The sequence below is a fragment of the Pseudochaenichthys georgianus genome, chromosome 11, assembly GCF_902827115.2.
Source record: "Pseudochaenichthys georgianus chromosome 11, fPseGeo1.2, whole genome shotgun sequence".
In the NCBI taxonomy this organism is placed as follows: domain Eukaryota; kingdom Metazoa; phylum Chordata; class Actinopteri; order Perciformes; family Channichthyidae; genus Pseudochaenichthys; species Pseudochaenichthys georgianus.
Window position 1 is genome coordinate 11333407 of NC_047513.1, and position 72089 is coordinate 11405495.

Below are 72089 nucleotides of genomic sequence, written 5' to 3' on the forward strand. Positions count from 1 at the left end.
TAACATCTGCCAGTTCATCACTGTCTTATTCCTGCTCAGTACAAATGTGGTAATCAGTATTCACCTACCAAACCAAAAGTGGAGAGGTCAGCGTAACGGCCAGTTTCACTGAGAGAAAATACATGAATCAAAGTGTTCCTATCCCTTCACTGGGTGCAAGTCACAGGATGGCATACAAAGTTAAAATCAGCAGCAACATCTCAGCATTGGCATGTGACCACCACAGACTGTGTGCTCAGTCATAATGTCAGGACCGTGCCTGGCAGGAAGCCTGGGGTCGGGCGGGCTGGTCTGGAGGGGGGCTGATAGGTTTCACCATTGTCCCCTCCATCCTAAGGAATACCATTCTCCCAGTTGGCGTTCTAATTGTCAGCTGTCTGCTAAACAGAGGCGGTGCCAAAGAAAGGAGTGGCAAGGGGTGGGATGGGCCCCCTAGAATCTGATGGTGCCCCCCCCCCCCCTTACTGGAGTGAAACAGTAGTAGGGAGTTGGCTTATATCAGGGATGGAATACTGATCTGGCCAGTGTTCAGGCTGAGGGACACCAAAGATTTGGAAACACATCATAAAGAACTTTGAAGCAACCACAAAGACACATAAAACCACCACAAAGAGGGAAAAAATGACCAGAAAGAGAGAAAAATAATTCCAAAAGAGATGTATCATTTTCAAAAACGGCCGAAAACAGATGCTTAAAAACTAGAAAGTGATGCATAATTACCACAGAGAAGCAAAGGAACTACAGAGAGACGGGCAATGGTAGCACAAATGATAAAAAAAAAAAAGCTTCAAAGAAACAAAAGACAAAATGACCATTAAAACTAAAACAACAACTACATAGAAACACAAGGAACCACATGTATTTATCCTATGTATACTGTTTGTAATGGCAGCTATTTATTTATATGTTTTGCTCAATTAATAATGTAACATCTTCACATTTTGTACTCATTTCACTTCTATACATCTGTGCCCAAGTCTTGTTTGCCGCCCCCTGATTCACAAGTTCCTGAACCCGCCCCTATTCTTACATAAGTGTTCTGTTCGGATGTGGAGTTAGGCGAGGCGGTCCTGAAGAGCAGGAGCGACAAAGGTTTTTACAGTGGCAATCCATTATTGATGAGGATGGAGCTTGTTTATAGCACGACTCATTTGGATCAAGAAACCACCAGACACTTTGCAGATATAGCCCAACACATTACATAACAGAGCGGTGGAAGGGATGAGAGGAAATCCTTTCGTCTTGTGTCTGAAAAGCATCCGACATGCTCGCTGTGCAGCCTGATGCTATCTGAGCTGTGAGACATGAGACATTTTATGAGACATGAGAAATGTTATCATCGCGCTGTGTAGAAACGTGTCACCCTCAAACAGACACATCACATCTGATAAGAGGCTCTTATCACAACGACAAATTGCTTATGTCCATCTGAAAGGAAAGTGAAACTAAAATACCATCAGATGGAAAATAAAACATCAACAATGCACAATGCAGGTAACACCTCAACATGTCAGGTGTGATCTTGGCGCTGTATGCAAATGAACCAACATCAGAAGAGAAAGGACCTGTCAAACATGTTATAATAAACACAATAATAAAGATTGTATATGGTGAATGGCCCACTCTGGTACAAATGTATTTAACATTTTTGAAAGTGTGTTGTGGTTCTTTGTTAAAGTGAACAGGTTTACATCAACCTGTCTCATAATAATACTGAAATGCACACTACTGTACGCCCTGCTACAGTCAATAGACGTGCTCCTCCTAAAACTACAACAGGTGCCGGTTACTAGGGGAAAAACACAAAACTGTATTGTATCAAAAGTTTGGACAAAGACGCAATATTTGCTAATATCACAACACTTGCCACAAAACCAATAGGAAGTAAAGATCCTTAAATGTTTTCTTTAAAGGTGGGGTAGGTAAGTTTCAGAAACCGGCTCGAGTGCACTAAAATGTGAAAGTACACAGCCGAAAAGAATCCGCCCCTTCCTTCAGACGTCCTTACAGAGCACCTCCTCCAACACACATGAACGCACACATGACGTCAGCAGACTGGTGAAAGTGGCCGCCTGTTGCTGGCGAGTCATTGAAGTGCTGCTGCAATGCACGCCCAATGAGGGCACGCCCAATGAGGGCACGAGATACATTTGTGCGTGCACGAGATGGAAGGCTGACAGACAGGGCGGCAATCCAATCCATTTAGCCGGGCCGGCTAAACGGATATGGATTTTTTGTCAAAGCACTTAAGATATTCATTGCTATCGGGATGTTAAGAGCATTCCATGGAATATAACAAAAAGTGTATCTCGAGCCGGTTTCTGAAACTTACCTACCCCACCTTTAAGTGAATCTATGATATCCTTACGTGTTATTAAAGAATGCATTTTTAACTTATCTCTTGTTTTTTACTGTACTTTGTTTTCTTCAGTTGATTTTGCAACTTATTTTTATTGAAGAATATCTTTAAATTACAAAGTCGGCCACGAACAAAATTCAATTCCATTCAATTCAGCAGCCTGCAATCAAACGCCCATTTTCCACAATCAGTTCCATTTATATTAAATCACAAACAGCAGCTTAAATGGCATTGAATTTAAAAAAAAAAGCCATATGTTCATTATGATGATATGTATTCATGTTATCACTATGCATGGATGCCATTGACCATTGAACTGATACATCAATCCAGATAGAAAGTGGCATAAAATGGAAATGCTCAAGTAGTACATTAACCTCAAAACTGTACTGAAGTAGTACTTGACCACATTCCATCACTGTAAATGATGGGCATGTGTGAAACATTCAAGCCTATTATTTACAATGAGTGGCAATTCATTTACACCATTAAGTGGCTATCATTTCCCTGTGAGTTTCCTTTACGTCCTCCTACAATGTATGGACTTGCCACCTCCATGATTTGGAGGCTCTAAATTGCCCATAGGTGTGAATGCAAGTTTCTGTGTGCCTCAGCCCTGTGATTGACAGGTAAGCTGTCCAGGAAGACCCTGCCTCTCACCCAACATGAACATTGATGGACTCCAGCCCCTTTACCTGGATGTCACTTTTTATACTTTTTACTACTTTCCTCAGCTGCAGTAGAAAGGTGTAAACTATGTTAATAGTATATGGTACCTCACTTACTTGGATACATTATTGAATAACAGTAAACAGTAAACCAGAACAGTACATTCTCCCTGTTTTGTTCCCATCATTCCTCCAGTTGGTGCAGCAGCTCTGCGAGAGGATTCAGAGCAGGCCATCAGTCCCGCTGTGCCACAGGTGAATATAAAGCTAATGCCTCGATTTACGGGGGATCATCACTGCATGGATCGGATATTGAGCGGCTAAATGAGCGATGGGCTGTGTGACTCAGTCGTCAGTCCCAGCGGCTCGGAGGATGAATCACTGTGGGGATCCCAGTGGGTGATGATATCTGGACAGCCGGCAGCCACAGAGTGAGGGATGTGATGCTGCTCTCTTGTGGCTTTCAGGGAGAATAACAATTAGTATGCAGCTTTGAAATACTGCAGCTGTCCGACACCATTTGTTATTCAAATTTGCTTTACAGTACTGTGACATTTCACAGCTGGTTGTAACTGATCTTTAATGATCTCTAGAGTTTTTTTATTCTGAAGTCATGGTCTCGTTTGAAAAACTGGTGTTAAAATCCTAAAGCTGACTTGAGCATGGCTCGAGGAAAACACTGAAAACGAACAAACAGTTTAACATAGATAACAGTTGCCTTCCAAAATACTGTATGTTTTGATCTTGTAAAAATTGGCTTCACACACAAATTATAAGTAATACAAAAAAAATACCTGCTACATACAGTCCTGATTTAATAGTGAATCCTTATTTTCTAACGTTAGTACCTGAAAATTATAAACATTTCTAATGCTTGTGTTTTTGTTAATTTGTTTATCGGTTCAGCAAGTTTAATATTTGCAAAAAAAATTATTAATTAGAGATTCAAAAAAGCCCAAAGATCAGATGTGTACTAAATAATTTCGGAATGTTAAAGTGCTGCCCTCATTTTTAAAGAGTTGATCATGGCCTATATTTGGGATTCTGAAGGTTTCATGGATTCTCAAATCCTTCCTGACTGGTACCACAGACTCTGGGGTGTTTGCTTACACTGTCGCTAGCTTACAGTCATTGTTGATTGAGTAAATAGTTCCTCACCAGGAAGGCAACCCGACAAACTTTATCGCCCTTTTATTCTTCCACCAGTTGTTATTCCTGTGTTTCCTTCTGAACAATCCATTAAAAGACTCTAAGACATGTGAGTGGTCTCTGACATCACATCAACAAACCTACATTTGGAGTGACTGGAAAATGATTAGAGAATAAAACACATTGTTGGCATCCTTTGAACCGTAAGCTCACTCAATCCTTACTCGATAGATTTCATTGTGTACACAATGTAGAATATGTTCCATGTTTAGTATATTACAGGAAACAAAGAAAACCCAGACATAGTGCAGCTTTATCCAGACAGCAGGCACCATTTGTTGTCTGTGCTTTCTGTACTGCACATTATTAAATCTGGAATGAGCAGAACCGAAGGCAAGGCAATAATGTGAAGCGATCTACCGGGTCAAAAGCTTTGGCCAAGTTCCAGCCATTGTTGAGAGGGTTGTTTCAGGGTGTTATGTTCAAAGCAAGCATGCAATCCCCTCGTCTGCACTCACGCGGAACATAATAAAACAAGAGCAGCAAGTGGCTCAGCGTTCAACATTAAGGGGGCAACTATGAGAATAGTGGGGCTCTTTGCAGCAGGAATCAATGTCTGGATATGTAAAGTGACAGTATCAAAATGACTGTAAACCATTGCTGGAAACAATATAATGTCCTGACCAGGGAAACCTTCAGGTCTTTTTTTCCATGCCTGTCCTGCAGTTGGAAAGACAATGTCATAATCGATGTTGCCACCTGTATCCTTAACCCTTTATAGGGCACTCATTGAAATACTTTGAAATTCTAAATTTCAACCCTAGAGTGTTATTGGAGGACATAACAATACTGTTTTACTTTTGTGAAATTTTCCAAAATATTTAATTTTCATATAAAAAATCAAGGTCAATGAAGTGATCATATATGGTTCCTTGCCCGTTTCTGGTAAACAAAAAAAAGTATGACAAAAATACATATAGGGTGAAAGGAATATTTATTTTAGAACATTAGAACATAACTATGCACTTAAATACAATATAAAAAGAGTGTAGAGTCGTATGAAATATAATATATTATGTAAACGTTTTAGTGCAAGGGTATGAAATAAATATTTGTAATGTAAACGTTGTAGTGCAAGGGTATGAAATAAATATTGTAATGTAAACGTTGTAGTGCAAGGGTATGAAATAAATATTTGTAATGTAAACGTTTTAGTGCAGGGGTATGAAATATGTTTGTATATAATGTATTTAATATGTAGTATACATGTTGACCTGCCCAGGGACTGCAGATGGGAAATTAGCAAACTGCTATATTCTGTTCCTTTTTAACATGGTCCCTGAAAACTAAGCTAACTAACAAAACATACATAACATGAGAAATTAGTCAAATTCCTCATGGTAACTGACAAAACAGTTACGCTCCGCATTCATGCAGAGGTGGACCTTGCAGACCCTGCAGACCACATTTGACCTTACAATGTTGCCTTTCCTGCTGCAGTACTTGCAGGTCAGGCGATTGGCATGTACAGGGGCATGGAAGAGGGAGGGATCAAACCGCACAGCCACATTTGGGGTGTGGCTGCGGTGTCCACGGACAGGCTGGGGGTCAGCAACGGTCATGCTCTCAACCAATGAAGATGAGCTTCTTCGGGAGCTAGACTTGACTGGGCACTGGTTGCTGGCAGCCCTGAACACCTGAATTCTGAAGCTTTTCAGAGGCACGCCATTCACACCAAGGGCCTTGCAGTCCCGCCTGTACATGATCCAGGCATTTGTGAGGCTGACATCAATGGCGTATGCAAACATACGCATGTACCATGTATGTGCAACTTCGTGAGCGGTGGCAAAATCTTTGGCATGCCAACAAATTGCCGAAGGTTAATTTTCGTGTTGAATTCGTGTGTCAATTTTGCCCTTCGTAAGGCCATCGTGAGGGCATCTTGTTATCCTCGGTGCCATCGGGCATTCGCCCCGATCAGAGTGAGGGTGAATGCACCGATGATAACACGAAGATGACACGATTTGACAAGATGCCCTCACGAGTGCTTTACGAAGTTGCCGCTCACGAAGTTGCTGCCGGAGCCTGAGAAACTCCACCGGCGGTCATACGATGGCTTAGATGCCCTCACGAATGGCCCGATGTTGCTACGATCACAGCCGAATTTGAAAATTTCCTTTATCGCGTGTCCATCGGGTGTCAATTTTGGGAACGTGTGACAGGGGCTTAAAGGAGGTTATAAAGGAAGTTTGAAACCTCCTTTCCTATCATGTAGAGAATTCGAACGGCACTTATCATGGCTGCCACTGAGGGACTTCCGGGTCATTTCACTCGGTTAGGAAGGTTCCTAAGCTAAATGGACTATTCGACTGCAGCCTTGGTGTGAAAGTGGCTATTATCTCACAGGTTGGCAGGCTCTGGGCTTCAGATGGCCTGAAAGTGAGGCATGAAGTAACATTAAGAATTGGAATGAGTAGAAAATGGCCGGTTATATAGTGCAGGGCTAATTAGGGAAGTGGAAACGGGTGAGCAGGGGAATGAGAGAGTCAGGTGACTGAGACAGGCTGGAGACTCTGAGGGCATCTAGTGGAAGGATGGAAAATTGCAGTGCAATGCATAGACATACTGTATATTTGTTTTGGTTTTTATGGTGCAGAGGGGTTGAGTAAGTGAAAATGAGGGGGTAGGGACACAGATTTCGACACAACGTTTATATTGGTTTATATAAATATGCAAGGCAGGCACATATTTTCCAGAATAACAAAGTATATTTATGAACGAAAAACTATTTGATTACTTTGCTGATGGATTATATAAAATGTAAGTTTTCCTGAAATAATCAGGCTTATTCATTTGTTCCCAGAGACCACATTGTAAGTCAATGCTAAGGGCTTGGCAGATGAAATTGCAAAAACACAAACAGAGATAGATGTTTCAAATGCAGTTTGAATGGTAGAAATATGTTCAGTTTCTGACGTATCAATGTCTTCAGTCAAGCCAGCACATTTGTGGGTGTGTTTGAAGGAGTATGACATCAGTAGGCTTTCAGATGTAGGCGATTTCTGCGTATTAACTGATATAAAACATACATTTAACAACAGTGCATGAACAGAGCTGCAGAATGAGGCCTTTACATTTGCCTTTTCCAACATTCTGGAAGGTTTAGTATGACATATCTTCCCCAATGACATTTAAAATAAACTGCCAACCCTCTTTAAGGTTGGATAAGAGCATAAACAATATTGTCTCCTCTAAAATACGAATGCAAATGTTCCCAAGTTTCCCAAACACTCATCAAACAGCCATACATACCAAAGCCACTATCCCTGGCCGATTATGAATCAGCTCTGCTCTTCCTTTTCTGTCTCATATTATAATAACCCTACCGTTCCATAGATGCTGCTGAGTGGAAACAAGGAACACAATCCCCTGCTCTTCCTTATTAAAGAATAAAAATAACAAAAAACAACGTGATAAATAGTCAATACATTTATCCTTTTAAATCCACAAGCATGGTAATTAAATTCCATCATCGTTGTGAACACATTGTGAACACATCAGATTAGACAATTGGTTCTATTGAGATTTGTTATAGAGTGTAGGTTTTGAAAGGCCAGGGAGGAAAACACATCATTAGGGTGGAATAGCAGCGAAATGTCAAATCAGATAGGAGAATAATATCTGAAAAATGTTTTGTGTGGTCTCACAATAAAACGGTGAAAGGAAGTCCTGGCCCTGTCATTACAAACATGAAACAAATAACGTACTGGAGGCGTTTCTGGGAATGATACCACCAAATAAAAGTCAGCCAACTTCCTCACAACAAAGAACAATGTTTGCTTCTCTCTGATGTGGCTGATGATGATCCCCGTGCCACCAGGAGACGAGCCACGAATGGAGACGACGCCGCTTCTGACCCCGAGGACAATAGAAACAGAGCGGCAGTGAATAATAATGCATTCACCAACTGGGCTCTGTGTGCCAGCTTGATGCTGCTTTTGATTGCTTTCACAAAGGGGGCAAACATGAAAGGGAGAAACACTAATGAGGGTGATTGTTTCAATTCACAGACAAGCAGCCAATTCTGAAGCGTTTACAATTAAATCATTTGGATGAGTAATGCCACATGGATATGTTCTGATGTGGAAAGGAATTCAGTTTGAAAAGTAAAGAAGGTTCTGATAAGTTGTTTCCTTTTTTAATCCCTTAAGCATCCGTTTTAAAATAGATCATCTGATATCCTTAGCCATAAAATATCCATGTCTTAAAATGCCACAGATACATACTTGATTTAGTTTGGCTTTTAAATAGCATTAACATGGCCCATATGCAGGCATGAGAAAATGGCTCTATCTGGTAGAAAATAATAATATCTTAGATATAAGGCCATGGCTCTAGAAGTCAAGCCTGGTATAATAGTATGATTACATGCTGTAATGGATGTGGGATCAAAAAGTGTTTTTAATGGGTTTCAAGGGGCATATTTTTGTCCTTGAGGATGCGACTGTATTTTGGCTTAACACTTTATGACTTATTATACAAGTTGAGGTTAAACTTCTAAAACAAGGGGAAAAAAACTCCCAGTCTTAATTTTCACGATTACACAGCCAAAGTGATGGATAACATTCAAAAGCCAAAAATATCTATTGTGGTTGATAATGGGTACTAATTTAGTAGAATTGTCAGCAGCAGCTGCAGCATATTCATTGTGACTTTGAGAATGTAATAATAAACACAATGTTAAATTATGCTAATCACCGTTATCAGCTCCAAGGACAGACAAATAACCCCCAATTCAACACCTGTCATCTTTTAAGAAATCACTTCTAACAAACAACAGAAAATATGCCGAATACTCATTTTAAGGCTGATTGCGGTCGCCATCATGGCTGATTGAAGTCACACCACACAGCAGATTTGCTATTCTTTATACACAAAGCTGCTGAAAGAACTCCAATTACTCTGCTGAGTGTGGAACTTAATTTTAAAAGTTTGACATTACATACAAAAGAAACCGTCAACTTTTGCTGAGTTTAACTAAATTAAAAGAACATTTTCAGTGCTTAGCTAATTAAGTATTTCCATGTTCTCTCACATGAGTAATGATTGGAAAAAAGGGAGGAAGGGGAAAACCTGTACGGAGAAAGTGAATCAGCAGACAGAAACTGGAGGGGGAGGAATGATAAAGGACACAGCATGATGATAAAGAATTCAAAACTCCCAAGTGAATATACTGCAAAAAGATTTTTTACTCCAACCGACTGTTGAGTATTTACAGGAGAAACACTTTGTACATAAATAGGCAATAGTTATAAATATCAGCGGTTTGGCTGGTACAAAATTAAAAAAGGAACATATTGTACATATCTACAAGTGCCCACGTTGGGTTTTGTACAACATTGTCTCTTGTTGGATTGTCCGTATAGTCCCATTCACACGTTATCTGAGCACATGCATCACAGCGGGTCCACAGTAAGCGTCCGGGGGGGGGGGGGGGGATATGTGGCATTTGGACGACAGTAGACCAAAGGGGCAGCTTTAGTTATAAGCCTATGAAAGAGACAGAATTATTGAGCTGGGCGTCTCGCTGCAGTGCGATGGCATTTTTAAAAGTCTAGAGGGGTTTTTTAGTTGCTGGGTACCTCCTTGGATATTGCAGTACAGTCAGTTACACAGCCACTTTAATGGTGGCTGAATCACATAACCTGGAGCGGAGAAACACAGCACTCATCATCAGCGTTCACTGCGCTGGGTGTGAACCTAAATAATATCCAGTGGTTATTTTGTTCAAATCAGAGGACTTTGTACACTATGGCTATACACAGCTCAGGATGTACAGCAAGTGCACTCATTTAACAACCTTAGTCCATCATTTCTTGCAGTTTCATTGTCAGAAAAAAACAATGTTTTCCAACACATTTTGTAAGATGAGCTGATCTTCACAGCGTCACTCACAATAGGATCCTTGCCTTTTCGGACACTTTTGGGGTGCTTAAAACAATGTGAACACCTATGGAGGCCCTGAGAAGCCAACACAATACAAACATGTATGGTGATTCATTTTCTAGTCTGATCTAAACTGTCTTCTCTCCTGATGACGGGATGACTTAAGCAAAGATTAAATCATCTGTGAAACAGGTGGGTTTAAAACAAGTGTTGCCAGGATCAAGTGTTTGTTGTTGTCATACTGCACCATTACCTCATTTAAAAAAAGGACTCAAAGTGGCAGATTAGCATCAGAACTTTACTTCTAACACACGATATATTAAATACATCATGAATGCTTTTAGTTCTTATTCAGAAGAGGACTATGGTGGCTAAAAGCCCTAATAAATAAATAATAATTTACCTGCAAAATGTTTTTTTCATCCACATTTACACAAATGAAAAAAAGTGTCTTTGTAAATGTAGCTTTATGTCTCCGAAAAACACTATTTACAAAAATACCTGTGTACATATAAACCTTTTTTTCACCTGTTCCTAAGTAACAAACACTGAATAGTTTAGATCAGATTTAGAAAATGGATCACCAGAAATGTTGGCCTCTCAGGGCTTCCGTACAAACCCCTCTAATGAAAAGAAAGAACATTTTATTACACTACTCACATGCACAACCACATGGTCCGACACCAATTACAACACTCACATTTCTCCTCTGAACCACACATACACGCAAACATGCAGAAACCGCCCCACAAACAGCTTCACAGAGATGTCATTGATGTGGCAGCAGGTGATTCACCAGCAGCGACTCACACTTGGTCCCTGAAATTGAGCTAAAAACATTCAAGCAGGTAGCATGGGTAATGTGCAGAGCGTTCAGTGGACACAAAGGGGAGGGGCTCACATGAATTCTCTTTAAGATTACATTTTAATTTCTTGGGGGGATATTAGGACTTTTTGTCAAATGTTTGTATCAAAACACTCGGTAGAACTTTCATCATCTTTTTAAATCTACAATCATCTTTCAGGCATTTCGGTTGCCACTTCCTTTCTGTGCAATAGCGCCCTTGTGTGGGCTAAGCTGGTGCTGAAGGTGAGCTGTGTCAATTATATAACTCATAAACACACATCATTTACCTTTAGAGCTACGGCACACACAGATAACACATTTTTGTCAAATTCATTTAAATTGTGGTTTGTCTGGGGGACGAGCCAATGTGCAAATGTTTCTAAAAACTGAAAAAAATTAATCAATTTTTTGAATAAAATCAATTAAATGACACAAAGATAACAAATTAAGCGACAATAATGCTCCCGTACTAGATACACTGTTTTACTTTGGAAGTGCTTATGGGCCAAGTTATGAGCTTTAAACTTAAATAAATCAGTGTATCTATTTTCAGTGAGAAAACTCTTGAGTAAATACAGCAGGCTTCAAGCACATTCTTCTTTGCTTTCCCCAAAACAAGATTATCAGTGTCTATCATCACTGATACATTTATGTGTATAATTACTGTGATTACCGAATGAGGTCACACCAGAGTCGCATCATCGCACACTGTGCTAAAACAAGGCAGTTATTTTCAGTACAATATACAAAGTTAACATGGGTTGATAGAGAAAACAAAGAAAAGAGGAAGCCATAGAAGAATGGCCGTCTGAGCAGCAGAATCCGTCTGACCTTCTCCAGACAGGGGAGGGTCTCCATGGGGGAATTTATGCTGGAGCACTGCAGACAATGTTAGTAATACTACGGCTCCATTCCAACGTTATTACAGGAAATCTGGACTCACAGACATGGAATTTTGTATGAAGATGTGACTCTCGAGCAGCAAAACGACCCTTCTTAAAACCGATACATCTTAAAACCTGAATAAGATCAACCTGATCTTACACTAATGAGACCTGTATCAAACCTGCAAACACTTCTGAGGGCTTGTCCAGACCTTTCTGTTTGCTTTAAAGGAACATTTCAACAACTATTTAATTTCTTACTGAAAGTTACATTAGAGGTTTGACACTACTTTTATGTCCATATAGAAATAAATAGATATAAATATGAGCTGGAAGTAGTAGAACGTTAGCTTAGCTTAGCACTAATACTGGAAACTGGAGGGAAACAGCTAGCCTTACTATATTAAAAGAAACATATGCCAACAATCTCTTGTGAGTGCATATTTAACGTTCTATATCTCGTTTTGTGTAAGTGTAAAAAACAATACTTTGTATTTTTAAAAAGGGGTTGTGGCAGACTATTTCTTAGCTAGCTTTTCACTCCTTTAAGTAATTGTGTTTAGCCAAAATATATTCAGTCACATAACCCCTTTTAAATCTGCAAATTGTTGTTTTTAGACTAAACAACCAAGAGATAGAAGTTATATAGAAGTTACAATTCAAGCTTTTATGTGCTGCTTCCCAATATTACAGTCTTTATGCTATGCTAAGCTAACAACCTGCTCTCTATAGCTTCATGCTAACCGTACAGACGTGAGAGCATTATCTCTTCATCTAACTCTCAGGAAGGAAGTCAATAACTGTGTTTCCCAATGTGTCGCAATGTTCCTCTAACTCTTATCAGAGTTCTCGTTGGCACAAAATGAATCAAAACTTCAAACCATATCTAGTGCCTATGCTGGTTTTCTTATCCACGTCTTCTGATTTCACACGTTCTTACGCAAAGAGTGCAAAATGAAAAGCTGCAGATCGCTCTATATTGGATGATTCAGCTTTAAAACCATTTGAAGGAAAGGAATGATCATTGATACTCTGAACGTCGTGAAGACCGAGAGGTGAGGCTGATGTTCAATAATGAAGAAAAATGGTGTCATTGAGCAACTCTTGATCACCGAAGGATAATCAGATCATCATTACAGGTCTTGTCAGGTTTTTAAAAAAATAGTTTGTTTTCCCCTCTACATTTGCAACAGAAAGCCTTTATGAGTCAGTGGCCATGAAAGGCATCTGGATGTCCCAGAGAAGGCTTTTGGCACAACAATTGCTGAAACTCTGGAAACACCCGGAACATGGCTTTCAAGTCCAGAAGCTGAGGATGGCCGCCTGGTGCTGCTCTCTCACATGAAGACAGCCTCTGGAGAGCGGCCTGACTGTGGCAGTTACGGAGCACGGGCACCGGGGGGTGCCGTGTCCTGCTTCCAGCCCAAGGTCCAGAGCATTTCTGCTTCCTCTCCTTCCACACGCTCAGCCACCATAAAGTCTCCGACAGGCTCGATTCATTCTCATCTCAGAGTCTGTGCTTCGTCTCGTCCAGGGGGTTTCACTTCACAGAGTTGCCAGGATGCGTGAGAAGGAGATGATGACGGAGAGGGCGGTCTGGCCCACGCCGAACACCAGAGCCTCCAGCGGTGCCATGTCCTTTCCTGCCACGCGGTACACCCCCGACACCGCCGCGCCTGTGGGAGGAAGAACAAGCACATTCATCAGCGTTAATACACACTGCAAGTAAACAGATGGGTAGATTCACAAACACTATGGAGGAATAAAACTGCCATTCGAGCAATAGAACAGGATAATCTTTGTTGTTATTAGATTCGGGAACAATGATATGTTGCTGTGTGGTGAAGTAAGGGTAAAACAAATATATAAAATAAGTAATAAAAGCAGTAACAGTTACCATAAAATGGTCTCGGCCCCTTTTTATTGGTTTTCTTTTATTTGCTCAGTTGGAAAAGGTCTGTTCTTATTCTGTGTCCTTTAGGTACTTTTCAGTTAAATCCAACAAATACGGGAAATATGTATTATTTATACTTGTGTATTTGTTGGAAATGTTAGGATGTTCTTCAGTCAATGTTATTGTAATTTGTCTTGCACATGGAGGATGTTATTCTACTGTTGTATACCCCTAAGGGTCTGCTTGCAGGAATTTGCATCACAAAAGACAGTGAACACAGAGATGTTAGACATATTTTCAGATTCAGTTAGATTACATCATTATATATGTTCAGCCTTATTAAACATCCGCTTAGAATTAGCAGGAAAAATACCTTTTAAGTACAGATCTTGTCTGAGAATGATTTTAAAGTTTTCTCCGGTATCAAAGTAATCCAGTGGTCTTGTAGCTGTCTGTAAATTGTGGGTACAATGTAAACAAGAACAGCTAATGGATAATTGGGTAAACGTTTAATGTTGAAAATGAATGCAAATAAAGGCCTAGAAAAAAAAACTATAAAGCCGTTTTGTAACTTAACCTCACCCACATAATCCGTTTTACTCAGAAATTCGTCACATAACAGAATCAAATCAAGGTTTATTTATATAGCACATTTATAAACGATTTTTGGTCGAGCCAAAGTGCTGTACATATAATAACAGAAGCTAAAAATAGTCTAACGCTATACTTTATCTTGATTAAATTGTGTCGGCATTAGAGGGTTTCTTCTGTCAATACATTCCGATCAAATCACACCCACACACCCCTACAACAGTAAAGGAGAAGTTAATGAATTGTATGAGTTGATTGCTTCTTATTTTGCTGTAAAAAGTCATTTTAACTATTTGAAAACAAGTACCAAGATTAATATAATAATACATATATGTTGTCCCTAAAATCAATGAATAATCATGAGTCCAGACATATATGGGCAGCTCGCTCTTACACTACATGACCTTTCCTGTCCTTCTGCGTGGGCTCTGCCTCACTTTGACTTGAAGCCAGGCTGGTGTACACACAGAGGGTGAAAGTGTGTGTGTGTGTGTGTGTGTGTGTGTGTGTGTGTGTGTGTGTGTGTGTGTGTGTGTGTGTGTGTGTGTGTGTGTGTGTGTGTGTGTGTGTGTGTGTGTGTGTGTGTGTGTGTGTGTGTGTGTGTGTGTGTGTGTGTGTGTGTGTGTGTGTGTGTGTGTGTGTGTGTGTGTGTGTTCACAGTCAATAGTCTGCTCTCCCTGATCGCTGCACATTAATAATAAAGTGTATTTCTATGTTGGGGTCCAGCTTGTATCTATGATGAAGAGTGATTCATTGAGTTGAGCCAAGAAGAGCTCCTGCCCTACACTCAGATAGATTTAGGGCTATTTACACACCTTGGGATCATCACGCGGTGTTACAGTGATTGACACAAATATACACGGTGCATATATAACAGACAGACAAACAATAAGTGGAGTGCATTCAGATAAACAAATACAAAGAAAAACTAGATGCATTGCTGTTCCCATTTGTTCTACATGTGATTTTGCAGTACAGTACAGTTTATCAACACCAGAAAAATACAGTACAAATATTCTTGTTTATCATTATTATCATGATTTCTTTCCATTTTGCCCGACCTATGTATTCGTGAGACCCGAAATACTGTATATTTCTGAGATTTGGATTTTTGTAATGTGGGGCTCGGTGCCGAATCCGAATACTTTATGAGGTTCAATTGTTAACATAGGTTCAGGAGCATGGCCACGCCTAAAACTCCGCCTCAAACCACGGCCACCCCTATTTATATCCGGCCAAACGTCCGGCCACTGCTTGTCTCCATCCTCTCAACCCACCCTCCCTCTCCCTTCTACCCATACAGTTCCCCTTCCGACTCACACCGAGCGATACATTCATCCATCCCTTCTTCCCTCCCTCACCTCAACATCCCTCCATCCCTCATCCCTACAGCCCTCCATCCCTCATCCCTCCATCCCTCCATCCCAACATCCTCTGCCCGTCAACATTTATATTCATATACTGTATATACTAACATCTTAATTCCAGGTATTGTCTGGGGGCCCGTAATCAGCCCATGCAGATCATGCCGGAGACGGAACCCCCACTCTGAGTCTCCCACTGCACGGACCACAGCTCGTCCTCCCAGATCATCCCTTCACCCCCCTCACATCATTCACATGTCACTTCAATAAACGTACAAACATCACACTGTTGTGGCGTGGTTCCTGCTAGTGAAAGTGTTACCAACCAAAAGCTGGTAACACTAACCCTAACCCTTCCATCAAACAGGAACATGTGAATCAGAAATTACCCCTACATTTAATTCAAATGTACTGACATTTCCCCCACTTAAATTAGAAATATTATACTAAAAATATATATCATTTTAAAAATGATAAATGTTATATTATCTAGGCTTATTTATGTTAATGTTATATCAATATCTACATGGTCTCCATGTTCTGTAGTGATATAGGCATCCTGGACTTTCCCCAAAACGTTTTCAAAACTCTTATATTTATAACAATTAAAATGTGCCACACAGAAGCTGATATTTTTCAACCAGGAAATAGGCCGAAAAAAGGCACAGGGAAAACTAAAAAGCGTGCAAAACAAAAAATATAACCACAAATCACAGAGATGCTGATTTGCAATCAACCTGCTGGTTAAAGTAAAGCGGTTTACCTGAAGCACAGGCCCACTTAAGGTGGAATGACCTTTAAGGTGGACAAGCTAATCTCATTTGAATGCCAAGTGGCTTCTTGGATAATTTTCTGCCCTGAATGTGTTAAATCACTGGAGTGCCCTTTAAAGGCCCCTGTCATTTCATATTACAGTATATTATGATTGAATGGTGCATTAACAAAATAAATGAATGAGATTTGTCTTATTTGTCATTGGGTTTTTTGTCACTCTCCCCACCCAGCCTTGCAGGTAGCATGTTTGCATTAGTAATTAAACATTTCCAGTCGTAATGTAAATTTAAATTTGCAAATGTTAGTTTCTAGACTAAACAACCAAGAGATATATGTTCTTAGTATTTGAGCTTTCCATGTGCTGGTAGTTAAAAGCCTTTTCCCAATGTTACAGTCTTTATGCTATGCTAAGCTAACCACCTGCTCTCTGTTGCTTCATGCTAACCATACAGACGTGAGAGTGTTATCTCCTCATCTAACTCTCAGAAAGGAAGTGAATAAGTGCGTTTGCCAATGTGTCGCAATGTTCCTCTAACTCTAATCAGAGTTCTCGTTGGCACAAAATGAATCCAAATTTCAAACCAAATCTAGCGCCTATGCTAGTTTTCTTCTCCACGTCGACTGATTTCACACGTTCTTACGCAAAGAGCGTGTCAAACATTTACAAAGTGGAAAATTCAAAGCTACAGCTCGCTCTATATTGGATGATTCAGCTTTAAACCCATTTGAGGGAAAGGAATGATCATTGTCTGAACGTCGTTTTCAAATTTGTTTCCCTACTCCAACAATGGATAGTCCCAGTGGATCAACGTTTTTGCCAGGCTCTCCAAAGTGGAGTCATGTTATGAAAAAAGGCCGACGTCATGCCTCAGAGAAGGCTGCTGATAAACCAAGATTGCGCACTGTTGCTCCCGAGCGGAAAAATAAATCCGGTAACGTGCCTATTGTTGGCACCGGAGCTGCGGGCAACATCAAAGTGATCAAGACTAAGCTGGTGAGTGTTTTTGCTTCCAAGTTCTCACCAGACCTCGATGCTGAAACTTTGTGTGTGTATCTTAAAGAAAAACTTGGCCGTGAGGTTGCCTGTTGCCAAACAATTGGCACTATACACGGTAGATACGGTTCATGTAAAGTATCTGCTGAATGCAATGAGGTCAGCGAAATGTACAATCCGGAGATCTGGCCAGAAGGGGCATTTGTCCGGCGATATTATGAGCCGCGCAGAGCGGGAGTTATCGGCTCAAACGCTGCACCTACTGCGGGGGGAATGAGTGTGCCTGCTGGTGCAATGGGCACTCACTTGTCTCGCTAAATGACTATTCGGGTCTTGTCGTACAACTGTCGTGGCCTTCGTATGGGCCAGAGCGCAGGGGATAAAGCTCGCCGCATTGTAGTTGACCACCTTCTGGAGAACTGTGACATACTATGTATGCAAGAGACATTTTTAGCGAAGCAAGACTTGGAAAAACTGAACTCTTTCAATGATAATTTCCATGGGGCTGGGGAGTCTACTACTGACTTTGGCATGGGAATAGTCAGAGGAAGGATATCAGGGGGTGTGGCTATCCTGTGGAATAAGAACCTTGACTCATCAATAAATGTGGTTAGGCTTTGTGCCGACTGGTGCAGTTTACTCACAATGACAAGGAATTATTATTCTAAATGTGTATACACCCTATGAATGTCATCAAAATGAGGATGAATATCTAAATAGGCTTGCTTTAATTAATTCCTTTATTCAAAGCAATACTTCTTCTTGTGTGTATGTCATTGGGGATATGAATGCAGATATCTCAGACAGGAACTCTTTATTTGCCAAGCATATGGCTCAGTTCTGTCACGATAACAATTTTATATTGTCAAGCAAGGTGCTTTTGCCTGCAGATAGTTATACCTACATTAGCGAGGCCTGGCATACTACGTCATGGCTTGATCATTGTATTAGTACAGCTGATGCTCATGCTTCACTTGAGTGTATGAGCATTCTGTATGGGACAGCAACGACTGATCATATACCTGTTGCTATGTCAATAAATGTCGAACATCTACCTGGGCTAACCAGAAATGTAAATAGTGCTCAAACAGAAAAACTAGACTGGTCAACCCTTACAAAGGAAGACATTACATCCTATTATGCTCAGACGGATACATCCTTAACTAATATTCATCTACCTAGAGATGCAATTATGTGTAGTGATGTTAACTGTAAGGATGCAAAGCATAGGAGTGATATCTGCTCCATGTACAGTGATATAGTAAGTGCTCTGTATGAAGGCAGTAAGCCTTACTACAAAAGTAACAATAAGACTCATAACATCAGGCCTGGCTGGAATAGGTGTAGCATGAGTATCATGCTGAAGCCTGTGAAGCCACCACATCATGGGCTATGGCAGGCAGACCCAGACAAGGGTCTGCATTTGAGTACAAGAAGCTTACTAATGCAAGATGTATTAGTAAGCTATCCGCTTCATCTGTAAAAATGAGCAAGCCATGAGGGCCGATTCCATGGCAAAGAAGCTGCTAAGTAACAATGTTATGGATTTTTGGAAAGAAGTGAGGGCTATTAATAACTGCAAAATATCTCTACCATGCACTGTTGACGGAACATCTGGAACAGACAACATTGCGGAGTTATGGCGACAGCATTATAGTACCTTATTCAACTGTGTCCAAAGTGAACTGTATAGATGATATTGATAACAATGAGTCAATGGTGATAACGCCACATGAGGTGTGCCAAGCTATAAACAAGCTGTCGGACAACAAAGCCAGTGGTGTAGATCATATTTCTGCTGAACATCTTAAATATGCCAGTGTAAAGATAGCTCCTCTTCTTTCTCTCTGCTTTACTGCCTTTATGAGTCATGGCTTGTTACCAGACTCCATGCTGTCTGTTCTGTTGGTCCAGTTATTAAGGACAAAGCCGGTAAAGTGGGAAGCCTAGATATATAGGCCCGTAGCGTTAGCCAGCATACTGTCAAAAGTCCTAGAAAGAATTCTGCTGGACAGATTAGATGACTTTATTAACTCAACAGATAACCAGTTTGGCTTTAAGGCTAAACATGGCACTGACTTGTGTATATACGCCTTAAAGGAAATTGTCAACACATATAGAGGTAATAACTAATCAGTTCTTATGTGTTTCATTGATGCTTCTAAAGCCTTTGATCGTGTTAATCATAGGAAGTTATTTGTTAAGCTGAGTCAAAGAGGGGAGCCCAAATACATTGTGAGAGTTCTGGTCTACTGGTATGGCCACCAGACTATGCAAGTCAAATGGGGCAATAGGGTCTCAGCCCCATTTGGGGTTAGCAATGGTGTCAGACAAGGTGGATGATGTCCCCAGTTCTTTTTAACCTTTATACTGATGATCTGTCCGAGCGACTGAGAGCCTGTAATACTGGATGCATGATAGTAGCTACTAGTGAACCATATTATGTATGCAGATGATCTTGTTGTGCTGAGTCCATCTAGCGCTGGGCTCCAGCAGCTTCTTGCTGTTTGTTCTGTGTATGGTGTGGAGCATGACATCAAATACAACGCCAGTAAGAGTGCTGTCATGATCTTTAGAACCCAAGAAGATAAATGTCTTAAATGTCCTGATTTTAAATTGTCTGATATTAATCTTAGTGTCTGTAATAAGTTAAAATATCTTGGACACTTTATTACAGAACAAATGACAGACGATGAAGATATTTATAGGCAATGCCGCATGATGTATGCACAAGCAAGCATTCTCCTACGTAGGTTTGGTGCGTGTACAGATGGAGTGGAGATGTCTCTGCTCAGAGCATGTTGCACACCACTCTAAACGGCACACTGTGGTCAAACTACAGAAAAGCAAGTTTACGGAAACTTCAAGTAGCTTATAAGGATGCCATGAGAATATTGCTGAAGAGACCTCGATGGTCGAGTGCAAGTGAAATGTGTGTGGCTGCAGGAGTCAATACTCTACAAGCTGTTTTAAGAAATCTTATGCATAAATGTATTTGCCGGCTTAATGACTCTGATAATGAAATCCTCTTGGCCTTTTCAAACATAAGGTTTAGTACTACACGCTACCAATCGCAGCTGTGGAGACATTGGTATAGTTGTCTCTTTGTAGGACACTGATTTAAATTATTCTTAAACTATGAATTCTTTTTATGCTATGTATGTAATTTATTATATGTAATGCCTTGTCTTTTATCTGGACCCTGAGTCTGTAATAAAGTTTTCATTCATTCATTACTTATCTTAAAAGTCGTTACTTTTCTTGTGTGTACACACCTTGTTAATGGATCAAAAGCCACCATGTATCACCACATCGAGGTATTGAATTGAATCAAACAATCAGACATGTATATATATATATAATATATATATATATATATATATGTGTTTTCAATATCTCTCAGAGGTGCTTGAAGCTTCCTGTGCTGAATAAACCCAAAAGGAAGCTCAACAGGAAAACACAAGAATCTGAAATCCCTGTCAGCTCCGGTGTTCCTCTCTTTGACAGGAGTTAACACACATCCCGCTCTCGTTCCCTCCCTGTCACCTCCAATCTTCTTCAGTCTGACTGGATGCTGAGTTCTATTGAGGTCAGCCTTAAACCAAAAAAATTAAAAAGAGCGGGTGATGGAGAGGAATAGACTTACTGGTGATGACGCCTCCGGAGAGGGAGGCCAGGAACCCCACGCTAACCAGCACCAGGGTGATGAGGCGGCCCCTCTTGTGGCGCTGCAGCATGACCAACATGAGCAGCCCCACCGCCCCGTGGACGAAGAGCGAGGAGAAGAGACACCACAGGAACACCCAGTACCACATCTCTGACGGGGGGGACAAAACAGACTCAATAAACACAGAATCAACCTATTCAACTTTTTAGCAAGAATCCATTAACTATACACATTGGAGATTCAGAAATGTTTAGTAATCAAAGTCCATTTACTCTATCTACTGTATCTACTGTACTAAAGAAACATTTTGAGGCATTTGTTTTTACTTCTTCTGCAACTCTTAAGAGTGACACATTTTACTTTGTACTGCTAGAGTTTAGGATTGACCGATTAGAAGAAGTCAAAGCAACATTGTGGTATAATAAACACCATTTTGAAATAGCAATGGCTGTGAAAAAAAGGAAATATTTGACATTTCTACAGTTGCGGAAATTATACTGTAATGTATATGTATTTGTTCATATATTAATGTTTAAACCAGGCCTGGCATGTTTGTGTTGTTCTTTCAAAAATGTTTTACAAGGCTTCAAGTTAGAATATTCTACTGTGATTGAAGGTTTTACCAATTCAATACAAAAATACATGGATGCTATTTATTGTAATTCTTCTTCATCTCATTTAATCTTAACACGAAAGCCGGGCCTCCATGACGGAGCAATTAAAATGTTGATTTCATTCAATGTTATGTTGGTCATAGTGAAAACAAATGATAAAGTCTTGAAAAAATACATTGCAAACTCAACCGAAATCTAAATAATAGTACATTAAAAAAAGCCACAATTAGATTCATTTCACAATTCAGTCAGCCCTGCCAACGGTCAAATCAGACTAATCAATGGAGTGATTACAAAAAATAGGAGTTTGCCCACACTATTGGCCAAAATTCATGATACCCTAGCCTCTGCTGCATAGATTTTCACCTTCATTTAATCTGTGCTCACAAGTCCCCCAACGTTAAAGTAAATACAAAACTAAATAACTGCAGAGCCCCTGTCAGCAAAAAAAAAGTGATTATTCCTAAGGATTTACATCACATTTTCATATTCTCCCCTGGATAGGCACAGATAAAATAGGCGCTTTCACACCGGAGTACTTTTCCCAGAAATAGTTCCGATAGTTCCTGGGATGTTGCATTCACACGAAAAATATCTTTTTTTTTCGGGAACCTTTTCACCCCCTTTTTAGTCCCTGCTAGAGAGCAGGGACTTTCCTGGAGAGAAAAAGGTTCCAATTTCTGATTGGCTGGGCGAATTGCAAACCACGCCCCGTAAAACTCAGAAACGTTGTTGTGAAGCCGCCATTTTATTTCCTTGCATTAGCATTATTATCATTAGCCCAGCGCACCAACGGAGAGAGACTAATTTATGGCAACACAAATTAAAACGTGGGATCGGTGGAGGGATGAGGAGGTGGAGGGATGAGGAGGTGTCGGCGCTTCTGGCGATTTACCCGGGGCTTCGGGTGGCGATTTACTGCCACCCAAAGTCCCGGACTCCAGGGGGCTCCGGAACTTCGGGTGGCAGTATTCGCCGTGAAGTTGTTTGCGGCCTGCCAGTAAACCCAAAGCAGAAGAAGAAGAAGTGACGTCAGCGGCTTCATAAATTGCGTAATCCTCCCTCAGGGACTTATTCCGGTGTGAACGCGATTTACTAGATAGTTCCGGGGAAAGGTTCCGGGAACTATTCCTGGGAAAAGTACTTGGTGTGAAAGCGCCTATAGTTCCTGTCAAACTAATTCAGAGATATCATTTCTCAGAAAGAATGTTTTTCTGCAACCTGGGACACTAGACAAAACAGACTTTGTTTGAGAGCATACTGCAACTACAGATCAGGATGCAGAGATACTGTCTGAGCTGCACACGTCTGAGAGGGAGGATTTCAATCTACAGCCACCACAACATAAGTCAGGGCTCATCGAGGAGGCAGCCGACCGTGGTAATGGGACTGAGGTTGTGATGCCTCTGAGTGAGATTGTACACGAGCTGCGGCGAGGAGGACATTAGGCAATAAATGAAAAGTCCTGTCTGAAACAATAGCTTACCTTGTGGAGACAAATTCAACATTTGCATTGCTCGTAAAGTGACGGAACTATACATTCTGATTCTATTCAATTCACAAAATTCAAACAAATTGTCAAATTATTCTTAGAAAATGTACCATTGTGCTATCTTTACAAGTTATTTGACAAGAAAAAAAAAAGTGTCAGAGGTCATTCTGCTTATTTAGTATGTTGTGCCTCTACTGTGACGTGTTTTAATGCTTTAACGTTCAAAAAGGTCTTTATTTTTCTCATACTGGCTGTGCTGCAGCACCTCTTTTCACCCTCTGTCTGAAACCACAGCCCAGTCTGCTCTGATTGGTTAGCTGCCCGGCTCTGTTGTGATTGGTCCACCGCTTAGAGATGTCCCGCCCCTTAGCCTATCATGTACCTAGTGTTGGAGTGCTAGCTTTCTTTCTTTCTTTCTGGGCCCTGGCCTTGTCGCACTTTGCCAGCGAGGGGCCTTTCTTTGAACCACTGGCACCGTGGGAGCAAGGAGAAGCCAGCTGGCCATGAGATTATTCTAGAAGAAAAGCAATTGACGGAAGAAGAAACAAATGACCGATCCAGGCCTGTTTTGTTTGGATGTTGAGTTGCAAACAGGAAATGTGACATTGTTGTGTGGTGTAAATGTCTGGAGACTCAATTCTATTGCAAACTATTTCCCAAGCCTGAAGGGAGCTCTTTAACCTAGTTGTTCCACAGTTTACTGAGCGCCTACATCTAACTATTGATCCGCCAATCAGCTGTCGAGATGGATGGAGAGAGACGTGGCAGCTCGGCAACACAACGGCTCTTTGTCCCACACAACTGGCCCTGTCAGTCACATCGCCGCTGTCTCTCTTCAACCATCAGCCTCCATCCAGCAGGAGAGGAGGGAGACGTCTGTGACGGGACGGGGATATAACCGCCAGAGAGATGGATCTTTTCTATTCTGTTAATTATGCTTTTGCCCATCCTTCCTTCTCCATCCTCAGACCCGTGACCCAGAAATCAATCAAGGTCAAGCATCATTAATGTTGTCCATCCAATCGTTTGAATGTGTCCCAGAGGAGACAAGAGAGGAGGCTACAGGATGGCCTATGCTATCCTAAGCTAAGACGAACGCTGCAACTAATTATGGTTTTTATTATCAGTTAGCAATTATTTTTCTAGTTTCAAACAATTGATCTACAAAAAGGTCAGAAAATACTGAAAATGTCCATCCCTGTTTCTCAAAATCAAAGTTGATGTCTTGTTTTTTCAGTCCAAAACCCATAGACGACATATAGACATTTGAATTGAACTTAACACAGATGTATTTAAAACTATTGAATGGAGGCCTTTCCTTTAGGTTAGGTCCTGGTATGGTTGTTGCTGGCACCAAAGAAAACATTTAGAACAATTTAAAGAGGAGTTATACATGCTCGTCTCAGGTTTCAAAAACTGCTACAAAAATGTCACACGAGTCCCTTTAGCCCAATGGGAAGTACCCAGAGACACCCCGCCCTGCTCCATTAGGATCCCTCATCAGGTCCCAGTTACACAGGCCGAGCATCTGTCGTCCAACTTAAGCCTGAACGGATTATCGTGACGGGAGCATGTGGGGCCATAGGAGGACGTGTTCACAGACCTCTGTCCTGTCCCGGGACCAGCACCACTGGAGTCCTGCACCACCTACTTTTAAACTTTTATGTTGCTTTTACACATCTACGCACAAATTGTACTTATTATTCAAATGTATCTGAAAGCTACAGCGTCCAGGTACTTTTCAAAATTAAGATTTCTACGGTGTCTCACCAAATGCGCTACAACGGCCCAATATATTTAAAAGAGCAACGCGCTGCAGCTTCAGAAACGGTGCAGATATAAAAACACAAGTCTGCCAAAATACATGCAAATGAAGAAACATCTTCACCAACTTGACCACACATGCGTAGCATTTAGAATACATTCGTCAGGGTTTACTTAAAGCGCTGCATAAACAAAAGAAAGACAACAGAACGCTGCAAGTTGGCCTCTCTGTCAAAAATTGGAAGCAAGAATAATAATCATATTTGACTTTAAGGGAGTCTGTTAACATAACTCTGCATTAAGGAGGCGTTGGAGGCTCCAGACTCAAAGTGGAAAACGTAAGACAACATATTGGTGGAATAATAATTTTCATTTACCTTGTAAACCAGTAGGAAATGTGTCTTTTTCTGAATTAATTATTGTGGTCATTGCTGATAATAATATAAACATTGCACCTTAATTCTGAATGCATGACTTGTGATGGATTATTATAGCTAAATAAAAGTATTACTTTAACTTAATTCAGATATTCATACAGCAACTTTTAGTTTGTAGGGGGGCAGAGATGGAAGAAGTACTCAGATCTTATACTGAAATAAAAGTAGAAGTACCAGATCTGCAATCAAAGTGTTACTCAAGTAAAAGTAGAAAAGTATTGGCATCAAAATATAGAAAATAAAAATAGAAAATACCCAAAAGTTAAATGACTTTTTATGCAGAATGGTCCATTTCAGACTAATACAAGTTAAATGTTTTGTACATTTACTTAGTTACTTGACACCACTGGGGGGGGGGGGGCTGAAACTGACATTCAATAATAAGAATAAAATGTCAGTAAAAATCTTTTTTAGCAGATAATTGGGACACAGTCACCTTCCCAGCCGGATGCAACGATAATGTAAAGTTTTAAACTAACATATCAATGCTTAAACGGATTTCTGTCGCACTACTGGAAGAATTACACCCTTGATGTAATGTGAGGTTTACATGATCACTAGTGGGAGAAAGTCTGCAGGCCGAAATGTTTTGGTGAATAAACATGGCTGGTTATTAACTCCAGCTGATAGAAATGACTCTTGGCAGGTCATTGTTTCCAGTTTAGCAGATGCTGGAAGGGGACATTAGCGCAGGTTGTCACAGCTCAGAAACAGCACCTACTGTATGGGGTGCTACACTCAAGTGCTGTGTCATGTTCAGAGATACAAAAACAGTCACATCACAGCATTAACTTCTGCTAATCCGCAACAACAGCACAAGGTCTTTGACCGCACGGTAGCTCTAGAGCTCGCCGGTCAACACTGAGGCATTAAAAAGAGCCGGGTACCATGTTTTTTTGGTCACTTGATAAGAGGTCTGAGTTTCTGCATGAGCACGCAGGCCGCTGCAGAACATGAAGCAGTCAGAGAGGCAGGGCTGCAGGAGCTCATCCATGAGGAGGCAGAATGATGGATTTGTGCCGGTCCACAGGGACTGAGGGAGGTGAGGTGTGGCCGGCTGGTTGTGATAAAGCTGGAACTGAATTTATATTTTTGTCCCAAACACGGTGCTGTGAATCCAGCAGTCCCTGCTCAATAAAAAAGGTTTGCAGTCAGTGTCGCTCAGTTTTGGACCTCCCTTAGATCTGAGGAATTACCAAACATCTTTATATTATTAATCTTAGCCCAATGTTTAAAAAGCTGTTTCCAATAAAGGCTTTGAGGCCAAATGCATTGATTGTGAGTCTCTTGCAGACCTATGGGGGGCAGTGGTACAGGCTGTCAATACAGGTCGGCCTATTACAACAAACATTTGTTTTGGGACGTATTATCTTCTTCAAAGTAGTTATAATAAAAAACTTGGATGGACCTTGGATTGTTTTTTTTGTTTTTTTAAGTAAAACCAGATAACTTTGCAACGTTTTCGCCTCGTAGGGTTTCCAATCATTATTATTGGGATGCTATCACAATCACAACCGGATCCTTTTTTTGTTTCCTTATTCCTGGGAATAGCAAAGACCTTATGCTAAATACGAATAGCTCCTATAAGCTACCATGGGGAAACCAAAGCGCTATCCTCTTTCTGTTTGTTGCACTTCCCTTGTGCCTTCAATTGAGCCCTCATTTCCCAGGCAGATTGTACACAGAGGTAAACAGTATTGCATCGTTAATGCAAGGACTCAACATAAGGGCCAATTCTTCTACAACCTTTGGGTCAATCAACATTTACTTCATAACACAATAAGTGAAATCCAAAAATGGTCTGTTGCCACCCACCTTTCTTCACACAGTTCCATTCATCTGTTTGAGTATGGTTAAAAAGTGATATTTTAAAACCATGGCAACATGACACAAACACCACAGTACGTATGTGTGCTATCTAACCATGCATAGTTTTCGTCGTTTGTGTGAACCAACCCTCTTCATTTGACCTTATAGAAACATAAAGCTTGTCAGAATACTGTACGTCATGTTTGCAAGCCATAACCCAAATGATGTTCCTTTTATGGTTTGCTGAAGGGAAACTGCTGCAAGCACACAAATCATAAACAGGAAATCCATTTGCTTAAAGACAACTCCCACGGGGGCCTGAAAGAAAGGGCAAAGGGGATTGATGTATATCAAAAGTTGATATGTGCTTCTGGAGAAACATAGGTCTACAGACGGGGTCGTTCTGTGCACCCTGAGTCCCACTCCTCACAGCTGCAGCTCTGCTTCCGCAAACTTATACACGCTCTGCAGCTTCCTGCTGACTCAGCACCTAACTTCTTCTTCTTTTTTTTGTTCGAGCTTAATGTGTCTCTCAACACAAGATGTCAGCTGCATTTCATAAGATGGGTCTGTGCCAACTCTGCATGAACACATGTCCGCCCCGGCTCCACTCTCACTCTGCAGGGAGTGATTCAAGAATGTCTATAATGTTCTGTTTCAGTCACTGAGCAATCCTGTCGTTCCTTTATACATCTTCTCCTTTTGTTTACCCTTTATACATTTGGCGGAGAAATAATAATTATGTTTGAATGCAGATGGTGGACGGCAATATTGTGCTTGCTGAGGATGTTGGGCCTGCCTAGAGGAAGAGATAAAATGCCCTCACCCTGCTTTTCATGCTCCTACTTTTTTTTCAGTTGGACATGACTGTGTTTCGACCCCTGATCGTTTCCATGGAAGCTCCTTAACACACGTCAAGGTGTGAATCATCACCTTTGCAACATCCTTTTTATGGTGAAAGCCTTGTCAATTAAAAGTTGTCATCTCCCTTACAGCTATCAGCCCATCACGATGGTACAACCTCATAAGGTGTGTCAAAAGCTTCTATTGCCTAGTCCTACCATTCAAAAGCACATAGGTAAAAGCATGGATTTTCACATCAGCCTCATTGTTTCTGGACCACCCCAGACAGATGCCCAGAGAGTTGAGGATGCTGCCTCTAATTGCCCCTTGATTACTGGACTGCGAGACAAAGGGAGGAGGGGGAGGATATGGGAGGGAGGGGGCGACACTTCATTTACTACACAGTCAAGGCGCATACACGCAGCACAAGGATTAATTAGCTGCATGTTGTGATCACTTCCATGTCACCCACTGTTTCTGCGCGCGCGGACAGAGGAGTGGCATTTTTCATTGTGGCCCAACCGGCATTCATTAGCTCTGGATGGGGCTGAGGTGTTACAGTTGCCTCCCTCGTTTATGGCCAGAGCTCTGCCCTTTCTGTTCAGTAAGCATGTGAGGTGAAATATTACACACGTTGGCTATTCTGCTATAAAATGGACGCGCCTACACAACTATAGCCTACAATACATGCTGAGGGTGAGGGTATGTTTGAGAACAGCTGAAAACACAATTACGGCACCTTGAATTCCGCATACCTGTGAGGTGCTGCAGCGTCGTGCCTTGCACCCAAAGGCTCAGCACTTGCTGCACCGACAGATTAACGGAATAATCCCGGTTCGTTGTCATGTTCATGCCGCTGCTGCTGCCGCCGCCGCCGCCCGGGTTCGCACCCCTCTTTATCGAATAGCTGTACTTGGCTTTAGACGAAGGCATGGAGGAGACCGGGGGGGCATGGGATGTGTGAGGCGGCTCTCCCCGGCGCAGCTCGCCTCTACCGGTGCCTCTGCTTCGGCTTGACGTCCGTCTCCGCTCCGGTAAGGGAAGGGCCGCTGGCTGGTCGCTTCATCCTCGGTGGTGTCGGTGTTGAGGCCATGATGTGGATGGCAGCGCAGCGCAGGCAGACGCACGGTCGACTCGTCCAATGTCGGCTAGCCCGGCTACATAACCCTTAAAGGGCCAGTAGCTGCTTTGAGGTGGGGGGGTTACCAGTTACGTTGACACATTGCCGGTTTGACGTCGCTTCATGAATGGGAAGCTATTAGTGTGGTGATCCACAGGCTATAATAAAAAAAATACGAATAATATTCATCCTGACTCCATTTTATGTATATAGCCTACCTAGTTATCAACTGTTAAACATGGTTATTAATGTTATTGTTTTACAGTTTAACTGCTTTTAACTGTTGGCTAGCTGTTGAGCAGCCTAACAATGTGGTTGCTAAGCGACCAAAGGAACCCTTACTGAGAACAGTCTGCCACAAATACATATATTTCAGATATATTTATATGAAATTGTACATAGCCTACACCATTCATAAATGCAATGTAATATTTAATGCAATGGATTTCTTGGAAAAAATAGAAATAATGAATGCAAGCCACTACCGGGGTGTTGTCCGTGACGACAGATGGATGCAGGGAGCTTTCCATGGTGCTGATTGGCTGAGCCCAAAACGCCTGATGTAATAATAAATAATATGATAGGATGGATGAGATGGATGAGAATGAGAGCAGCAGGGCACAAAGGGATGCCAGTCTTAGTGGCAGGTTATAAGTGAAGTACATAAGCCTTATTGAGAGATACCCAACAGTAGATTTTTTTCTCAGTCATCTCCAGTAGGATTTAGACTAAATCTAAACACAAATGAAAGCTTTTTAAAACTGTGTGAAGTTTTACACGTGTCTGATATTGTTTTCTCACGTTGTTGAGCATCATAGAATGTGAAAGAAAAGTTGGATGTGAGAAGCCGGGGAGGAACCTGAGTGTTATGTAGATACTGAATGTTCTGGAACATTTCTCAGAGGTATGGAGTATTTTAAGAAGTGTCCCAGTTCAGAGGTATGAGGGCGAGTTATCTGACATTTGACATCTTTTGTAGAATTGTTTTCTTAATTCAAAGGTTAACAGAGTTGGTTTAAATAGCTGCTGGTCCATGAGGGAATTACTGCACGCTCACATCCCTCTATAAGTTGAGATATTGTTTTAAGAGGCAATCATATACAGAAACATTTAGTTTTACAGTGTAGCAGTATGCGGCAAGGTATTGTTATATGAAGGTTTCCCTTCCTTGTTAAAGATTCTGAACTTTGTAATGAATTCGTCCTGCCATATCTTGGAATGTGTTACTGAAATACATGATTCTGTGTCATGTAGAATCATGTACAGTATTAGGTAATATAATTCCTAACTGTTTCTATGATTGTGCAATGATGAATGAATATGTAAAATATCAAATAAAACAATAATTATTTTTTGAACATATGAAGATTTAATTCAAAAACTCAAAGGCTATTCTTAATATGAATAAACCACACCAGGGCTGTTCATACTCCCTTGGGCGCACAACAACAAAAAACATGATTTATTTTTGCAAATGATATATCTTCATATAGTTATTTTTGTTGGGAAAGCATTTTAGCAGAGTTAAGAAACGTGCTGAAAGTTAAATAAAAAATAATGAATGCTTGTAATGTTGTAACAATTTCTAAGAGACAGCAAAATGGTTGTAAGAATGGTTAACGGTAATGTGTGGGAGATGGTGGCAAATGGTCGAAACCAAACTCACTGGTATTATCTTTTAGCCATCATCTTTACATTCCTGTATTTCAAATGTAGGTACATAACAAGATGACCTAAAAAATCAACGTATTGATGTGTTACCTGCATATGCAAGTTGACACACTGGGATATTTTGATGTTGCTGCTCATCATTTTTTAGCCATGAATGTGTACTTGCTACTTATTTGTTTTTCATTTTATTCTAATACAACTAATATTGCATTTTTTATTTTATTTATCTAATTAGCTTATTCTTTATTATTGCATGCCTTTTTTTACCTGATATACCAATGTTGCTGTAACACTGTATATGTCCCCTCTGTGGGACTAATACAGGATTTTCTGGTTCTGATGTTTGTTTGTTATAGTAATGTACATGTTATATTTCAGAAAGCTCTGAGCCAAAGTCCCATTACAAGCTTACAAAACCCTGTTCAATAAAATAAGGGGACACAAAAAGAGCAGTGCTATTTTGTACTTGTAATTTATTTATTATTAGAATGCCAGAATGACTTTTGAAATACTTCCTGTTTCATCAGAAACATTTTAACATTCTCCTGCATCATTATCTGCCCTCAGACTTACTAGTCTATAGAGAGGCGAAGTCACGCCCATCTACTTCCGGCCCATGGGACCCCGGAAGCGAAAAATTAACATTGAATTCAATGGAGAGAGAAAACGTATCTTTTGATCCCGTTTGAATTGTGCCACGAACTACACATATGATGTTTGTCAATCTTAAACAATAAGTTCCATGTCAAAAAAGTCACATTTTGTCGTAAAACTGTTGAAATATAAGACTATGAAAAATACGCGACTACAAAGACTACAAATCCCAAATCCCATTCTGGCTCGCGTAAGTGATGTCACAGGCGATAATGCTCCAAGTGGTTGCGACTCGTAATTAAAGCGAAGAAGAAGATCTCATAACTGATTTATTCCCTCCAATAAATAAGAGATTGCTAAAAATAAATTCACTTTTACAAGATGCCTGTGTGCTTTGTACCAGGTTTTAATCACATAAGTGATCATACTTATAGATCATAGCTCGTTCTATCGCTTCCCGTCTGATGAAAGGACCAGGAGTCGCTGGATCAGAGATCTCAGGTAATACACATGTTGTGCATGGAACACAGTCAAGCTAGCTACATAGCTAGTAGCGAGCACGTTAGTTAGCATCACATTACTTAGCCTTGTCATTTGTATTAGCCTTAACATGAAGTGAACCCAAATGTTAAACAGTAAGAGTAGTCATGATGTTAAGTATTTTGTGAAACATTTGAAGAGGAGCCTATCGCCAGGTGCTAAGGGGGCGGGAGGTAGGCTAACGGCAGATTAGCATCTGCGATCTTTTATACTTAATGCTATCTGCTCAAATGGTTAACATTGAACATTAAAAGATCAGGCAGTTCAGGGAGAGTCGACGGAAGGAAGGCAGGCAGGCAGCTTTGCATGACATGTATTTATTTATAGAAGGACCATGCATACAAAAACATTAATCTCAGCAAAGAGAAGAGATGCAATATGCCAGATTATAGCTAATAGCTAATTTCCATCTGTGGTCCATTCTTCTGGACGTGTTTCATTGTGATGATAGTGAGTCAATCTGTTTGTTGAAAAGACAGTAGTTGAGTGATTACTGATAGAACATTATTAAAAGAGATAATTATTTAAAGTGTTGTTACTGACCTTTTTCTCTTTTATTTCCTTTACCTCACCTGTAACTGCTGAGACCCTGAGGAACATGCACACTGGACTGACCTGCTCTGGCAACCTGATTTCCACTGTACGTAATAGTATTTGGTTATGGTATATTATTTATATACATCAAAGGCACAATGCACCCCCCAGAGACACACATGTATTGAGTGTGATATTGTGCATAGGTCATGTGAAATCATCTTTACACACTAGAAAACTGTAGGAGCGGCAACTTGTTTTGAAATTGAATTTTTAATATCCGATAATAAAGTTGATCTGTTTTCTTTATTCTTCTCTCTTCCCAGCTCCATCCATCACCGTGCTCTGTTCCTGCAGGTCCTGCTTGCTAATCAATGCTTTATTTTTTTACACAATTACAAATAAAGTCAATGTATTGTATGTCATGAAGTTGTGCTTCATTCGGAGTCAATAATACATTCATTCTGCCTTCAACTGCACAATGACTGTGGACTGCACCGACATCCATGTAGCTGCCCCCCAGTAAGATGAACCAAGCAAAGAGGGTCAACATCATGCCCAAGGACATCCAGCTGCATCCGCGAGAGAGGGCTTAGACCGACCTGAGACCAGCACACCCAAATACAACGGCTCTTTTAAGAGCCACCTACAGTTTCAAAGAGTTGCAATCCTACGTTATTATAATTATTAAACTGGTTCATGTGTCACTTAGTTTACTGAACCGTGATGAAAGAAATGAGTGAGGTAGTGGTTTACTGAAGTTACAAAGACATTAATATATGAGTAACAGGTCAGTGTAAACACAAGCTTCTGTCAATTATGGATCATTCAAACTATTTATATAAAAATATGTAATAAAGTTCTAAAACAAGTATTCGGTATATTCCTTGATAGCTTTTGGAGAAGGTTGTTTTTAAGTTTACTAAAATCTATCGTTTCAACTGTTTCACTTTATAAAAAGGAACAGGTGAGTAGAGCATCATTGAGTTTCTTATTCTGTCAGTAAATTATCCAAATGAAATGTTTATCATTATTTTATTCAACCCTAAACAAATTGATTGTATCTTTTTAATAATGACCTTACATGGTCGGCAAAGTTAAATTAACTTCAGAAAATCAAATCTGTTCTGAGAAAAAACTAATACATGTTTAAAGATAGGAACTTGCCATCCCACTGAAAAACAGTCCGTAGAGATTTAAAGGCGTAGTTATAGTTCAGTCCAACGTTTCATTTGGATTCATTTCTCCAACAGTCAACTATTTTCATAAAGAATTTATATATTTTTCAAAGTCAACTTTATTGTCAATCTTACTCAGTTTGTGTTTATAGACAGAGATCAAAAATACTTTTAAATCAAATAAAATTATACAATTTACAGATATGTATACAAATATATATATATATATATATATATCCTATATACACCATCATGTATAATGATGGTGGACACTTCACCTCCAGCAGGGCAGATGGCTGCACAAGTCCATCGGGGGATGCTCCCAAAACACCGACTCACTCACAAAGAGACCAGACTCGAACACTGTCTCCTGAGAGGCCTGCACAAAAGCCTTCACCCCTTCGGCCTCGTTTAAAACCCCCCAGTTGACAGCCATGACTCCGTCCAAGTTGTACCCCCCGAGCACCCTCTTCATGAGGGACGCGCATGGAGTGGATGAAAGTCCCGACCGCAGCACAGAACCAAACTTGCTGGCTGTCAACCTGCCCCGCCTGTGTAACTGCCACTTTGTCCACTGTCCTCCAGTGGCTGTCTGGATGGCAGCTTGCTGGTCTCTGCTCAGTCGCATTGAGGCAAGAATTGCCTCAAGCCCCCGACCCCCTTCACCAGCTCCGGCACGGTGACAATGGCCTGATGTTGAGGCCGCGGCTCTGGCTCAGGTGACAAAAGCCATGCCATGCCACACTGTGCGCCCCTCAGTGCAGACCTGAACCAGTCTACATCCTGAGGGGCGATGTCTCTGGCCAGTGGGTTGTATGTCTCCTCTCACTGTTGGTAAAGTTGAGACACCGGCTGGACTACTTTGGAAGTGCCAGGCTTCCTCCACTGGCACTCAACATCTGTGGAGCTGATCTGCCACATGGCACATATTGCCAATGCTGCAGCGTGGCTGCATTTGTACATCCCCCGTGCACAATCACAGACAGCGCTCTGCATCGCGCCATCGCCTCCCATGCAGATCTGTACAAATAAAGAAAGTACCATGTTTGTTAGCATGCTATAATAGATTGAATGAGCAATAATACAAGGATGGTCCGGATCTGGGGGTGGGAGGGGTTATTTTTCCATAGTTTTGTCTGATTGTTGTTATTGTTTGTTTTTTCTGTATTTTTTGTAATGTGTGTTGTACTGGTTGTGATTGTACATTGTATTTTTCTAAATGTGTATGAATACATTTTTTAAAAACATTTGATCAACAATAAAAAAGGATTTGGTCAGGATCTAGACTCAGTGTGTAGTTTATTAATTAATCAATGCTCTCTACATTAGGAAAACACATACCAGTGTACCCGAGGGAGTCACGCACAGCTGTGCCTGGATAACCAAACAAATTGACAAGATAACCAAAACCCTTGAATCTACACACAGCAAATAAACTCAAATGACACAACGAGATGTAAAAGGAGATCACACATACAGTATAGTCGATATAAAACTGGCCGCTTCAATCTGAAGAGCAACTAAAACAAAACACGGGAGTATACCTTGTTCTTGTGAACACTAATGTTATCCACAGCACACACAGACCACGAAGTTCTAAAGGAGAACACTAGTTACTGAAACAAAACACGTTAGTGTAGCTTGTTAGCTAATGTTAGCTAGCTGACATTAACGTTACACATTGCACTCATATTACTCACCGAAACCTTGTAAAGCCGGTCCCGCTGCTCTTACAGAACCGAATAACTCCCCTTTCGTGTATGTACAGCTCTCAATGTGTCCAGACTTGTAGTCACCTCGTTTTATACTTTTATTCTCATTCTGAAAGAAACAGGTGACATTTGCTAACGTGACGGCCATCTTTGTGATGGTGACGCGTATTGTGCGAGACCAAGAGACCTGTAGTTCACTCAGCGGTTTCACACAAAAAAATGTGTAACTTCACAGTTTTACGACACATTTTAATTTTTTTGACTTGCAAAATATTCTTTTAAATTGACAAACATCATATGTGTCATTCGTGGCACAATTCAAACGGGATCAAAAGATAACCTTTCTCTCTCCATTGACTTCAATGTATAATTTTACGCTTCCGGGGTCCCATGGAGGCTCCCGGAAAGGGAGGGACTTCGCCTCTCTATAAGACATGGTGTGAAAGAAAGAGTACAAGAAACACAACTTCTTCCCATTGAACTTGAAAGCACTGTTTGCATCTTTTATGATACAATGTGTTGTTGTTTTGTCTCTTTTTGGTCATAAGCTAAGCCTGTCTCTTACTCCCACTGAATTGTCATTGTCAATTGCCATCAGTCGTTTGTCTTAGTCTTTGCTATCACTGATCACTACTAACCAGAGGTGGAAGAAGTACTCAGAGCGTGTATTTGAGTAAAAGTAGAAGTACCAAAGTGTAGGAATACTGTGTTACAAGTAAAAGTTAATCAATCAAAATGTTACTCAAGTAAAAGTACAAAAGTATTAGCATCAAAATACACCAGCTATGCTACCAGAATGTCCCTACAGGCAAGGCAAGGCAAGGCAAGGCAAGGCAAGGCAAGGCAAGGCAAGGCAAGGCAAGTTTATTTATATAGCACTTTTCAACGCAAGGCAAATCAAAGTGCTTTACAAAAAATGAAAGACATTAAGCATTAAAAAAGAAAAGCTGATAAAATAAACATTAAAAGGAAAAATACATGGATAAAAGTTACAGTGCAGTCTAAAATATGAATAGTTCAATTAAACATTAAAAGAAAAAGTACATGGATAAAAGTTACAGTGCAGTTTAAGATATGAATAGTTCAATTAAAAGCAGCGACAAAAAGGGATCAATAAAGGTCCATCTTCTCGTATCTAATATTATTTTAAGTGTTGTCTTTATTTCACATTATTAATCCAAATCCGCAAAGTAGCTAAAGGTATAACATAAGTGTAGTGGAGTGAAAGTACACTTTTCACCTCTGAACTGTAGTACAAATAGTAAAACATTGAAATACTCAAGTAAAGTACACATCTTTCAAAAATGTACAGTAGATGTACTTAGAATCAGAATTAGGTTTATTGCCAGGTCGGTTCGCACATACTAGGAATTTGACTTGATGTCATGGTGCAGACATCAAATATAAAAAACAAGAAATCTAATATTTAAAAAAGTGACCTTACACCACTGCTACTAACTAACACGTGTAACATATCACACAGCATAAATAAGTGATGGATGATTGTGATGTCATTCTTGCATTGTATTTTAGTTTTTGGCATGAATTAACAAAACAACTGAAGAAAGAATATGTGCTACCTCACTGGCAGCTGGTCTTTGCATGAACAGACAGACAAGACAGCAAAGAGTCAATGAAGTCAATGTTTGGTTTCCAAAGCAAATGTCAACCTTTGTTTTCCTTTAAAAGCCTTTAGAGAGTCCTCCACCAATTCCTTAGGAAGCCTTTGTTTTCACTTGACACTTTACAGCAAATCCGTCAGCATGTTTCCACGGGTCCTCAATGAGAGCAATTTGTTTGAGAACAGGTAAACATTTCAACTTAAAAAAAATGGTGTCACAATCAATGCTTTAAACCAAACGTTTTTTGAGGGTGTCGCTCTTAAAAAATACATCATTTAATAACTGATTTTAAAAGACAGCCAATGGAATTAGGCAATAAAACAAAAGATCCTGGCATTGTAAAGTACAGCAATTAGTAATGATAGGGATACATCAAACTAAGATATACCAATATGTACCTGGCTCGATAAGTCTATATCAAGATGTCGAACAAAAGAATAAACATTGTGATTTGACAACCATTATAAATATGAAATGTACATTTTTGGAGGGCTTTATAATAACTACCATGATTGCTGGATTGTATCTTACCTTGGAGTGTATCTTACCTTACCTTTAAAGACATTTATTTATTCGGTTAATATTATTTTTTGTCATGAAGTGATTTGATTTAATGCACACAGTAATTCTTATTTTGTTTCAGTTTAAATATGTCGGTACCACTTTACAATAAGACTACCCTTATAAAGGATTCATAAAGGGTTTATAAGTAGGTTTTAAACACTTTATTAATCATTAAGAACCATTTATTCGGTAAGATGACTAAGCCTTATATTGGCTACTTAGCGAGAATCAACTCAGTGAACAACAGATACCAAGGATGCTGGCTGATGAAGAAGACAAAGTAAGCTAGGTAGCCAATATAAGGCTTAGCAGTACAGTACATGTGGGCTCACTATTTGGCAAACAACCGCTCACAGTTGCCCTGTTTATCTCATGTCTTGTAAAAGCTTATTAATGATTTATAAAGTGTTCACAACCTAATTAATAAATGAATTACAAACTATTCGTAAACCCTTTATAAGGGTAGTCTTATTGTAAAGTGGTACCAATATGTATCTCATTGTGTAACCTCATCGTCAAATTAACAATATGAATGGTTTTCCTGAGAAAGGTGCTTTCGGCTGCCACCCGGTAACCAATGACTACAGTCAATCATTTGTCCCAAGCTCATTAAAATGATCAAACACATAATCATCGTATTTGTTTGCGGAATTTGCATTGTACTCTTCTATAGTCTCATCAGTCATTTGAGTTAGTTGTGGTACAGTAAAGCCAAAGACAATAAAGCTTCAAACTTACTAACTACCTTACCCTGATGCCTTGTATTCAGTGGTTGCTTTTGATCTCTGCAATATGTAGACCAACAACAGTTTGTACATGTTGACACTGACTTGGTCACGGGAGGTTTGTAATGTATTCATCTCTACATATTAACATCCTTGTGTCTTTATTATGTTTTTTGTTTTTTGTATCTGCATCACAAGCTAACATTCGCTGCTAACATAGTGTCTGTTTGATTACATTTAGCATCTATACCAAATGAGGTTCAATTGAATTCTCACTCTGACTACAGAAGTTTAGATGTGTGGTGTCGGCATGTTAAAATGAACTGTGTCGGAGCTATGTGGGTGGAGGAGATGAGGGAGCAAACACATCAATGATCGTGGCAGTGGGATGAAAGAGTCCTTTGACTCTCCCACAGCTTTACTGCATCTTTGAATGTATCTCAATTGTGCATTGATCCAAGAACAAAAGATGTATTTACTTTCAGAAAAAAAAAATCCCCCTTAACCTCAAGAGAACCCAGCTCTGTTTTTTTAAATGGGGGTTTTTAGCACATGGGAAACCAATCACCAAAGTTATTAACATATCAAAGGCAATATGTGTGGTGCTAATGAACCACTGGCTGAATGCTCAAATACAGGTTGAATAATAATTAGGTCAGAACATGATTAATGCTCCTTGCTGATTACCATGTCATGAATGTCTTTGAAATATTATCCCAATTGAGAAACTTGCTTTTTCACAGTCATATGATTCCCTCGCTTGGCCAGCAGGTGGATTCCTTCTCCCATTTTTCTAACGTCTCCTTCCCTGTAGTTTTCCATAACACTGCTGTTTTCTTTCCCAACAATCATGTCCATTTTTAGATCACAACAAACAAAAACAATGTTAGTGGGTGAGAAGCTGATTAAAAGGACAGTTTATGAATTCTTCCAGCTTGGCTTTGTGACGAAATGTTCCTGTTTGACTCTTGCCTCATTATCTCCTTGTGTGTCACCAAGCAAAGGCTTCACCACATCTGTCACTGCATACTTTTGAACTGTCAGTCACTGCTTTTGAAAATGTGCAAAGTCCATGTGAATCCCCTTTTCCCATGAAGGGGGCCTTGACAAATGTTTTTGTCTCGGATGGGGATTTCTTTCGTGGGCAACATGAGACGTCACAGTATCCCAGGCAGACTCATGCAGGCATTGTGCTCGCCCACAGAGTCCGCCTCAGGTTTTCTACGGACCTGCAGCATTTCTGACCTATTATAAGACGTTTTTTCATGTGTATATTGAGCCTATTGTGTTGATTTTACCTTGGTGTAATCTAATCTACGAGGTGAGATATTCCTCTATTCATCTGTGGGTGCTGTGGTCTTCTGTAATTTAGTCTCTCACCATCTTTCTCGTCTCTGCCCCCCTCAGGCAGATGGCCTTGACTGACTCAGGTTAGTCACCAGCAAAGCCCCCTCATCTGGATAACATCCCTGTCACAGTGAGGACATTCACTGTGTGATGACTCAAAGTACTGCTGCCTTAGTGTTACACAAAGACATGCAATCGTTTTACAGTCTTTTAGTCTTTCTGTGGATGACTACCTTTGAAAAAAGTTAGGTCAAATCTCTCAAAGGTCAATATGACGAAAACACATTTGTAAACACAAAAATTGTCCATAAATAACAATGTCTCCACTTAATTCCACTATAGGTTTTCGAAAGTGAGGGGTTTGCAAAAGGGTCTGAACTAGCGGCCAATAATACTCACAGGACCTTTAAGCGAATCACTTGAGAGCTGTGGTTTCCAACACCTTGCAATTTTGAAAAAGGATGCAAACCAGAAAATGGTACAAGTGATAACATGTTCTTTGAAATATACATTCAACTTTGTCAGTAACTTTTCTTCTTGAAAGAGTTACATTTGCTTGGAAAGTAGAGACGAGTTTTTTTATCACTGTGATATCGGTTTTTCACTAAATCTCAGTCGGTCATCAAACAAAATGAACAAATATTTGAAAGTCAGAATGATGACTTTCCCACAAATGTTTCCATTACGGGTCCATTTCATTGATCTGACTGAGGAAAATGCATAATGTCTTCACCAGAAGTACCAACTGTATGCTTTAGGAAGAACCTAACAACCCTATTGTTCAGTGCAGGTAGATAAACCTAAAGTCAAACAGAGTTCAAGGGGGCAGGCGCTCTGATTCCCTTTTGTAGTGAGAACAAGGAGATCCCAGAGATGGAATCACAAGCCGGGTTATTGTAGCTCCCCTTTGATGGCTCCATAAAGGCAGGTGTTCACAATCACAGTTTAAACAGATTGTGTTTGAAGTGGCACGAGTTAAACCGAGCGAGCGAACAACGGTTTGATCTCTCTTTGGCTCTAAGAGAATAGCTGCACCTGAAAAACCCAGTGCTTGACCACAACCAACGGCTCCACCTGCATCTGACAAAACCAACCCAGAACGTCCTGATCTTTTCTTATCCGCCTTTATCTATCCTATAAAAAATCCTAACCTCTCATATAGGTCAGTGCCGCTTTTAGCACTCATTTAATTGGAAAAAAGACCCCCCTTTGACATATTTGTGTTTTCAGTTCTTAGTATCCTGGGAAATTAACACAAAATGACACTAATGATTAACAGTATTGGTACTTTATTGCCACGAGTGGTAAAACTAAGGGTTTATGTGATTATAGGGATCATGTCCCTTTGAAGGGTTCCATGAAAACAAGTGTTGAGTGACCACTGATGCTGCTGTGGGAAACCTGGAGCGAGGTCCATATTGCTGCAGGCAATGTCATACCGATGAAAGACAACTTACTGCCTCGTGTTTAGTTAAGGCTCAAGACTGGAGCAGCGTGGATGAGTCAATACGGGAGGACATGCTGCTTCATGTTGCTGCACGTGGGTGGATCAAGTCTTTCATTGAGAGAAACTTTACCTCAGGGCACAGATTTTCTGTTTTGGTCAATGTCAGAACAAGGAGTTAATCATTTCTGATGAGGTGTTATTTACCTGTCTGCATTAATAATGTTTAACTTTGTGGAACAACAAGACCACATTGTTGTGAAGGCAACAAGAGGAAAAGGGAGTTTAAACGGCTGAAATATCTTTGAAAGGAGGCTAAAAGCAGAACATGTAATAAAACATAACTCTACAGGTGTCTTAGGCCTACGAATGGAATAATATATTACCTTAGTTTATTGTGTGAGCATGCTTTTATTAGCTAGCACTAAACAGAAAAAAGCTGATGCACATTTGATCATATTTTGGTAGGGGGATGTTTGGTGACACATGAATGTTTGTCCCAAGATATAAAGAAAAAAAGTCAACCTCAAGATGTGGCCACAGGCGATCCCTGATGTCATGAGAATTCATCCTCTAGGAAAAATGTATGTGTAGAAAATATTTTACCAACAATCGAACAAAACCAGCAAGATTGAGAATGCACTGTCACACAAGTCTCTATGTTAGGATGATCTTACAGCTATGGTATTTTGAAAGTGGTAGTTGAGTTTGCTTACATTTGCTACTTCATGACACGACACTAACAAATAAGATTGTCAAACTCATGACGAGGGAAGAGTATCACCGAGGTCAGTGTTGATCAGCCTCTTTTGAAACATGAATGTACAATATATAATGGTCATCCATCTGATAGATGTTGACTAAAGCCGTGAACTGACTGCAAATCTGAACATTTAAAAAAAGATGGCAGGACTGTAAAAAATGCCTCAATGCAGGGCAAAGGTTTAATAAAAACTCGTGTTTCAAAAAAACTAGTACTGCATGGTCTGTTTCTGTCTTGTAAACTGCAGTGCAGCAAGAAAAGCAGGCAAAATCTGAAACTTCACTTACTCTAACTTAACTCTCCCCTAGAGGCCCATATCCATCCCAGGGTCACTATAACTTGTCTGGAGAGGGGTGGGGGGAAGGGAAAGGGGACAGATGCCAGCAGTATGTGGGTGATGCTGACAAGCTTAACACTGAACTTTCCAGAAGCATAAATGTTCCCGGCACATTTTGAGTCAGTCAAGCAGCCAAAAACCATCCACTCCCAACAGACATATCAGCATCTGGGATCTTTAGGAGGGGGGAACATAATGACCCATAAAACGGCTATCTACATTATACTTAGGCTATCAAGACACTGGGCTGTTTCCATCCCAGTCCAGGTCAACTTAAAAATGCAACGGACTGTGTCAGCTTAACACTGGCAGTACTCATTGCACAATAAATGAGGAAAAGGTATTTATGATTTCCGCTGATTAGACGTCTATACAAATTGGGACAAAAGCTCTTGAATAACCAGCAAAGACCTCTACTGAGATAAGAGCCCTTATGTTCTTGATGTAGGAGAGAAGATGAGAATGATTCTGACTACAAATACCTCCTGACTACAAATACCTCTGTAGCAGCATCTGTATCATCAGTTTAGTTAGTATGTGTCAGAGTGGTATCAACTGGATAGACTCAATGGACTCTAGAGTCTAGACAAATAAAGGTATTTCTGAGATGTTGTGAGCAGATTGATGCTGTTGTGTTCCTTCTTTGACAAGACTAACTTATCTTTATCACAAACACAAGCTCCTGTCTAGACGTAATCTGCTGTAGATCTGCAAGAAAGAAAAACAGATGATGAAGAGTTAAACAGTAAAATATAGCTAATTGAGTCCATCTGATTAACTGTTTTTACTTAAACCTATATGCAATGCACTGATAAATACATGTTTCACCCCGGGATTTAAGTTATTGAAGGCAAACTGCTTTATACCTTTGTATATGTTTTTGCAAGAATTTTGCAAGTCCCTGTTTTATATGTTCTATCTTGCTAATGTGACAGACTCATCTCTGGAATGCCATTTCCACTGATAAGTATCCTCACAGAGATAAAACTCCACCACATCCTGTCTTTAAGAGTGGCTTTTCTATTTTTTTTTACTGTGGGTGTGTAGCTTTCTTAGAGCATAATGTATGACTCCATGCAAATATGTATACTTAGCTGCCTTAAAGGTGGGGTATGTAATTTTGGAGAAACCAGCTCGAGTGCGCTAGAATTTGAAAATACACAACCGGAACAAATCTGCCACTTCCTTACAGAGCCCCTCCTCCAACACACACGAACGCGCACATGACCAATGAGGGCACGAGATAAGTTTGTGCACAGATGGAAGGCTGACAGGCAGGTAGGCCATCCAGTTATTTTTGCCGGGCCGGCTAAAATGATTGGTCGTGCTTTTTACAGCACCACGGCTTCCACAGATGAAATTGTTTTATGTATTTTTTGTCAAAGCACTTCAGATATTCATTGCTATCGGGATGTTAAGAGCATTTCATGGAATATAACAAAAAGTGTATCTCGAGCCGGTTTCTGAAACTTACCTACCCCCCCTTTAAATGAGTCATCCTTAAAGCCTGCAGCGGTTAGACTAAACAACATGTATGTTATTCCTCAGAGCTCTGAGTGGAGACCTTGATCCTCCTGAGGTATCTGTGTGTCACTATTCCCATAATCTGCTCCATTCATTCCTTAAAATACATGGATAAAATCAACAACCTTACATGAACATTATTGCTTTTCTCTGTGAAATCCATCGGAAAAGCCCCAGATGAAACATCACCCAATTAAAAACATGTTAACCCTGTAGGCTACCCCACCCCCAACAGCGATGTTCCAAATTCAGCAACTGTCTGACACTTACTGGAATGTTGGTTGTGTATTTATTTTGATAACCTTTGCAAAGCCAAAAAGAGCAAACTTGTAAGAATATTGAATGTAGTGTGTTTTAACGTAGCCTACGGTAAAACAATAGCTTCCCAGGCTAACTGGCTAAAAGGTAAAGGAATAAAGTAACCTGGTTGGCTAACCTAGTGATTTTTCAGAATAATAAGAACATGTATGTGAATGCCCCCTTGACAACAATTTAACAATAGCGTAATATTGGTAAACGTAAGCCAAGCTCATTTTCAAACCATTTTCTCTTGCAAATGTAAAACATTAAAAATATGAACATCAAAGCATAGGATGCTAGCCTATTATAAAAAAGCTTTGTGTTGCATTTAAAAACACGTTAGAACAATTAATAGTGGCGTTTATTTAAAATATATGGAACGTAATGTATTATAATATAATGTGGCCTAGGAAGAACAATGTCTGATGCTGCTTCTCGTTGTAGCTTCTAAAAAGGTCATCGGCTAGTGACAGATGTTACAATTAGCTTCGATCTTTCTTCGTTGCATGGACTGTGTTTTGGCCAACATGTACTTATTTAAGATCCTTTACTGGTCTTTACTTTTAAAACAATCCGTTGAAAACATTGAAAAGATAAGGTAGACATGAGCTTTCAAACTGACAGGATGCTGCCGTTAGCATTAGCATACTTTAGCTAGCTAAAGCTGGAACAGTCAAATCGTAACTCATTGGTTAGAGATGAGACACTGCTTGTTGCTGTAATGCAGAGTTCCTATGGCCAGAGGTTTGTGCTGAGATCATTACGTAAGCTTTTGCCTCAGGATAAACAAAACATCTATTTCACAGAAACAGACTAGTTTTACTTTCGTATCAAAACAGATGTGCTGGCAGGGAAATATTCCTCTGACTGTAATTTCCTTTACAGACCTCTGATCAGTTTCTGTTTCATGCCTGGCCAGTTTAATCAAAAGGGGAGTGTGGGGGCAGGTGCAGTGTGTAATTGCAGGTGAGACGAAGATTTGTTCAAGCATGAATCAGGAAAGTACTCCTATTTATTATTAAATATAATTTAAGAAGATAGAAAAAAAACACCATGGTTTGGATGTCGGTAAAGATTTATTGTAAATGTGATAAATTGATGTTGAAATGGGTCAACACATCAGAATAAATAATGGCAAATTAATCCATGCTGACTTTAATCTTAAAACATTAGGTACCAACAGTTGATTCACACAAACGCTTCATTGATTCTGAGTAAAAGAAACCTGAGATCGAGGAGGTAAAATGTATGAACCAAGTATTTTTCTGGAATAGATAGATCATATTAAGCTTATGATTTTTGTTTCTGAGTAAATTGTCTACTTCTGAGGTTAAATTACATCTTTACCTGGATTGTATGAGACTTGAGGGCATTTATAGAGATAACAAAACTGAACGATCTCACTACAGTAGGCTTCTTTGTTAAAAACCTCAATTCACCAGTGTTTTCCCTGAAATCCCTCAGAGGCATGTACTAACTGGACAAACAACCACCACCGGTACCTCCATAAAAGGCTGCTATACAAACGTCATTGCACAACACAGCTAAACCCAGCATTGCCCAATACCTGAACAAACAGTAAGGAGAAGAAGTAAGAACACGTTTCCATTGTATTTGTCTTTGTGGTGACGAATGAGCGACTGCTCCTAGTTAAACACTGTTCTTCTTTGGGATTTTGTGCCCAGGAAACTGATGTCATTGGGCGCTGAGTGGTGAAGATTACAGGGCATCTCCAACAACACTTGCTAACATGGATACACTGCAGGGACAAACAATAAACAATGTTGACGTTATCAGACGCTGTCTGTTGAGGGTGGATTTCTTTCTCAAACTTCACACGTTTTCTAAACGCTGTGTTTAGGATGCGAATGAGGATACAGTACACTTTAAGTCATCTGAATATAACATTTTAGATGAACCCAGGATTAAAATGTTTGTTTCATACATTTTACATTAGGTAAAAGGGTAAAAGGTTTTTTAGAAAGGTTGTCTTGGATATTTCTTTGTATCTCTTTAGGAATCAGAAAATACTGTCAACAGCCATAAGAAAATACAATTTATCCAATGTGTTAAGGAACAAAATGTTCTATAAATAAGGCTATGACTGATAAATGAACAATTTAGGGCAAATATAATGTAACTTATACCACCATGAAACCTTCCCAGCTGTTACTTCTATTAGGACAATGCATTTCTGTCCTAAGTTTTCAGAAAATATTATTTATAGAAATGCAAATAATGTTAAGAGAGCTCCACAGATAGTATTCACATTATGCAAAAGAATCACCTAAATGTGTCTTGTGGTCGTTTTCTTTCCATTGAGAGAAAGGAGCCCACACTCTGGAAATTGACCAGTGCATGAAAACAATGTTTTTTCCAAAAAAAGGAACATTAACAGTAGTAAAAGTGCTATTTATAGTTGTAATGTCTCCCAAGTGCTATGAATAGCAGTCTGAGTATTTCATAACACACGTTCAGTAATAAACTGTTGTTGTTGTTGAGTGTTAATAGAGTGACAGAGATATGTGTCAGTTTCCTGAGCTACAACATGGCTTAGGTATTTTTCACATTCAAACATCTGGATCTAGATTAGGACTATGCTCTCATCTGGTCCTGCTCCACTCGTATAACCACATTTAATCATCATTAGTTATTTGTAGAATTGTTTTCCCTGTCTATCTCTTTTTGTATTTTGTCTGCCACTTTATAGGCTGCTGTTTTGGCCAAGTCTCCCGTGCAAAAGAGGTTTCCAACCACAATATTGACCTGGTTCAATGAAGGTTGAAAAGATAGACAATATGTGGGATGTGTCCAATGTCCTACTAGTTTTTTGTAGACGACAAGAGGATTAGCAGCTTTTTTCCCCCTAACCCTTCTGTTTTAATCCTGTGTTTGGAAAACATTTACTATCTGCTGTCCTAAACTGCACAACAGTTTATACACCATAAATGTCACTCAACTTTCATCAGAGGAAAAATCATCTTTGTGAATTTCTTCAAATATTTATAACAGGTTCAGATACAGGAGATGCCCCTTCTCACTTTGCCCTTCATTTACATGCATGTGGCAGTAGAGCCTGGGTTTTGGTGTCATTATTCATGTTGTCTGCAGGACTTGATGGGTCACAGTTCAGCTGTGGAGCTTCAAATGATGAGGAAGGGGACGCCTGGCAAGGATGGCTGCTTCTTCCATCTGCCTTACCTGTGTCTCTTGTGGCTGATCCAAAACTCACAGACCCCTCGGCGTCTTTCATCAGCAAAGAGCACAAAGTACCTGCATGGATACCTCAGCCTTAACTGGAGGACATAATGGGTGTACCCGCAAAGGACATGCCATACTGGGCTTTTACAGTCTCCCTCAGAGAGTATTAGAAACCCACGGGCTTTTTGATCGGGTTTGGACAGGAGGCAGCATACCAGGGCCTAAAACAGGGTTGGAAAATGGTTTTTTTCTTTGGGTGTATATGTGTGAGAATTGAGAAATTCCTAGGCTTAAAACACCATGCTTCACCATCTGATTTGTTTAGCAGAGGCATGCAGGCCTGATCCCAGGGTCGCCACACTTAAAAGCTGATGTGGACGGCAGCCGAGACGAGAGAAGAAGACACCGTGAGTGCGTGGCTGCATTGATGTTTATGTGTCTTCTGGTTTGTCTTCGCTCTGCATGGCTGCCACTTCTGAGTCAGGCGGACCAGAGCAAGAGTGACTCAGGATCTGAGGTATTTGGTTTTATTCATTCTCACAAAGTGAGAGATCAGCTGGTGGGACACAATCAACAAGCCCCCCTGGAGGTCTTTAAGCTGCTTTTTGCACAGTTACAGAAGTGTCCTCTTTGCCAAATGAGGAAAAGTTGATCCATCAACAGAGCACAGAACGGTATTAGCTGCTGATGAAACCTTTGATTCTCGCAAAGATCATAAACCACAAAAAAGCATGTGTCACCTAACCTATGGTGCAGGTTTCTTAATAAAAAATAAAGAAAAATCAGTGGTGAACACAAGGTTAAAGAAACAATTAAGAACAGTGGAAAATACCAAAAGAATGAATAAGAACCCAAAGTGGCGTACAGAACTTGATATGCCAATCAAGCAAGCAATCTCACCCTAAAACATCATCTTCAAGCTTTTAATGATAAGTCTGGCCATTTTCTATTGTCCAATTAAAAGTCATGTTATGTGTTCTTTTATTGCAGTGCTCCTGGGTACTGTATTTCATTTTGTTTTAATCCACATAGAGCCTTCTTTGGCTGTTAATACTAACTGAATGGGTAATAATCCGCAGCTAAAATAGTCGCCGTTTTTACTCGCACTGCAGTGGCTGGCTACTTTATGAAATAATGTAGTCTTTTTTTTTTTTTATAGAATAACTGGATTTCTGTGTTAAAAATATTGAGCAAACTAACGGGTTTGGTTTACTTTGTTCGGAAGTATTTAGAGACATAGTTGGTTTTTGGTCTTTCATGGGATGTGATGCCAACAAGACAAATGCAGAATAAAGTCAGCCTTTTCCTTAAATATCTTTAAGAGACATGTATATTTATACTGTATGCACATCCAAAGCCAAAATCAAAGAATGACAGTCGTTCCCAAAAGTGATGATCATAATCAGAACCCTCAGAATACAGGAACAAAAGACTCAAGTGAAACAACTTCCAAACTTTGGTCATTAATAAAAACAAAAGAAAATGCCAACTAAATCTTTGAACCTCAGATGTTTCACATGGCAACAGAGCCATGTTTAACACAGCACCAGTGCAGTAACTATGTACCCAGATGCCCATAATAACAGGTTTCCCATCACAAATGGCCGCCTCTTTTCTTTAGATTCAGAGATGGATCCCGCCTCGTGGCTCACCATCCCGGCAGCACATCTTTACTCCATGACACTCCTGAACCCCAAGCCACAGAGCTTCCACCAGTGAGGTCCCATGGAAATATTAAACTGGACACGGCGAGGAAGCCCAGCTTTGTGGTCCTGGTGGGGGAATATGATTGGATAAACACACAGCAAAGCCTCAAACCAGGTTCGCTCAGAGCCCGGTGGTGATGTGACGAGAGGCAGGCAGTGAGGTTTGGTGGCTGGGTCTGATCTGCAGGGCACATTGTGTTCCTGGAAGCTCTGCAGGGTCCGCACAGAGTCTCACAGAAGATGGAAAAAATACATTTATCCATGTAGAGCAGGCCAGGCAGCAGTGCCATCCTCAGTCACTGTTTATTAAAAACAGGCCTAATTATCCAGCCCTGACTGCCTGCCTGAGCTATTTCCGTCTGCAGAGAGCAGGTGACTTGTGTTGCAGCAAACTGGGTCGTGTGCTCGCACGTCATCTCTGCTCTAACCTGAGCCTGCCCCTGCTTGATTTTCAATTAAAGGCCAATCATTAGTGTGTTTGTTTCTGTTTGACTGTGCAACCGGCTGACATCGTCTTTGTGATGGCCTGCGGTGCCAGTATGCACGGAAACTACAGAAAGAACATTTTTCTCTTTTTTCAACCCTAGATCTAAATGGATTCAGCAAGGGAATATACAAGTGGTTGCCATGCTTTTCGGTACACATAGTTATAGGTAATACAATCTAATACAGTTTTAATGATGCTTCTTGGGTTTCCCCCTTCCTGTAGTGTGTTATATAGGTTTTTGTGCATGTGAATGTTCTGCAAATGAATGTTCATGACTTGGCTAGCACTCCAACACATCGTACTTGATAGGCTAAGGGGCGGGACATCTCTAAGCCAATCACAACAGAGCCGGCCAGCTAACCAATCAGAGCAGACTAGGCTCTGGTTTCAGACAGAGGGTGAAAAGAGGTGCTGCAGCACAGGCAGTATGAGACACATAAAGAGCTTTTTGAACATTAAAGCCTGCTAAAATGTCAAAGTAGAGGGACACAATACAAATATGAGCCTGAACATTTGCATAACAGGGCATCATACTGAGAGGTGTTAACTCATAGCATATGAAAATGCAAACACCTGTGAGTATTTAAAACAATATAATTCAACAGCACCATAAACTGCAAGCTCCACCAACTAGCAAATGCTCACAGCTGAACTTCATACCAACATCTCTCTGAAAAGATTTACTGATTGCAGTGATTCCATTTGCATTCATTTATTTTGCAAGAAAAAGTAAATAAAACACTGGTGTGTGACTGACACAGAAAAACAGAAATAAGCAGTCGAAATGTTATCTTCATGTTCAAGCTCCCGAGGCAAAAGAGTAAACACACCAAGCTCTTTCCAACATTAAATCTCCCATCTAATACAAATATAGTCTATGTGATGAGGTTATGGGCGGTAAAAACATTACTGTCCAAATGCATCGCCCTTTTCTCATAAAGCAGACATATTTTGGGGATGTAATTTTAAAGAGAAAAGTGAAGAACAGTGAAAAAACGACTTAATTACTTATTCCAAAAATGTTATATATTAGAATTTGGATGGGAACTCTCTTTTGTCTCCACTAAAATGAACTCATCAGTCTTCCAAATGATCTGCAGTGCCGAAAAGAAAATGTCTGCTTCTCATCACTTCTTCTCTCACTCTGATGAGCTCATTTGCATGTTATTATCCCGCCGTCTTCCATGGGATGGAATTACATTTCCAATGCAAATCGTAGAAACAATTATCACTTGGCTGCACAGTGACAATTCAGCTCTGTTTATCTAATGGCGCCATCCAGAAGAAATAGGATGGAGAATTTATTCTTTATCCATCTTATTTCTCCGATTCTTTCTTTGTCTTTTTTTATTCTAGTTTTTGTGCTTCTTGCTCAGAGATACATTTGTTTACTCAACGAGGAAAGCTCATTAACTAGTCATTATCCTGCCTTTGTCAGAGTAAACCTTGTGAGTCACAGGAGGGTTTTTAACAGATTGGTGTGAAAATTGAAGATTGCAGACTGCTCTCAACAGATGTTAGCATCTCATTAGCTGTAATCACAGATAAATCAAAAAGAAACATCATATAAAGGAATCTCGTGGAGGTATTTTAGTAATTAAAACATTGAAAACAACAATAATTATACATAAGGAAAGTGTAATGATTTGACAAATGATAATGTTGCAGTGGCAAGGTGTGATGTTGATAATATTGTTGAATAATATGTTTTTAGTTCTATTATAAAATAAAAGGATCCTCATTTATATTTTAAAAAATGCCCTAAATTAAGATATTTAAGGTAGCAGGAATGGTATAGAAAACTGAAACTGGAACTGCTACCCCCGCGACCCGACCACGGATAAGCGGGAGAAGATGGATGGATGGAATGGTATAGAAATATTTGAAATCCAAAATTAGGTAATTGTATATATTACTGTTAAAGGATCACTCCCAAAAATAAAATGAAAATGTTAAAAATGACTAACAAAAACTAAAGAAAATCATCCCACACAACGTACCTATACTGATTTACTACAAGTTATGGTCAGTTTAAGAGTTTTCTAACAGTTTGATAATTTTATTTTGTACTGATTATACAGCCATACCCTGAACATGTTTTGTTTTATAATAGAAACGAAATTCTTACAGTACAGTTGTCTATCACAGATACTACGTCTCCACTTTCACTGAAACTACTACCGGAGCCGACATGTGTCAGCTGATGACGGAGATGAACCTCTGTCTGTGTTTGGACAGGCTCCTCACAGTGTAGCTGTAAAGCTAATGGCTGCTTTTTGCTATTTCAGGTGGAGCCACAGACAGTCTCCGAGGTCAGACGGAGACGGAGGCTCCTGAACACACCGCTGCTTCCTTTCCTGCCGCTGACCATTATCAATACATCTCCTCAGAGCCAGCTATACAACTCATCCTAATATCGGCCTTTCAGGGAAGCCCTCTCTGACTTTTTGGTGTTTTCTCAAATTATGTGTATTGTTTTATTTGTAATGATTCTTAGCATCCTTGGTTGTAAGGGTCTTATAAATGTTTTACCAGAAGCCTCCTTTACTAAAAAGTGTAAGTCTAAGTTGTGGGCCAAAGAACGCTATCACCGGTGATTTAGATTAAGTCTACCACACGTCAGATTGCAATGTGAGCTAAAACATTTAAATTACATTTCACGAAATAACCCAAACATATCCCAAATTACAAAACATTAAACCAATTAGATTAGCCGACACGACCAAATAATGTCAGTTATGTTGGATGGATTCACAGTCATCTACACAATTAAACTTTTTATATACAAACAAAAAAGACATTAGCCTTGACTCTGAGAAACTGTGATGGATATTTTTCGAGTACCTTCTGACACAATTGATTGGAGAAATAATCCCAAATGTATAAAATCATGAATGACAGTCAAACATTGATGATTATTTTTGCTTGGAAGTAGCTATAGACATTTCCTAGCCCACGATTTCCACATTAGACTGTCTTGAAGACAGTTCAAAGGTTTAACGGTGCAACCTGATTTTTCCTGAAAGTAGCCCTGAGCACTTTCACACAAACTTAGAAATGGATTTAAGAATAGTTAGTGCGACCCAACAGGTCCAGTTCATGTCAGTATTTCAAGAGCTTTTTGTGTGGACCACAACAAATAAAGAAAAAAGACATGAGCCTTTTGATAATCTTTTTTCATCTCCTGACCGTCCTCCAACAGAAAATATTTCCATCAGTTACCCCACAGGGCTCGCTGCTGTTTCCACACACATCTTGCTCCATGTTGAATCCCTGATGACAAAAAGCTAGACTCTGTAAATCTTTAACTGACGGGTTGGCTAGCCTCCTGTCAAATGATGAACTGCTCACATGTAATGTCTCCTGGAGTAAGTGGCAGTCTGTGAGCACTGGACCAAAGGCTCCATGATGAGGTAATGCTTGTCTGTACAGTTATTGTATGAAAGGAACCAAAAGACCTGTGCGTCCCGCTGAAGCTTTCACGATGACCAGACTGTCATTAACAGCAACGACACTATGATCATCTGTCACAGCTAGCTGTAGGAAAAGTTAGTTCTAGCAATAGTTTAATGTGTATAAATTAAAACTGTGAATCAACATTCACATCAATTAACATCAAATGTATCGTCATCCCAATAGATTGGTGCATTGATGAGGTATTTTGTTAGCATCGCTATGGGATTCCTCTCCAAAAAGCAATGGGATTTCCCCATTGGATTTAGAAATATTGCAGAAAATAAGCTTGGTGGCAAACACACATTCATGACTATGCGATTTTTGAAGCGTGAATTTAAACAGCAGAAGTAAAAGGCTATGAAACAAACAACATGGCTGCGCATCACCACTGCTAAGCTAAAGGCGGTCTTGTGTCAGTCTCATTAAGTCACTTGTTAGCAGCCACCGGTATTATGAAGCTCCGGACATTGACCAGTTGGGTAATTACAGACATTATTTCATGTCGTAATGAAAATGTCTTCAGATTGTGATAACTATAGACCTTATTTCAGACTTCTAACCACAAACACGTTCAATTCGAGATGAGGGAACCGGAAGAGGTAAAAAAGTGATAAGGACTCGTTTCTCTCTCTTAAAAATATGTCTCTCCTTTTTGTTTCTTTCTGTTTGTTTAGCATCTCTCTGGGTTTTTTTAGACCCTAACATGTTGCTTTTTTTCTCATCGTGGTTGTTTTTCCCTCTTTGAGGTTATTTTCTGTCTTTATTGGTTGTGTTGCATTTATTTGTGTTTTTTTCACATCTCATGATATCTCTGTTTCTCTTTGTTGTAGTTTGGTGTTTCTTTCTGAATGCGGGTTACACCTGTTACTGTTTGTGTGTCGATTACCCAAATAAGAAATAACCTGTGAGTTTCCTGAGAGTTGTGTTTCTGTAATTTTGTTTTACTTGTGAGGATGCCGATTCCAGTCTTTATGCTCAGCTAGGCTAATCGCCCAACAGTTTCATCTAGCTTTAGAAAGCAAATATTTCAACACAACTCTCCATTTAAAAGTATATCCCGGCTTGAAGCATTGCAACAGCGCTGATTAGGTGAAGGTGAAGTTTGCAGTTTTACAGTATCTGTTGGTTTTAAGTTTAATTTCACAAGCTGTTATCCCTTAGTGCCGTTTTAAGCTGAGAGCGTACAAAGTGTAGCGTTTAAAGTATTGAGAGAAAACATAACCATAATCCTATTGATATGCTGACCTTTGATTGGAAAAAGCAAAAGAGAGAGCGAAAGCATAAATAATCTATTCCATCAATCTCTTTCTTGTGCTTCTGCTGAACCTCGCCATGGGAAAAACATTAAAAAAACAAAGGTTTAACGTCATTTTGGGTGCAGGAAAAATAAAAACCTCATGAGTAAACAAACATTGGCCTCCATTCATCATCAACACGGCAGTGCCAGATTTGCCATCTGAGTGACGTTGGAGCAAAGGGTTAGTGTGGTGTCTAGCTTTCAGCCTGGTGCATGTTCACAAGTATCGACTGAATCCTCCTGAGGCGCAGAAAGAACAAATGTGGTGTTTTTTTTTAACAGCAGACGTTCCCTTAACAAAACACTCGCTGTCAGCTCAGCGTCCCTCAGCAGCTCTGAGAACACGTCGAGCTGTCAGCCCGTCTGTGGATGAATCCCCGGGGATTGTCCGGAAGACGAGATGAGCGTGAGATACGTGACCAGTGCAAAGGTCGGAGGTCGCAGGGGCCTGCAAAGTTTGGCTCTTTAAATGTAAACTATATACACTAGTGCTGCCTCGCAGACGCCACACATTCAGTCATGCGAACCTGCAGACATGTTAACTGTGTCGAGGGCAAGCTGTTTTATTCATGGACAATAAAGTCAGAGGTAATGAATGACAATCTGTGTTGTGTGTATCACGACCAGGACTGGATTATGAGACTTTTTTGGGGTCTCTATAATTGTTTGTCCATATGGGACTTTGACAGTACTTTGTGGCCATTGTACCGACTGGTATCATTTTGTTTTTTACATGTATCTGTGGTCATTTTGCATCTCTTTGCATTCATTCTTCAAATGTATTTTGTGACTGTGTTCATTCTGCATCTCTGTGGGTATGTGTGTCTTTTTTATTAAGTTAGCATCATTTGTATTTCTTTTGTGTCTGTCGTTTTGCATCTTGCAGTGTTCTTTTTGGTTCACTTTGTTGGTGGTTTTGCATACATTTAGTGTAATTCTGCAACTTTCAGTGGTCTTGTTATGTCTCTATGTGGGTGTCTCGTTGTCTCTTTGTTGTACTCCTGCAGCTCAGTGACCTCTCAATGCCTGTGACCAGTAATCCTATTCAGTAACCCACCTATGATCACCATGCTTCAAACACTGAACAAAAATATAAACGCAACACTTTTTTGCTCCCATTTTTCATGAGATGAACTCAAAGACCTAAAACAAAGTAACGCGTTACTGTAACGCCGTTATTTTTGGCAGTAACTAGTACTCTAACGCATTACCTTTTAAATTCAGTAACTCAGTTACCGTTACTACATGGTGCGTTACTCCGTTACTGCGTTAGTTTTTTTATATAGTCAACAGCCAGGTGAACAGAGATGAGAACTGTACTTAAGTACAGTACTTGAGTAAATGTACTTAAATACTTCCTGTGTCACATGCGGAGACGGGCTGTGGGCGTGTTTGTGTTGTTTACTAACAAGACTATCATGGCGGCGGCGGAGCTCAAGTCTAGTTTCTCCACCTGGAGATATTCTCACTATTTCACTTTTGTCGAGCACAAAGAAAATACCGTTTTAGTTAAATGTAAGTTGTGTCCTGGCGGGTCAAAGAGCCTATCTACTGCCCAAACCAGTCATTCAAATCTCTTAAAACATCTGCAGAAACAACATGCTGGGACGAAGCTAGTAGCTAAGACCACAGAGACTCAGCCGACGCCACTCCACCTCCACCTGCACCTAAGCAACAGCGGCTGGATTTTAACCGAGGGACTGCTAGCCAGGGGAAAGTCGATAAAGCCATTGCACGGTATGTTGTAGAACACATGCAGGATATTGCTACAGTGGAGTCACCCGCTTTCAGAGAGCTAGTTAGCATGATAGCATGTCCGGGCGGCACACGGCATATGAAACGGAAAACTTTTTCCAACTACCTGGAGAAAGAATATACAAAAATGTAAAGCCAGCTAATATCGATGCTATCCAGATTGCATATAGTGCATGTCAAGTTGATCAACAGATTGTATTATTCTCCAATGCAATAACAGTACTGAAATGAAGGCTATTGTCACAGTCTTAAGGAGAACCCAAATGCAGCACTCGAGAAACCAAGGAGAATTGGTAATATCCTTTATTGGAGATTCCACTGGATCGGAGGAATACCAACCGGGCAGTATAACGCACCGGAGGACAGCGGGCAGAAGGTGAGTCAGGGACAGGCAGAGGGTCAGGGAGTAAGCGAGGCGGTCAGCGTGGATACAGGCAGGGTCGGATAACAGGCCAGGCAGGATAGTCGAGGGACAGGCAGGATCAGGAAACAGGCAGAGCAGGCAGGTCGGGGACAGGCAGGGTCGGAACCGGGTAGGCAATCTAGTGTTGAACGCGGGAGAGACAAGCATGAGGCAAAGTACAATCTGGCAAAGAGTGTGTGTCAGGTGCGAGTTTAAATACTGGCAGAAGCTAATGGGTGCAGAAGAGAAAGAGAGTGAGTTAACGAGTGGGTGTGGAAAACAGGTGAGACAGGTGAATGGAAAACTACTGGTGAATGATGGAGCAGACTATGACAGAACCCCCCCCTTAATGGACGGCTCCTGACGTCCCTAAATGCTAATCTACAGATGAAGGTGGGAGGTGGGATTAGTACTCATCTGAAAAAGTTCTTTCCGCCTCCCTCTCCTGCCCCCTGTGGGAATCTGCATCCTCATCAGAAGCCTGCCCCTCGCTGTCCTCCTCTGACGAGCTGACGGTAAGAGGAGAGACTCTCCCTGTGTCTCTGCCCGTCAACGTGACGGTCTTAGACGGTTGCTCGGGATTACGCCGATGGAACTCCCTGATGAGCCGGGGGTCCAACACATGACGAGCTGGAACCCAACACCTCTCCTCAGGGCCGTAACCCTTCCAGTCCACCAGGTACTGGACTCCTCTTCCTCTGCGACGGGAACGAAGAAGTCGTCGGAGAGTGTACGTAGGCCCGCCGTCAATCATCCGGGGGGGTGGTGGGGGAGGGATCGCAGGAACCAAGGCACTCTCTCGGACAGGTTTGATCCTGGAAACGTGGAAGGTGGGATGGATCCGCAGAGTCCGAGGCAGTCTTAGCCTTACTGCTGCGGGATTGATTATTCTGACAATCTCAAACGGTCCAATGAATTTAGGTGCAAGTTTCTTTGAATCCACCCGTAAAGGAATATCCCGGGAGGAAAGCCATACCTTTTGGCCCACCTGGTAGACAGGTGCTTCAGAACGTCGGCGGTTGGCAGAGGAGGCGTACCGGTTGGCCGAACAGACGAGAGTTCTCCGGGCTTGATTCCAGGTCTGTCGACAACGACGGATGAAAGCCTGGATGAACGGACAGGTAACCTCCCTCTCCAGGGCCGGAAACAGAGGGGGTTGAAGCCCGTAAGCACACTGAAATGGGGACAGCTTGGTGGCCGAACTGACCAGAGTGTTGTGGGCGTACTCGACCCAGAGCAGCTGTTTAGCCCAGGCCGCTGGGTTCTTGGAGACTATACATCGTAAGGTTGTCTCCATCTCCTGGTTCTTTCTTTCTGTCTGACCGTTGGACTGCGGATGGAAACCGGATGACAGACTGACCACGCGTGGCCCCAAGGAGCGTGCAGAATTCCCTCCAGAACACCGAGGTAAATTGAGGACCACGATCGGAAACCACATCAGTAGGCAGCCCATGGAGCCGGAACACATGGAGCAGGACCAGCTCTGCCGTCTCTTTAGCTGAGGGGAGCTTGGGTATCGGCACAAAATGAGCCATCTTACTGAATCGGTCTACCACCGTGAAGATGGCAGTGTGTCCGTTGGACGGTGGCAGACCAGTAACAAAGTCCAAAGAAATGTGAGACCAGGGGCGATGAGGGATAGGCAGAGGTCGTAGGAGACCAGCAGGAGCTTGGTGAGAAGACTTGTTCTGATTGCAAACGGGGCAGGCATTAACAAATTCCCTGGTGTCCTCCTTAAGTGTTGCCCACCAGAACCTTTGCTGGACTACCTCCCATGTGCGTTGGATCCCAGGATGGCAGGTGAGTCTGGAGTTATGAGCCAACTGGAGAACATCAGACCTCAACGTCTGCGGAACGAACAGGCGGTTCGGAGGACAGGCACTGGGTCCCGGCTGGTCCTGCTGGGCAGCCTTGACCCTCTCCTCCACCTCCCAGATGAGGGCGGCGACGAGCTGAGAAGTCGGAAGGATGGTGTCCAAGCCCCTGGGAATGTTACCTCCCTCTCCAAACTGACGAGAAAGAGCATCAGCCTTAATGTTCCGAGAACCAGGGCGGTAGGAGAGGGAGAAATTGAACCGAGTGAAGAAAAGGGCCCATCTAGCCTGTCGGGAATTCAGTCTGCGGGCCGACCGGATGTACTCCAAATTCTTGTGGTCGGTCCACACCAGGAAAGGTTGACTGGTCCCCTCGAGCCAGTGACGCCACTCCTCCAGAGCCAACTTCACTGCTAGCAGCTCCCGGTTTCCCACATCATAATTCCTTTCCGCTGGAGTCAAACGCTTTGAAAAGAAAGCACAGGGATGGAGTTTTTGGCTGTCCATTGCTCGCTGAGACAGGATGGCTCCCACCCCCATATCAGAAGCATCCACCTCCAAAACAAACTGTCTTACAGGATCGGGTACTCGGAGGATGGGGCCGGAGGTGAACCTCGCCTTAAGGTTCTGGAATGCCTCCTCAGCCGAGGAGGACCACTGGAACATGACCTTAGAGGAGGTCAGGGCTGTGAGAGGAGCGGCCAAGGTACTGTATCCACGAATGAACCTCCGGTAGAAGTTGGCGAACCCGAGGAACTGTTGTAGCCGCTTCCGGGAATCTGGAACCGGCCAGGAAGTGACTGCATCAACCTTGGCAGGATCCATCTCGATGCTCCCTTGTCCCACGATGTATCCCAGAAAAGAGACAGAGGATGTGTGAAACTCGCACTTCTCCGTTTTAACAAACAGCGAGTTCTCGAGTAATCTCCTGAGAACCGCCTGGACGTGGTGCACGTGTTCTTTCAGTGTCTTGGAAAAGATCAGGATGTCATCCAAGTAAACAAACACGTGTCGGTCCAACATGTCTCGGAGCACATCATTTACCAACGCCTGGAATACTGCAGGGGCGTTGGTAAGCCCAAAAGGCATGACTAGGTACTCGTAGTGCCCCGAGGTGGTGTTGAAGGCGGTCTTCCACTCATCCCCCTCGCGAATACGTACCAAGTGGTACGCGTTACGCAAGTCCAGCTTCGTGAATATGGTTGCTCCCTGCAACAACTCAAATGCAGAAGAGATAAGAGGCAGTGGGTATCGATTCTTGATTGTAATGTTATTAAGACCCCGAAAGTCGATACAGGGCCTTAGGGTCTTGTCTTTCTTCTCTACAAAGAAGAACCCTGCGCCAGCAGGTGATGAGGACGGGCGAATAATCCCAGCCGCCAGAGCGTCATTGATATAAGTCTCCATGGAAACTCTTTCCGGAGCAGACAGGGAGTACAATCGACCCCTGGGAGGGCTGGTGCCGGGATGCAGGTCGATGGCACAGTCGTAGGGCCGGTGTGGTGGTAGGGAAGTAGCCCTCGACTTGCTGAATACTTCCTTGAAGTCCAGATATTCCGGTGGAACTCCTGTAACATCCAGAACTTGGCTGGGGTTCCCCGAGCGTTGAGGCGCGACAGCCTGTTTCAGACAGATCTGATGACAAGAGGGGCTCCATCCCAAAATGGCTCCCGTCTCCCAGTCAATGTTAGGGTTGTGGCGGCGGAGCCATGGGTAACCCAGGATAAGCGGGATATGTGGAGACCGGAGAACATGAAACTGAATAGTCTCGTGATGGTTCCCAGACAGGAGCATGTGAACGGGTACAGTCTGATGAGTCACTGTCCCCAGCAGGTGACCGTCTAAGGCGTTGGCTGGAACTGGGCGAGATAAGGGAACCCGGTCTATACCCAACTGCAGCATAAGCTCTTCATCCATAATACTCGCGTCCGAACCAGAGTCAATAAAAACTGCAAGAGCCTGAGAGCTATCCGGCAATAGCAACCTGGCGTGGCTCAATGGTCTCTGAGTGGGAACAAATCCAGGGGTTTGGCTCACCAGTATGTTCCCCATTACTGCTGAGCCTTGCCTTTTACCGGGCAGTGAGAAACGAAATGGCCGGCCCGGCCGCAGTAGAGACACAGGTTACGACGTCTGCGATGCTCACGTTCCTCCAAAGTGAGGTTGGTGCGACCCACCTGCATGGGCTCATCCCCCCCTGGTTGCGGCTCTGGAGTGAGGTGAGGAGTCGCAGCCAAACTCGGACGTCGGGGCGCCCAGGCATGTTGAACTTCCGCCGATCGTCGCTCCCGTCTCCGTGTCTGGATGCGCCGATCCATGCGGGAAGTCAGTTCAATCAACCCATCCAGTGAATTGGGCAAATCAAACGACACAAGCTCATCTTTGATGTAATCCGCCAACCCACGCAGATAGGCGTCACACTGGGCTGCAGAATTCCAGTTGCTGAGGCGGCTCCGGGTGCGAAACTCAATGGCATAATCCACTATAGATCCATTACCCTGGCTCAGGTTCAATAGTCCTCCTGTAGCGTCTGGACCCACAGACACGGGTCCAAACACCTTGCGCAGCTGCGCAGAAAAAGCGGGGAACGAAGAGCAGGCGGGTGTTTGTTGCTCCCATTCCGCTGTGCCCCACAGTCGGGCTTTCCCAGTCAAATGATTGACCGTGAACGCCACACGAGCAGCTTCAGAAGCGAAAGTGTGTGGCTGCAGTGCAAACAGGATAGAACAGTTCGTAAGAAACGGGCTGCAGCCCTCCGGTTCCCCGGCGTAGCGCTCCGGAGTTCCCACCCGAGGCTCCGGGGTAAATTCCATCAGAGGTGATGCAGAAGCGGGTGTCGACAGCATAGGAAGAGGCGCTGGAGCAGCCACTCCTGCCACTAGCTGCTGCACAGTAGCCGTTAGCTGCTGTAGCTGCGCAGCTAAATAGGTTAGCGTCTGGTCATGTGAAGATGTAGCATGATGAGCCTCGGTGGCCAGGGCGGCTATCGAGGCTTCCTGCCTCTGGAGAGCGTCCTCAACTCTCTCGAAACGGTCTCTTGGTGAAGAGGAGTGCGCTGGGTCCATGTTCTGGCCAGATTGTTCTGTCACAGTCTTAAGGAGAACCCAAATGCAGCACTCGAGAAACCAAGGAGAATTGGTAATATCCTTTATTGGAGATTCCACTGGATCGGAGGAATACCAACCGGGCAGTATAACGCACCGGAGGACAGCGGGCAGAAGGTGAGTCAGGGACAGGCAGAGGGTCAGGGAGTAAGCGAGGCGGTCAGCGTGGATACAGGCAGGGTCGGATAACAGGCCAGGCAGGATAGTCGAGGGACAGGCAGGATCAGGAAACAGGCAGAGCAGGCAGGTCGGGGACAGGCAGGGTCGGAACCGGGTAGGCAATCTAGTGTTGAACGCGGGAGAGACAAGCATGAGGCAAAGTACAATCTGGCAAAGAGTGTGTGTCAGGTGCGAGTTTAAATACTGGCAGAAGCTAATGGGTGCAGAAGAGAAAGAGAGTGAGTTAACGAGTGGGTGTGGAAAACAGGTGAGACAGGTGAATGGAAAACTACTGGTGAATGATGGAGCAGACTATAAGGGCATTAATATAATGGGGGCCCTTTTTTAAGTAACTAAAACGTTACTTTTCACAGTAACGCATTACTTTTTGGTGTAAGTAATCAGTAAAGTAACTGAGTTACTTTTGAAATGAAGTAACTAGTAATGGTAACTAGTTACTGGTTTTCAGTAACTAGCACAACACTGGATACTGCCTGGTCTTCGGATCCCCCCAGACCCCCCCAATAAAGCAAAACTGCACGTTTTAGAGTGGCCTTTTATTGTGGCCAGCCTAAGGCACACCTGAGCAATAATCATGCTGTCTAATCAGCATCTTGATATGCCACACCTGTGAGGTGGGATGGATTATCTCGGCAAAGGAAGTGCTCACTATCACAGATTTTTTCAGATTTGTGAACAATATTTGAGAGAAATGGTTATTTTGTGTATAGAAAAAATTTTTTAGATCTTTGAGTTCATCTCATGAAAAATGGGAGCAAAAACAAAAGTGTTGCGTTTATATTTGTGTTCAGTGTAGCTATATCTGTGTGTCAGTGTAAAGGAGTCATCAACAGATGTCAAACACTCCTCTTTTCTGTCTTTAGACCTTGTGAGTCAACATCTCATTGAGCAGCATGGTGACATATGTCTCGCTCATTCTGTGTGTGTCCCCTCCACTGTCCCTGAGGACTTTTTTTTAACAAGGCTGGGGAATACCTGATCTCTCTGGTGCTGTAAGTGGTTAACTCTCAAGTTTCACTCTCTACTGGTAGTGAGGCCATTTCCCACAGAAACGTTCTGTCCTCAGTGGAAACCAGACACTCCTCAATCCAGGCTGGAGAGATTGAAGCACGCAGATGGATCATCTTTCAGCTCCCACGTCTGACTAGAGGTTTACCTGAGAGAACACGCCAGGTTTAGTCTTGTCAGCGCTCTACTGTAGATTCAGCTTGAGCACCTCAGGTAGTTTAATTCACACCCCATAATGACCTGTCTTCATCTCATACACATTTCTGAGGTGTGTTCGATAGATTAGAGAGAGATCCAACAGAAAGGTGCAGCGAAGACATAAATGCCCAATCACCAAAATACGAAAATCATCAGATCACAGGAGTTACTACATTGAAGCCGAGGTCATTACTAGGGATTTATTTTAAACATTCTAAAAAATATCTGTCAATCAACATTATTTCTTTAGTATAGACAAAGTCGTTGCAAAATGGAAAGGTAGTGTTCGGTGCTGTTGACCAGCACATTTTAATGTAGTCATTGGTTTGCCGTTGGTCTAAGTCAAAGCTAGTGACACTTTAATGTGTTGTAATGCACAACTTTCAAGCTTCAAAAGTGTAATTATCTGGAATTCTAAAATGTACATGTATTAAATACGATTGTTATGGTATTATTATGTCTTTGGAAACCTCTAAATAAACCAGTCAAAAATAAATGGTTTTCTTGTCTGACACACAGCTGGCCTTTAGCTCAGTTTGGCTTGTCATGGTTCAACAGCTGTTTTTACCATCAGACATTACAGTCTCTACAACACACTGCTGGGTTTCAGCCTTTGAAAACTCTTCAGCCTCCATCTGCAGGGACAATTCTAAACTAACTGATTGAAGAAAAAGCTCCACAAAAGCTTTTGGTCCACGTGAAAGATGCTTAGTTCTCCTTGCATCAGTGCTAGATAGTAACAAAAGAATTATCCATGTATGTTACTTTCTGTGGAGGTAAATATTGTATGTTTAACTCCTCTAAATGATTGGTTCATTTATTTTACATTCAAAACATATACTCAACTTTTCAAATGAAGCATTGTTGGAGATGAAAGACCCCATATACTCTTACAAATGTGTTATAAATAAATAGTAAAATGTACCATTCTGCAAGGGGAAATTCTACATAATAGGTATTTTCAATATAGCTTGAAAGTAGATCTTGCAGGTACTTTTCTGTACTTTTTGTTGAATGTACTGCAGGAGTTTTTATTGTCCAGTGTATTTTTACAGTATCTGGTTTTTATTTGTAAGCTTTAGTTCATGATCATCAGAATTGCGCTGCTAATAAATTAGTCACCTTTTTGTTTCCCATTACATCTCTGCTGACATTGCATGTAGTGGATTTACAACCTCCACTCTGCAACTTTTCTCAGATGTAACGCCCCTCTGGCATCACACCAAAAGTCTGGTTCCTGAAATAAAGCAGGAATCTTATGCTTCAGCACAATGGGGATGTTTTATTTTTCCGGTGGAGATGCATACGCAGGGTGTGTGTGGGTTTCTTGTGTGTGTGGGTTTCTTGTGTGTGTGCGCTTATGCATACGTTCACAGGTGTTGGCAACACTAACACCAGATGCCACACCAGAAACATGACTTGTGTTAAGTAAGGGGATTTCTGGAAGTGAATGTTTAACACCAACATGAAAGTCTGTGACCCGGTGATCTGTGTGTTACTGTCACAGATCAGAGTGTCTTACCGGACAAAGGTTCAACTTAAACATGTCAGTCTGTTGGTTAACTCATAAAGGGTTGAAGGAACGAGTCCAGAAACTACAAAGTAAGTCAGCATTTTTGCACTCATTGTTCCCTCTTTGCTTAACCTTTTTTTTTTTTAACAAATAAAGTACATTAGGGAATACCCCACTTGTATGTGTCTCAAAAGAGACTATAGACTGCCTAGTTTGTTCATAATCCAACATTAGCTTTTTATTTCTGCCAATTGCATTTACATGTAAGCTTCAAAAATCAGAGAAGCGGTGTTCAATTGTAAAGGTTATCTTTTTAAACAAAATGTCCAAGTATCAATCAGAGCTTATTTTCTGCATTAATACAAAAAAATCCATTAGCTTTTTGTCGAGGGAACCGGTGTGATGCTAACTGCAGAGTTGGTCTACACAAATATCCCCTGAGTTTCCCACTCCCTCCATCATCAGATCGAAATGTAAGTTACATTTTATTACATGAGTATTGCCATTTCCATCAACCTTAGCTGTACCTGGTGTGTTGTGCAAACTAGCCTTATGTTAGCTGTCTAATATTAGGCACGAATATGGTTCAAGGTTTTATTATCCTTCAAATATACGGGATTGCACAATGAATAATAATTTAGAATGGATTAAAAACCATTATTTAAAAAAAAAGAACAAATAATCAGGTGATCATATACCACATCATATGTTCTCTATTCTATGTTGTTCTAAAGTGTATCCTCATAGCAAAGTCCTGAATTTAAATATTTCTTGAATTGTATTCAACAGCAGTGCATCAGTAAAGCCACAAGAGCAAAACCGTACTGGAACAAAATCGCATTTTTGCAATCAGTTCTTCTTGGGGACAAATTGAAAATAAGCATTATTTTTATAAGATTTTATCCAAATCCTAAACATATCAAAAACTAAAAGGCTTAAATTGCTCGACGGGGCTCTACAGCTATTCTGTCCTCCTTTAAAAACAATTATACCACACACTCCAACCGCCAGGCACAAAGCCCTGCCATGGATTACTTTGCAACTCAAAAGCTACAAACTGGTTTCCATCATGAACTCATTCTGGATGAACATAAGGATTCCTGGTTTCCCTCTTCAAGTTATTGTTCCTACTGCTGGGAGGGCGGAGGAGAACATGGGAAACAAGCTTGTTAATTCATTTTACACCAGTTCTATGGGATTTTCTCATACAGACAAAGGGTGGCAAAAATAAAAACCAGCATCTTTGGTCTTGATGAAAACCCACCACTCAATGAAGCACATTCTTCAGTGTGAACAGTACTTCACTGTGGCCTTTGGCCCATGTATTTCATGTGTACAGATCACTTTATCACAGCAACACCGCAGTTTAACAAAAATATCAATAGCTTACATGTATATGAATAGAAACTGTTCAGTCCAACTCTCGCATAATTAGATCTTTTTTATTTCTACGGAGGAACATCGTCCTGCCCTGCCATTTTGACAGCAGCTATGATAACGGCTAAGCTACGTTAGCTGACCCGCCTGTTGAACCGGGGTTGCCATGTATGGATGTCAGATTGATTTAAAAGTTCTGCACTGTGTAGATTATGTTTCATAGATGTTCTGACAAACTGGATGACGCCAGACAAATCCGGATCCGTGTATGATGATTACATTTCTTTGAGGACCAACGTGAGGGCGCTGGGAGATGGCCTTGAAATACTGGGAGGAACATCGCAAAAACAAGTGTTGGCTTGTCAAAAAGCAATTTGTTGACAGCAAAGTGTGATAAGTGTTAATGAGAAGCGTCTGTTTTTCCAAATGTCCTCCTACAAACTGATTTATATGTGACTTCATACGTGACAGAACCGACTACAAATCTGTTTTCGTGTCTTTATCTAAAAGGTCAAGGTGAGTTTGGGGTCTGGATGATAAATCTGTGACCAGGACATAAAGAAAAATAAGTCTGGCTGCTGAGTTTACACTGAAACAGGCTTTGGGATGTTTCCTAAATATCACGGTCATAGACGCTCCAAAGGTAACAGGGAGGGCAGCAGCTCTACTATAATCTCAAAATGGGGCTAAACGGACAGGGGATTTATTAATATAATCCGTAAAAAAGTGCGATGTTGCTTGATGAAACATTGTATCCTGACTTATTTAACCCCATTTGTCATTAAAATCTTTAAATATTCATATCAGCTGTATGTTGCAACCAGAAGAAGCGGTCACCTTCAGTTTGTTGACAGTGAAAACGTGTTTGTTGACCTCAGTTCTCCCCAGGGTGCTCTTCATGCTGTCTGGGATAAAGACTGAGCACCAGGAAAGCCGGGCCACTGACCTCAGCCATCGGCCCCGAGGCTGCAGGGACTTCCAAGTCAGTGTATAAACAATGGTGTGATCCCTCTGAGTTCCCAACACACATGTATTACGTCTTCAGGACACGTGGGTCCAAGCACGAAGGATGACCAAGTAGGAATCCAACTCCACCAGGGGATTCAGCATCTCAAATCGGTAGAAATCTGGTATTTTCAGCTGCATTTCTCCAATAATCAGACTTAGTTGTAACAAAGTGTTAACTATTTCCTGATAAGCTACTAGATAATGATGATTGTCATAACACAAATAAATATCTTCACGTGTTGTTCAGTTGGTCAGACAAAAGAAGATGAGATTATCATCGGATGAATTGATATTGAAAATAACAGTTGCAGACAGCCAGTTATTTTTATACCCAATACAATTTCCTTAATTCTTTCCAATAAACATGATGATTATTTTTTCCTTTATCGTCTGGTTCTCATTGTGCCCAAGTTACATTGTTATATCTCTTCATTATGTTTCACTCTGTTTGCTGTCAATCAACTGCTTCCCACACAAAGCCCCTGCCAGAATATGTGATGAAAATGTGGTGGTCTTTGTTTTGCTTGAACGAGAAGCTAATTTCGGGCTCGGTTTGACGCAAAAATAGATAAGAAATATGTTAATTTTTGAAAAACCTGCTCCAGCAACAGATTCAGACGACAGTAAACGGATGGTAGACAGACTTGAATAGTCGATAAGTGAAGAACAATGCTTGAAATGGTGCGTCTGATGCTGAGACAGCTCAGAGAAACAAAGCTGCATCTGTTCTTCTGCAGAGACGGATGTGAAGCCGCAGGGGAGCAGGTATGAATCCCCTGCAGGCCTCGCGCACTCGCTCTGCTCTCGCCTGTTAAATCTCTGACCAATATTTCATTGATATCTGTGACAAGGCAGAGAATGGGTTTCAAAGACATCCTTTCCTCAGAGCTCTAACCTAAATGTAGCAGCGGTGGTAAAAGACTTGAGGTTGTCGTGCCGGTGGGATTCAGTCTGGCTGGGCTTTGCAGTCTGGTTTAGGAAGCAGCGGCCATGACCCACTTCTCTGCTGCGTGTGGAGCTCTGAGTATAAGATGATGTCCATTGTGAGTTTATCTTTATGATCTATTACAGTTTGGACACAAAAGTGGTTGCACATAAAGGGCAGTTGAAGCTGTAAGGTATACTATAAACATTGATGGAAGGTACATGAGTACATGTATTGAAGTTCTGTATTTAATTTCAAATTTGACTTACTTGAAATTCCATTTTGCTTTACAGAATAGATTGCTACAGGTACATCCAAATACTGATTGACTGAAACTAAGAACGTGCTAAAATGCTAACTTAATTTCGGCTTTTAGGACACAATCCTGCAGTCTTTACTTCTACTCCTATAGATTAATACATTTGATTCCATAGCTTTATCTAGGTTAAAGATTTACGCAATTAAAACAATTGGAAAATCAACGAATAAATGATTATGTATAAATGAAGCTACCTAGCAACTTAATGATTCTATTGTTCTTGTTCTTCTCTAATACATAGAGCAACTGTAACATAACTGAATTCCCCCCCAAGTGATAACTAAAGCATTTCTGATTTCTTAACAAAAGGTGCATTCGTTAAATTAAAAAGTCTGCTCCAATGTATCCTACATGGCTTAACTTAGAAGAAGCCGTCATAAAGCAAGAGAACATTTTCTTTTCTCAACAGCTTTTCCTCACACACACCTGAACCTTAAGCTCCTGGTGTCTGAATACATCATTAGACAAACATTCTTGTAAAAAATGTCTCCTACAGATCCAGTTAACCTCAACATTCCTGCTTTTATTGTGGGGCAAATGAGAAACACAACCAGTCATGTTACATTTGAAACCAATCACAGGCAATTACCCAGTGTGGGAATACTGAAAAACTGACACCAGCAGAAGTGTTCTCGTGTATTTTATCCCCGTCATCTCATACCAGATTATAAACAAGTGAATACAACTTTTGTTAATGATTTGTTTGTCTTGTTTTCTTTTGTCTCATATTTCTGCAAGCATCCAAACAGCACTTTGTGTTTCCTGCAAATGTCCTCCCCTCCCCCGATAGAGTTTCTTTGAGATCCACTTAAACATTCCCGTGGAGCCCAGTAATAAAAGGGCTCAAGTTGCACTTGTGTTCATTCACCGGAGACGTAGTACGGCAAACAAACAAGGAGAGTGAAAGGCTATCCCTGTTGTTTGGAGTCAACTACATCCTGTACAGTATAGTCCCTAAACGGAGGTCTTTTGTTGGGAAGGGCTGAGCTAACTGCAGGGCGTGGTGGTATAACTGTACTCCACAGAGCTGTCAGCATGAAATACAACGCACACAGAAACCAAAAGAAAGAAGAGATGGCAGCACTGAGGAGGTTGATAAGAATAAGAACCAGTCTGAGAGAAAAGACAAAACAGATCCTAAAATAAAGGCTTTGTTGTTTTTTGTCCTCAAACCCAACATGGATTATAGTTCAGACAACTAAAAAGGCCTGCGGTCGACAAACTTAAATCATATTCATAGCTCTGAACAGAATCAGGTCATTTCATAATGGGAATGTTGTATCCCAAATGACAGAGCAAGCCAGCCTCAGTGTGACAGTGATTTACAGAAAACGCCCCTGCAGGCTGGAAACGGGCGAAGGATGGCAGTGAGAAGTGAGAGAACGCCTTCGCCAGACTTGTTGTTTTAACAGGACGCGGTCACACAACCAGCTGCAGAATGGCCCTATTTGAGAATGGGAAATTCTGCTGGTTCATTGTTCCCAGCAGACCAACAAAGAAACCACAACATGGGTTTGACCACCGGCAAGACAACAACACTGGCTTCAGAGACGGGTATAGCAAGGTGTGTATCAGGAAAAAGTTTGGCTGCACATTATAACATGGGAAAACAGTTGTCCGTTCAATTTGATTGAAAAGGCTCTCGTGTTCTAACAACGTAATCTCCAGAAAAGGTATGAATGGCACAACATTATTAACATTGTGTGTGTTTTCAACAGATTTTCAATCCTTTTGCGTGTCATTGAAGTCCTCATTATCATTTCAACATCAAAGATGGACGCGTTTAGGCTTAGGAACAGTTCAAGATGTACATGAAATAACCCAAGATCCAGATGTCTGAGGACTAAAATCTTTATTCCAGTTTATATATATATATGTTCTAATACGTTTATAGTGAAAATGTGTCTTAAAGCTTGATAGAGTCAATGTATGACAGCTTCTGGCAGACAATCAAATGCTGACATTTGCACAAAGACCCAATCTCAGGCAACCATTGAAAATGAACATGTCCTTGTTTAATAAAAACATTTGGCTACGTTCCAGATTGTCAGAAACCTTTGATATAATGTTGCTACACAACTCAACATAATATAAATCATAGGTCCAGTCAAAATTAAGTTATACATACTTACATAACCTCATTTACTTATCAAACCTGTTACCAGATAAACAAGCCGTGTTAGACGCCAGGAAATCCGTGGTCCTCAATTCGCAGACTATCATGCTTTGTATACAACTTCAACCGACAGCACTTGTTATGACCATCCAACAATGCTGCGGCATAAACCATTTTAAATCCATAGCTATGCCAGGCAAATTACTTTAAAACAAATGTACATGCTATTAATATGCCATTTGGTGATACCAGACTGCTTTCTAGGAATCTGATTGGATGGTAAAAATCAGCTGGAGGCCAAGCCGCAGAAGAATAAGACGGTGATTGTGAGGCACGAATGTAGCAGCACTCAGCTAATACCTGAACTAACAGTATGCTCTATTTTCCAAGTAGACTCGATGAAGAAAGCAGGCTTGCCATTCTTAAAAGGAGTTTACATTAACAAGCTGAATTGTCTCATACGATCAAATAAAAAAACACATACAGTAAATAGCTTCTAGTCTTTGAAATCCAAACATCTTACGGTTCTCTCGGGATTTCATTAGCGTGGCCTCGTGACTCTTTTCGCAAACAAACAAACAAACATCCTTGCTTTAAGGGCAACGCTGCCTCCCCACAGTTTGTGTGTGTAACAAGATGAAATGTGGTTGAGGTAGGTGGGTGAAGCCGGGATGCCAGGCTCGGTTAGCAACAGTTAAGCCTCAGGGGGGGGGGGGGGGGGGCTTCATGCAGGCGGGTTATATCAGGTCAGGATTGGAGCTGGATCCCCTGCGGCGGACGGTATCCTGCACTGTTTTTATTCAGACGTCTGATCGGTCTGATTGGTGGAATCGGTTCAGGTAGCCGTGCATGAGGAATCCATGTTTTCAGCTGAATATGGAAATAACCCCAGCATCAGCGGTGACAAATAAACATAGGTATATGGCTCAGACAAATGGTTGGCTTTGTGATCCTTCTGTGTCTTTAAAGCAGCTTTTTTATTCCAAAAAACTGTCATTTTTAGTATCTGTGATAATAGTTCAACAGAATTTATTGTGGGTTAGGAACGCAGACTAAAATGGCAGAGGATTTATATTTCCACACACAAAACAGCATTTCCCAGGATCACCACACATCTCTGACTCAAGCTCCTGTTGTTTGGTCTGTGACTTTGGAATATGAAATGATTTACAGTTGAGGCACATTTTTCAGCCAAATTAAAACTCCAGCGAGCCAGAGGAAAACAGATATAAACATCACTTAGAGTTCCTGCGCCCAGATCAACTCAACAGCAAAAACAAATGGCTGGTTAAGTCTGGCACTGAGCCTCTCTTCACATTCTTTCACCAAATGGCTTTTTCATCTGTTTCTTTGTCTCTTCTTCGGCATCTGTTGCTTGGAAATCTGAATACAGCATTCATCTGAGGTGCTAACAGTTCCTGGGAAATGTTCCTTTCATGTCAGGGAGCAGATCATTCATTCTCTAAATGGAGAGTTTGGAATTTCATTTCATACGGGAAAGATATTACAAAACTAGTGATTATGGTGACTTATTATGCCATACCTTCTTTCTTTCTTTTTTTGGCAATGATTTTAAGTGCACTCGCATAAAGAATATGTCATGCCACTGTGAACGTTTCAAGATTTAGTTTTAAAGCAACATTTTTGTCCTAAACCTTCATCAGGCTTTTAACTCTCAGAATGATGAATCTTAATGCTCAAGCCACACACACCACACACACATCCGTAATGCATAAAAGGCATCCATAAAGTGACTCGTGAAAAACAGAATGAAAATAGATTAAACTGGACAGACATTTGACCCATAAAAACATTTACAATCAAAATAAGTTAAAAATAAAGGAGGAGGGATGAAACAATATAAGACAAAAAACCTAAAAGAGAAGCACTGTTTTTATCCAGGTAGACAATCATGCATTTCTACTTCCTGCAACTGTTTACGAGTCTTGATTCTACACGACTGATCTCTATGGCATCTTAAGAACCAAAGTTCTTTGCCCTCTTGCTATTGATGCTAACACTTAACTTATCTTTTCAATTTACACACGGCATCTATTGTACGTCTGTCCGTCCTGGGAGAGGGATCCCTCCTCTGCTGCTCTCCCTGAGGTTTCTCCCATGTTCCCTTTAAACTGGGTTTTCTTCGGAAGT

At 41.2% G+C, this 72089-nt stretch overlaps 1 protein-coding gene across 1 annotated transcript; it reads right to left on the reverse strand.

Moving 5' to 3' along the window:
* Positions 1 to 9407: 9407 nt before the first annotated feature.
* Positions 9408 to 29258, reverse strand: tmem170b (transmembrane protein 170B). The gene is made up of 3 exons (XM_034095252.1): positions 28852 to 29258; positions 21117 to 21287; positions 9408 to 13529 (listed from the first exon to the last, which is right to left on the reverse strand). Exons 1-3 carry the CDS (start codon positions 29027 to 29029, stop codon positions 13399 to 13401), a joined length of 480 nt encoding a protein of 159 aa, XP_033951143.1. The 5' UTR covers positions 29030 to 29258; the 3' UTR covers positions 9408 to 13398.
* Between the last annotated feature and the right edge of the window lie 42831 nt (positions 29259 to 72089).

Bases quoted from the DNA above. Each gene is read 5' to 3' on its own strand.
- tmem170b (XM_034095252.1), bottom strand. From the start codon at position 29,029: ATGCCTTCGTCTAAAGCCAAGTACAGCTATTCGATAAAGAGGGGTGCG. The intron at 21,288-28,851 runs GTATGCGGAATT...CCCCCCCGTCAG, and splicing joins GACGCTGCAGCACCTCACAG to AGATGTGGTACTGGGTGTTC. The intron at 13,530-21,116 runs GTAAGTCTATTC...TTCCTCCCACAG, and splicing joins CTCCGGAGGCGTCATCACCA to GCGCGGCGGTGTCGGGGGTG.